The sequence below is a fragment of the Alexandromys fortis genome, unplaced genomic scaffold, assembly GCF_014885135.2.
Source record: "Alexandromys fortis isolate MF-2015 unplaced genomic scaffold, M_Fortis_MF-2015_v1.1 scaffold_69, whole genome shotgun sequence".
In the NCBI taxonomy this organism is placed as follows: Eukaryota; Metazoa; Chordata; class Mammalia; order Rodentia; family Cricetidae; genus Alexandromys; species Alexandromys fortis.
The window spans coordinates 6,824,366-6,875,104 of NW_026067951.1; the positions used below are offsets into that span (position 1 = coordinate 6,824,366).

Sequence of the window (50,739 nt, forward strand, 5' to 3'; positions counted from 1 at the left end):
CACACACACACACACACACACACACACACACACAGGATTTTGCTGGGTAACCCTGGTTGATCTGTACTTCAAATTCAATACATAAAGCAGCTGGCCTCAAACTTACAGAGGTCTACCTGCCTCTACCTCCCAAGTGCTGGAATGACAGCCATGTACCACCATCCCCAACTCAAAAAGGGATTTTAGAGCCAGAGTTTCCACGTGAGAGATTATACTAGGCTCCTGAACACTGCTGATGACCACCAAGCGATCAAGTCTAAACATAACCCACCTCTGCCACGAACATTCCCTAAGGGACACCCAGCCCTGAGTGCTGTGCTTAGCTGTCAACCTAGCCTTGACCTTTGCCTGCCGTGAGATGTTGGGCAAGTAACTTAACCCCTTGGGGGAGGAGGGTTAAACGGTGATGTTACCTTATGAGGGAGAAACTATGCAACTGTCATTCAGCAGAAAGAGCCATCGGGAAGGCGCCTAAGGAAAAGAACTTGAGAGCCAGGGATGTAGGGCTCAGAGCCCTTCCTCTTGTGTCTTGGCCTTGGCTCTTTAAAACAGAATCTCGTTGCCTATCCCAGGCTGGTCCTGAAGTCATGATCCTGCCTCAGCTTCCCTTGAGCTGGGATTACAGGTGTGCACAACCATGCTTGACTTGGCTTCTATTTCTGACTGAGGGTCAGCCTCCTGCAGCACAAAGTAGAAGGTAGCCACAGAGCTCTGAGGATGAAACTGGAGCTAACCTGACTTCTCTAAGCCTCCCTGTGCCCTCTGTAAATCATCCCAGGACAGTCTGGAGGGTGGAGTGAGATACCATGCCTGTGTAAAGCACAAACTAAGTTCTCAGCATTCAGAGTGGCCACAAGTCGAGCACAGAGACGGGTCCACAAATGGCTTATTAATACTAATTTTCTGTTATAGCAAAATACTGTTTCCAGACCCACACATAAACTGGTCAGATTATTATTCGACAAACTTCTCTGTCAACACACACCTGTAATCTCAGTATTTAGGAAGCTGAGACAGGAGGATTGTGAATTCGTGATCAGTATATGCTACATAGTGAGATTCTGTCTCAAAATAGTGGGGTAAAGAAGATGACTCAGCCACCAACCTTGATGACATGACTGCAAATATCCAAACTCACAAGAAGGAAAGAACCCATTCCTGCATATTGTCCTCTGACTGACACACTTGTGTAATGGCACACATAAACACACACACTAAAATGTAATGTGTGTATGTGGACATTTGGGGTAGTGTTTGGTTTTTCGAGAAAGGGTTTCTCCTTGTAGCCCTGACTGCTCTGGAACTCACTTTGTAGACCAGGCTGGCCTCGAACTCTGCTTCTGCCTCCTAAGTACTAAGATTAAAGGTGTGCACCACCACTGCCCAGCTATAATTTTTTAAATTTCATTAGTTAAACTTTGTGCTGAAATACCCAAAAGTTTTGTGCTCAAAAAAATTATATCTTCACTAGAAATATAAACCAGTGGCACAAGGCTTGCCTCAAATGGGTAAAGTCCTGGGTGCCATTCCCAGAACCTCAAGAACCAACCAAACCAAAAACATTCTATCTCCCCTGGTACCTAGAATTCACAGAAGACTTGCAGTCTTAGTTTACCTGTAAAAAGCATTCTGCTGTGCAAATCCCAACACAGGATGATAACATGAAACCTTTAAACATCATCAGTACTTTAGTTCGAGTGCGTCAGCTTGGACTTAGCATGGAGTCGGACGCAGAGAGAGGAGGAACAGAACAAACGGCATCAGCCCAAGGCACAGGGCTGTATGGGCAGCAAGATTCTGCAGCCAAATGAGGATGAGACCAGAGGCTCAGTATTATTGACAACTGCCAAGACAGAGCAGATGGGGGCTGAGGAAGACAGAAATGAGGCCAAGGCAAGCCTCATACTTACTTCTCCCTAATCCTCCTCTTGACATACCATGTTTTGTGTGTGTGTGTGTTTAAAGTGTGTGTATAAGAGGTGTATATGAGGAATGAAGAATGTATATGTACGTGAGTGCGCATTCTTGTGTGTGAATACAAGTGTACAAACACCACAGCACTCAAGTAGATTTAAAAGAATGACTTTGAGTTTGGCCTTTAACCCTCCACAATGTTCAAAACAGGAACCTTTTGTTGTTTACCAGTGTGAATGCCAAGCTACCTGGCCAGAACCTTTCCAATAGTTCTCCTGACTCTGCCTTTTATGTGGGGATGAAGCTCAGTGATGGGGTACTTGCTGAGAATGGGCAAGAGGGTCCTGAGTTCAAGGCCAGCCTGAGATACATCGTAAACTTCTACCTAACATTTGCTATAGGAGTGCTGGGATTGCAGACGCATGCTATGGTACCCAGCTTTGGTGGGTTCTGGGGGTTCAGACTCGGGTTCTCAGGCTTGCAAAGCAAGTGCTTTTACCTCAGGAGCCGTCTCTCTAGCCCAAGCACATGCTCTTAAGATCCAGACCAGAAATACTGCTACATCCTATCAACCTACAAACAAAGAAAAGAAAAAAAAAAAAAAACCCATGTTTCTCAAAGTGAAAAGTTGTAATTCACTTCTCTAAAGTACTATCTAGAGGATGGTGCCAGCCAATTGTTTGGCCACATAATGTCACGCCTATGCCACCGTCACAGGCAAAGTGCTATCCGACACGAAGCTGCAGCCACAGTAATGAGGGCAAAAAGGTTGTGCTAGAAGGGTACACGGAGTTCCTCTATTAGACATTCCATATTTTGTGTGGACAGTTTGATCCCTTAAGCTCTGAAAACACCCAGAGGGCAAACTGTCAGCACCTTGCACAAAAAAAAATTTTGCCCTCAACAAAATGACCTCTAAGTTCCTAACTGGTTGCATATTTTTTTTTCAGGTCTCTGTATACATATTCCTCTTTGGTCATCCCCTGACATCTTAAATGCATTTATTTGCTGGTAGGAGTTGCCCTCTCTGGCCAAAAGCCACTGATTAACATCTAGTCTGCAAACCATGTAGAAACATAATCCTTAACAAAATGGGACAAGTCTCCAGCAGGCCAACACATTGTATTGATTTGCGAGCAGGTCCGATTCGGGCATTCATTCTTGCCAAGTTACAGCTGGCTGCCCCTGTGAAAATTCATGTTGGCCATTCAAAATCAAAATTCATGCTGGTCAGATTAGAATTCTCCTCTTCTTTTTTTTTTGGGGGGGTGGCATATATGTGTGTGAGGTGTATGTATGCCTGAGTGCACATGTGCACTTGTGTGCAAATGGAGGCCAGAGGCCAACATCTGGGCGCCTTTCTAGATCACTTTCCACCTTTGTTTTTGAGACAAGTGTCTCTCACTGAATCTGGAGCTTATCTGTTCGACTGATAAACTGGCAAGTCAGCAGGTCCCAGTGATCCTCCTGTTCCAGCTTCCCTTGTACTGGAATTGCAAGCATGCGCTTAGCTTTTTTACATTGGTGCTGGAGATCCCAACTCAGGCCCAACCAACTGAGCCATCTCTCTAACCCTGTTAACTTCCCCACTCCCTTTTTTAGTTCATACCCTCAGTAGGCATTAAATTCAATGGCCGGGGCTGGGGTTGTAATTCAGTTGGTGGAGAGCTTGTCAGCATGCAGAAAACCCTGGGTCCAATCCCTAGCCCCACATTGATGAGGCATGAAGGCCTGTGCCCGTAGGTAGTCCTGCACTTAGGAGGCGAAGGCAGGAGGACAAGAAATTCAGGATTAACAACTACATTGTAGGTCTGAGAGTAGCGTGGCCTACATGAGATCCTGTCCCAAACAAAAACAACAAAAAGTCAACGGTTAGTGGGGCAAGTTTAGTTCCACCACCGGGGCAGCAGCTGTGCCCTTCTGATACGAGAAAGCAAAGATACGGGTTCCCTTAGAGATCTGTCTAGCTCCTGACGTCTTTCTCAGTGGTCAGCCAACTTGGGGTTTCCCTTACGTTTAAGATTCGCACCACTGTGGGCTTTTCTAATTTTTTTTCCTTTTATTCTTTAGAGCTGAGGTGTACAAACACTCCCACGATCTAGGGCAGGTCCCTGGGGACAGAACTTTCGGTGTCCTTGAGTAACTCCGATACGTCCCCAAAGCTTCGATTTCCCAGCGGGTAGCAGAGAGAGAACACCATCCGACAGTACACCTCAGCAAGCTGGGCTGATGGAAAAAGAGGATTGGTGAGCACCTCTGCTCTCCCTCCTCTCCTTTCACCTTTGCTCGGCCAGCTGGCTCGGAGGGCAGACATTCCGCCGGCGTTCTTCTATCTCGGGTAATGGAAAGCGGAGACACCTTAGCCCTGAACGTCCCCTCAGCCACCGCTGTAGTTTAAAACCTCCACCCTCCTCAGAGCGGCAGGTGCTTAGCAACGTGGGCCCACAGGGATGGTCTGGCCTTTAAAACCATCCTTACCTTCTGTGGATACGTTTGGGAGCAGGGAAGTGGTCCAGCTCTGGAATCCAGGAGGCAAAGCTCAAGATGCAAAGGGCGTATATAATTCATAGGCTGGATCATTGGCTTCTGATAGAGCAGAGGGCGTGGCGTGCCGGGTGAGGACAGCAGCAACGTGAAGGAAGCTCTCAACCCCGTCTCTTCAATTGCTTTCAAGTTGAAGTGGCAACTCAGGACCCCCTGATCCAATTTTAGAGGCACGGACCTCCTGCCTTCTTTCTAAAGTCAGGGTAGGGCATCTTGCTCAACCAGTGAGCCAGAGGCTCGCTCACAATTTGATTGTTCCCAGGCACGTGGGAACCAACAAGATGGTAACCACTTAAGGGAAGGCTAACACCACGTGAGTTGGATTAGATTTTCTACCTCGTGTTCATCCTTGAAAGCTGAAGAAGAATGTCTTTTTTCTTTTCTTTCACCTTCAGGCTCCCTCCTTCCTTCTACTACTTCTTTTTGTCCAGTGCTGGCTGTGGAACCCAGGGTCCTATAGATGGTGGATAAGTGTATCTTACATCTACAGCCCAGCACCCTGGCTCGCACCCTCTCCTCATCTGCTAGATTCTCTGAAGTTCATTCTGAAAAAAAAAACCCTTTTATGTGACGGCTTAGTTGGTAAAGTGTTTGCCACGCAAGCCTGATGACCCGAGTTCAGTCCCCAGCACCCCCTGAAAAGCTGGGCCTGCCTGACCACGTGCCTGAAATCTCAAGGCTGAGGAGGCAGGGGCAGGAAGCTTCCTGGGGTTTGCTGATCATTTAATTTATCTTAATTGGCAATCTCAAGGTTCAGTGAGAGATCCTGTCTCAAAAAAATTAAAGAATGTTTGAAGCAGACACTTAACATGGACACCTGCCCACCCAAGCAGTCACACACACATGCACACAAACACTTTCAGTTGAGTAAAATCTTGTCATGCAACTGTCTCTGTTCTATACATACACTTTATCCCCCCCCCCCCCGAGGATTTGAACCCAGGGCCTCCTGCCTGCTGAGGAAGCTCTCTATCACTGAGCTATCCCAGCCACCAGCCACCACTGTATTTTTTCTTTTAAGACAAGGTCTCAGAAATTTGCCCAAGCTGCCCCTCAGCTCTTCTTCACAGAAACTCTCTCCCCCAGGTCTCTGCATCCCCAGCGCTGAGGCTACAGATACACACCACCATGCCAGCTTTCTGTGTGGGTGCCGAAGAGCCGAACTCAGATCCTCATGCCTATGAAGCGACGCTTCACCAGCTGAGCCGTCCTCCTGGCCTCCGTTAATCTGTGTGGCTTTTGTGCAGACGCACATGTATGCAGTTGCTGAGCAACTACACATGAACCTGTGGAAGCAGAGGACAATCTCAGATGTCATTCCCTAGGCTCTTTCCACTCTGTTTTTAAGCAGGGTCTATCGTTGGCCTTAGCTCTTGCCAAGGAGGCTGCTCTGAACTGGCCAGCCAGCCCCAGGGATCTACCAAGCTGTGCCCTCCAGAGCTAGATTGCCTGCACATGCCATCACGACTGGCTGTTTTTACATTAGCCTTGGTGATCAAACTCAGGTCTTTTTGCGACAAGGCAAGCCCCTTCCCTACAAAGCCATCTGCCTCGTGTGGAAACCTTTGTATTTGGTGGGAAATCGCAGCATCTCCTCTTGGAAAGGGACCCATTTCTGTTCAAAGGAATGGAACACTGGCATTTGTGTATTGAACAAAACACAAGGAACACGTGTTAGATAGAAGACAGGCCCTGAGCTATGAGCAGGCTTCCATGGCTGTCATTCTCCTAATGCCATTAACACTAGTGGGAAGAACTGACTCTTGGCCCAGCCGGGACCAGTTCTGTCCTCTTACACTTAACAGATGTGAGTCATTGCACAAATTATTTGCTTTTTCTGGAATAGTCTTTATCCATAATAGAAGCAAGAGCTTCGCAGAATTTTTGTGGAAGAAATCAAGTGAGAAAATCCCCTTGAGGAACAGAACACCAGTTGTAGGGCTTGAAATGTGCTCAGTGGAAGGTCAGCTAGGGTTTGCCAGCAGTTCAGTGTGGTGCCAGCTCTGTGTGTGAGTACACAGCAGTTCAGTGTGGTACCAACTCTGTGTGTGAGTGCACAGCAGTTCAGGGTGGTGAGAGCTCTGTGTGTGAGTGCACAGCAGTTCAGTGTGGTGTCCATTCTGTGTGTGAGTGCACAGCAGTTCAGTGTGGTGCCAGCTCTATGTGCGAATGCACAGCAGATTGTTGTGCCTAAGACCAGATTCACACCTACTAGCCCTGTCTGTCCCTTCCATTGTCCGCTTTGAGCAATCCACCAAGGTCTTCATTATCTATCTATCTATCTATCTATCTATCTATCTATCTATCTATCTATCATCTCAGGCACAGTTTCTTCTTCTTCATCTCCTCCCTGTAATCCATGGTCTTAAGGGCCAGCTTGGAAGATTTTTGTGAATCCCACGCCAGCCTGGGCTACAGAGTGAGGCCCTATCTTAAAAATAAAATGGAGCAACTGTTATACTCAAGGCCCCACCCCCCACCCCCAGGGAAGAACTTACTCAGGAAGACCTTTGAGGTCAACTGTCCCAAAGACTACCTACTCATGGCCAGCTCAAAAGCAGGGTGAACACTGTTTCTACTCCTTTGAAAAATTGTTTCCTTGTGCCAGGGGATGGTATCCCAGCACTCACTCAGGAGGCAGAGGCAGGCAGATCTCTGAGGAGTTCAAGGCCTGCCTGGCTTAGAGTTCCCGGACAACCAGGGCAACAGAGAGAAACACTGTCTCAAACAAACAAACAAACAAAATGTTTTAGGCTGCACAGGGAATGTAGCTTAGAGGTGAGTTACTTGATTAGCACGTCGGAGGCCTTGAGTGCAATCCTCAACAATATAAGAATAAGCGTAAATAGTGTTTGGGGACTTTGCAAATTTACTTCATAAATATTAGCCAAGTTTATCATCAGGAAAAAAAAAAACGAAAAAAGAGAGAGTGAACAAAACTTTCATTTTCTGTTAGTTTCTTGTGCTCACGGGGCTTCCTTCTCTCCTTCACCCACCAAATAACCCAGATAAGCAAGTTCTTTGTGGTGCTGTTTCTGTAGCTACATCCCCTTCAGACCAAGCCGCAGAATCAGGTCGCCTTTTAAGACCCATTGGCTTCGTGTCCTTACTCAGCACCCTGATCTCTAAGACCCACATCCCAAAGCTGCTTCTTCATAACACAAAGTCCCTTTCAGGTATCGACACAACCTTTAGGCTCTTGCTAGGGACAAGGCCCCTCCCACAAGGGCAGTGAGCCCTTGTGTTTCCAAGCGTGTAACTTCTACTGAGCTCCGGGCCTATGGGCCAACAGGATGGGTTGGGTGAGGGGGCCCACTCTCCAAATCCCCTCTCCAATGCTCAGCCTGACAAACCGTGCACACAGACATGACAGGGGATTGTAACAATGCACCACAGACAATGTAGCTAATGTACCAGGATCCCCTGCAAAGGAGCCAAGGGCCGCTCAGGAAGAGACGTGACCAAGGCACCCGGAAAGAAACTGCTTTTGTGAACGTTGGTTTACTTCCTCTGTTTATCCCTTCTCCAATGGGAAAGAGAGAGAGACGAGGAAAAAGAAAAGTTGAATGCTGGCTGTACTCCGAGAACGGCCCGTAAGCCATTCAGGCCGGATTTCTTTGCAGGATGGATGAACCAGGCTGCCAAAATCAGCAGGGCAAGTAAGTCCCATGTATTCAGTTCCAGAGGGGCCTGGACACAGTTCAGAGAGAGCAGAGGTTCCAAAGACAGAGATGCTGACTCCTGTGTAGAACTGCCAGTCAGACGACACAAGGTAATTCATGTTCTATAAGCTAGTGCGCACCGCCAAGGGAGGAGCCGCTGGGCTCTTCTGGAATCTTCTGGATCCCGTCACTCCCTATTTTCAAATGTTACTTTTCAGAATTCTAGCCCTTCCTACTAAGGAATTCTCAAAATAGTAATGCTTTGAGGATGTAGCTCAGTTAGCAGAGTGTTTTCTCAGCTTGCACAAATGCCCAGCACCCGCGTAAACCAAGTGTGGTAGACTATGCCTGTAATAGCAGCACTGGAGAAGTGGAGGCAGGAAGATCACGAGTTCACAGTTGTCCTTGGCTACATAAGGAATTCCAGAACAGTCTGGGCTACATGAGATTGGCCAGTCCTCGACAGAGAGAGGGGAAGAGAGAGAGAGCTCGCCAAACACTCATGATGAAGAATAATCTTTAAAAAAAAAAAGTGTGTGTGTGTGTATATGTGTGCTTGTGCCTGTGTACACACTCATTTGACACACCGAAGTCAAAATCAGGATTTCCTGGTCCCACCTCCCTACCGCTGAGGTGGCAGCCACATGCCCCCACTCCAGACTTTTGTGAGGGAGGTCTGGGGCTCAGACTCAAATCCTCAAGTTTCTATAGCAGACATTGTTATATCTTCAGTCCCCTCAGCAGTCATCTTTAAACCTTAGAGAATAAACGTTGATCTCAGCAGATGGGCCCTGGGCATCCTCGGTTCTATCACAACCATCTGCCTGAAGGGCTAACCCAGGGGCCCCGCTGGGAACTCAGCACAATTTAGGAAGCTCGTTTGTGAAGGGGAATAACAAGGTTAATGTCACAAAGAAAGAATGACGTCACTAATGTCTTATAAGGTTCCTCTATTTCCTGGTCTAGTTTTCTTTTTCTTTCCTTTTTTTTTTTTTAAGTTTTTTTTTTTCCCAAACTTTAGAGACAGAATCTTACACCACTACTCCAGCTGACCCCTGACTAGAAACAACCACCTGCCTCAGTCTTCCCAAACTCTGGGATTACAGGTGTAAGCTACCGTGTCTGGCTCATCTTCTTCTAAAGTCTATTTTTGTAAAGATGGTTTTAAATTATTAAGAAAAAAACTTTTTATTTTTTATGTGTGTGAATGTGTACACAAGCATGCATTCATGTGTACCTGTATGCATTCATGCATGCCTACATGTGGAGATCAGAGGAGCACTTATTGGGTCAGTTCCTCCTGCTGTCTGGGTCCCCGGAATCAAGCTCAGGTCTTCAGACTTAGCATCTTTACGTGCAGAGCCATTTAGCCCAAAACATAATTGTTAAGTGAAATGTGACCTAGATCCTCAATAGGTATTTGTTGGAACAGAGACAGAGTTTGTTTTTGTTTTACTTGCTTGTTTTGCTTTTGTTTTGTTTGGAGGACAGAGTCTCACTTTGTAGCCCAGGCTGCCGAAGGACTCACCAGGTAGCCCAGGCAGGCCTCTAACTAAAGGCAGTATACCTGCCTCTGCCTCCTTAGTGCTGTGATTGGAGGCATGGGCCAGCACAACCAACTTCAAAGTGCCTCGGTCCGGTGATATTTACCCCTTGACCTCTCCCAAAGCTAGTCCTTCCCTTATTATGCTAGTTTGGGAAAACTAACCTAAATCAGGCACACTGGTTCATGCCCATCACTCCAGCACGTGTGCGGCTGAGTCAGGAAAATTGCCAAGAGTTTGAGACCAGCCTAAGCTAGATCATGAGTACCAGGTCAACCCAAGTGTGAAACCAAACCTGTGTCTTCTTCCCTTCTACCAATCCCTATATGATGTCTCAAATATTCTTCCATGGCAAAACTAATACAGGTTTTTGGGAAAATGATTGAAAATTAATCAAAGATACAATTTACTCAAGAAACACTTCAACGGTATCCTGGTTCTTGTTTTTCCAGATTATACCCTCATCAACATTGTTCACCTGCTCACTCGCTTTCTCTCTCTTTCTTTCTTCCTTCCTTTCTTTCTTTCTTTCTTCCTTCCTTTTTTTCTTTCCTTTCTTTCCTTCTTTTTTTGAACAAAAACTACTGGAGCCATGGCAATGCGGTGACATTCCCAAGGAAACCTGAACCAGTATCATCTAGCTATATAGAGACTGTTCAATGATTTTCCATCGTGTTCTAGAAACAGCCTTGAAAATTAAATCAAAGTGTGCTATGGTGAACTGACTTAGTGAGGTAACTGCCTTACCAAGAACAAAGCAAAACTCAGGCTTCTCAGCATTGAGACTTTTTTTTTCCTGTGTCCCTCCACCCCTTCTGGAGAATGTCAAGAATTTGAATTCCTTGTTCTTAAGGTGAAAGGGCACTCACACAAATGGTCGTAGGAAGAGAAGTAGGGAATCCTGAGATGGGGGACCAACCTGACAACAAAATCCCCCAGGTTCAATGAGACCCTCTTTCCTTCAGACATGATTGGAAACAATATTGGCACTGTTGGTCGTCAGTTAGGAGGCAGCAAGGTCGCCGCTGCTTGTCAGTTCTCTTGCTCTTTTATGTCAACGTACAGCTTTAGATTTAAAACGGTCGCTAAGAAAGCAGGGCGATAAATAAGTGTGTGCCAGAGTTACACATTCTGTCATCAGGGCAAACGGAACACAGCAGCTTCAAAAGGGTGATTCCACGTGGAGCAGACGTTCTGGACAACCCTCCACTGCGGTGTTCCTCAACAGTAGCTAAGTGACATGGGAAGGGTCTGAGGAGCCACCGGGCTGGCTTGCAATGCCAAAGAGGAATCCACCCCTAAAGCCTGAGTCCTGGAAATCTCAGTGGGGGAGTTGGCCCACTCCTCCTAGATTTCCTCCTAGAGGTGCCCAAGGGATACAGGCAGCTCACAGGCTGACCCTGAAACTGTGTCTACCCAGGGATAAAATTCTCTAAACCACAGTAGAAATCCTAACCCTCCCCATCCAAGGAATGCCCTGCTGATGTTCACATGGTCTCCTGGCGTTTGCTTTGGGATGTTCACAAAGAAACCAACTCTGAAATCGGGTAGCACTACCAAGTTCTGTAAGGAGCGCCATCACTTTGATACAATGTTACTTTGTTGTTTTAAAATATTTTAACTTTATTATTATTTTATAGTATTATTCCAACAGACTGTTTAAAGGCAGTGATCACTAATACAGAACACACAGAGGCTAACGGTCAGCCAGGTTGCTCTCAGGACAAGGCCTGTGGCGGCCAGGTCACTGACATGCACGTGGGTAGCGAGTACGCTGCTACCTTCATAGCTTGGGCTGCAAGAGAAGTGACGGAAAAGACAGGTACCACTGGGCCCGTGGAAGCTATTTAATAAATACCATCATCAAAAAATAATAAAAAGGAAAAATAAACCCTCCAGAGTACATCCACCTTAGGTCAACTGAAAGCAAGCTAGTTTATTCAACCAAAATTCCAGGGAGAAGGAAAACATTAAAACAAAAACAAAAAAAAAAAAAGCAGTTCTTAACGCTAGCGGTAAATAAATTTATACAACAATTCAGTCTGTATAATATGATGAAATAAATCTACATCTTTTCTTATTTTGGTGCTTCTGAATTATACATACAGACAACAATTACAGGGACTAGTTCACAGAGCATGTAGGCCTAGACATGACATTCTCAGATCCTCACTGGCAACTGGTGAGATCTCACACGCGATTGCCCGGATCTGAAATTTCCTTTGCAAAGGCTCACAGCCTGGAACAGATGATTTGCCTACAATATTTTTTTTCTTGGATTTTTTTCTTTTCTTTTCTTTTTTTTTCTTTTTCATTTCTTTTTTCTTTTTTTTTTCTCTTTTTTAATTTTTTTTAAATGCATCAAACAACTAAAGGGAAACAAAACTGACAGCGTGCCCATTTGGACATCGAGACTTAGTTTCTTCTGTATCCCCCTCCATACTTTATTTTCCCTATATTCCTTAAAATTCTTGGCGTCTTTCATGCCTTTCTTACAGCTATCCAGGTACAATAAAGTCTTCCTCCAATGTACAGTATTTCTTACAATATAAGTTATATGCAATGTTCAGCAATATTTCTCTTCACAGCACTAGAGACCCTGTTAAATAGGGACCATGAGTCTGAATGGCTTATTCACAAATGGGATCCGGATTCAGTGGTTGGAACACAGACACCACCGGCAGCTCCTTTGAAAAAGAAGCAAACATTTTGCTTTCTGCCTTCAAAAAACACAGATCTGTCGCTTTCGGGCTTCATGATACTGCTCCTGCAAAAACGCAAGTAGAAGGGGTCAGAGGGATGAATTCTTTGCGGACTCGGAAACTCCTCGTGCATACGGAGCAGGGCTCTCCCTCTCTACCCCATGGCGGTGACCATGCTGGAAGGATGGTGAGGTCCGAAGGAGAGGCCGGAGGGCGGGTGCATGGGCGTCGGTGTGGTCAGCATGTGACTGGAGTGGCTGAACGGGGAGATGTGACTCAAAGACGACATATGTCTGGAGAGGGCAGCCGGGTTGAAGGAGCTGCTCTTGGGGAAGTCCTCCAGCGCCTCGTGCACCTTTTTGCACTTTTTGGACTTGCTAGACATCTTCCGGTTTCGGGTCTGGATGCCTTCCTTCTTCATAGTCAGGGGTCTGTTAATCTAAACAAAGATCAATTTTTTTTTTTTTTTACTTTTTTGCTGCCTTGGAAATGGTACAGGTTTTTTGCACATGGGGCCTGCCACCTGCCCCAGGCCAGCAATGTGTTTCTGTGTTGGTTGCCCCTTCCTTAGCCCTGCCTGCTCCTTCCTTCCTTTTTTTTTTTTTTTTTTTTTTTTTTTTTTTTTTTTTTTTTTTTAATTCCAGGGACCCAGGTACTGCAGGTCTCAGAATACAGGGCTTCTGACTCAGCTGCCACAGCTTCCAAAGCCCAGGGACCCCAAGCACAGCAACTAAGCTCATTGACATCCAACTCGGGAAGCTGGCAAGTTCAGGCCCCGTCTAGTACGAGGATTGTCTGACAATATAACCTGTCTTCCTTCTTAAAATTTCCCTCAGCTATTTCTTGAGAAGACGGGTTTTGAGGCACCTTCGGGGGGTGGGGGGGGTAGGCAGGGGGGAGTGCCATTTTGTTTATTTGTTTCATGAATCTCTTCTGAGACTTGCCACATAGAGCCGGGGAGAGTCAAGCCTCCCGTGTTGAAATCTACCTTTCTTGGAAATCAGACTCCTTGTACCTCTCTACAAAGGTCTGGCTGCCACCCACCACCTGGCTTTTTCACAATGTGCTGTGCTCAAGAACCTTTCTTTCCCTTGCAATATGTGTGTTCTGAGACTTTTGGAGGGAGGAGTGTTCTGGGGATGGAACTTGGGGCCTCACCCTGCTAGGCGCTGCATACACAGTCCCGAAGCCTATGCTAAAGCAATGTGTGCTTCCAGAGGATACCCCTGTGCCCTCGTCACCCAACAGCAAGCACAATGACTGAGAGCTGCTGCCGCTCCTAGCCTGCCTCTGCACTTTGGACAGGAAAAGCAGCTAAAACCAACCAAATCAACCCAAAGTGTTTTGATAGCTTATAAGGAAACTTGCGGTCATAATTAAAGACCAAGAAAGCTTCAGAGAAAGATGCAAGACCCTACTCTGAAGATTTCTGGGCTTGCTTAGGAGTTCCAGGCTAGCCTGAGCTACTAGCAAGACCCCACTGAGAGAAAAAGAACACTAGGCTTCGCCACCTGAACATCCTTTTGGTTAAGTGATTAAGTGTCCTTCGAAATTTCATATACTTTGGGGACACAGAAGCAAGGATGGGATTTTACAAAGCTAAGAGGCTTCTCTTTGAAGAGAGCCAGCCAAGTCAATGTCAACGGCACACATCCACTGCAATGAATCAACCGCATATCTAGCCAGGTTCCCAGGGATCCGACCAAGAATCTTGACGAGAGGCAGCCAGGGCCCAACGCTGCCTGCCACACTAAAGGTAAACAGCCCCAGCCATCAGTGTTCTCAAGGGTGGCTAAAAAGGCTGCCTTGGCTCCATCTCTTCACGTCTCTGCCTCTGAGGCTAGAAATGGCAGTCAAGGAAGAAAAGATCCAAATAGCCAAGAAGGACCGAGTTTTTTGGGGTACGGTAGGAACATGGCTTCCTGGTGCTGGCAGAGAAATGGAGAGGAATACCCGAGAGGAATACAGAGCCCCCCAACACTGGAGCCTCAAACCATATTTACCCCTATGACAGGAAGAGGGGGGTGAGTAGAAGCAAAAGAGTCAAAGCCAGTGCCAGAAAACTGTCTCGGGGCTCCTTCAGGTTGTCAGGAAGATAAAGATGCCGCCCACAGAGATGACAGGTATCCACTCCCACATCAGACCTTCCCTAAGATAATGTCTAGATACACCACTGTGTACACCAATCACTGGATGCACGTAGTCAGATATCTAAATATAATATCTAGTTACACCGATAGCTACATGGCCACAGATAGCTAGTCACAACACACCTAGATACGCTGATGCAGAGATTAGGCAATCGTCTAAAGACCTAGATAAGAAGAGAGGAGCCCGTGGCACACATATGCAGACACAGCATGGGCAGAAGAAATTACACGCCAAGAACATGGGCCTAGATTATTATCTCATTGTTAAACACACCTAAGCTGCCTCCTTTGATGAACCCATACTAAGCCAAAAGGCAAAAAAAAAAGAAAAAAAAAATGCACACACATGAGAATGAGAAAAATTTTTCCCCCTTGCCCTAAGCTTGTAACAGCAGCACTTGGGGGCTGAAGCAGGGGCACTGCTGGATCCAGGAAGGGGTGGACGCATGCACAAGAGAGAAAAGTCAACAGGCTAGAAGGATGAGTCAGCTCTACAGCACTTGACTCACGCTGAAGCTTCGGGTCTGTCCCTAGTTCTACTAGGGAAGAAACCATTATTCAAAAATACACACACATCTTTAGGTGAGAAACCAGCTTCATGCTCATCCCTGTGACTTTAACAATCAGAGGTAGCTAATTTCCCATAATTTTGTAACTCCGTAAAGACGGTCAAGAAATGTACACACTACCACTTAGGGGGGTGGGCCTGGGGATCTTGATGCCCTGTGAGGTCAGATAGTTAACTTTCCAGGTGTCCTGTCACTCCTGATACCCGACTTCTGGGGGAAATCAGCCTTGAATTCTATTTCACTAGCCCTGTTACCATGCATACCCTAGGTACACGCCTTTCTGAGTCATAGCTCCTTCAACTACAACTAAAATAAGACGAGTCTTCGCCCTAGCTACATCACAGGGCTCACATGTCATGGATGTTCTTAGAGAGCTGGAAATTGTAGCTCAGAAAATAACCACATAGGCCGTGGGGATGCCTGGAGAGCTAATAAACGCTAATGCTCCAGTCCCTACCAGATCATATCGCAAATCTTTCTAGCTGCTCTTCCCTGCGTTTGAAAGCAGGACTTGGTTTAATTGCCGATAGCCCCGGACTCCAACCAGCAGATCCCATTCAGGAAGCCTCTGGTTTCCTTCTACTGGGCAACACCGAAAGGGACCAACCGTGTCAAGAGATGTGAGCTTAGGATTCCTTTGGAATCTCAGAAACTTTATCCCACAGAGAGAGAGAGAGAGACAGAGAGACAGAAGGGGGAGGGAGGAAAGCTTCCTTGATTCCCGGGTGTTCCTGGGTAAAGTGACTTACTGCCAGAATAGCCCTAAGCAATAATTTCTGCTTCTTCCTCATTCCTCCCAGACTTTGCCAAAGGCAAAAGACACCAAGAGAAGAGAGGTGGCTTTTGGTGTGTGGGGGGGAGAGGGGTGATTTAGGATTAACTATACTACATTTAAGGATGTCTTCTGCTACTTAGTGAGTTCGAGGACAATCTAAGCAATATGAGACCTTGACTCAGAAAAAAAAAAAAAAAGTCAGGGTAAATGCAGCTAGACTCTGTTGATTGGCAATTATCGTTCTGCTAACAAGGTCCAGAAGGAAGAAGGAACCATTTCTTTCCCTTAGTGTTCCAACCTCACTTCTCCCCTCAGCCATTTGCAAGTGAGCGCTGTTGGGACAAAGACTTTCAGGGAGATCTTCAGACACTTCAGTTCATGCTTGTCACACAGAGGATCATCTGAAGTTCACAGCACAGGACAGCCAAGGCTTTCCCCTCGTCAGTAACCACAACTGTCCTCTTTTGCTCGGAAATAGACAGCCACACTGCAGATTCATCTCTCTCCCTTTCTCCTGAAAGGAAGGTGCTCCCTGGCCCCACCCCATGCAAGGGAACATGGAAACAGAACTGGCGATTTCCTGTTTTGTTTTGTTTTGACACAGGATCTCTTTATGCGGCCCTGGCTGGCCAAGAATTCAGTATTTAGACCAGGCTACCCTGGAACTCACAACACTCTACCTGCAGTTGTCTCCTAAGCACTGGGATTAAAGGCATGGCCACCTGACCCGATGATTAGAGCTGATGATTTTTCTGTTTTTCAAGAAGATAGTTTTTTTCCCCTTAAAACCTACACAGGCCCATGATACTTATCAGGTAAAAAATATCCAAAACATACTAACTGGGTAGTGGCAGTGTCCTTTTCCATCATTTTTGTTGTTGTTTTTGAGACAGGATCTTGCTATGTAGCCCTGGTTGGCCTAGTACTAGTTATATGTAGGTCATGGCTGCCTCTAACTCATGGTAGTCCTCCTGCTCAGCCTTCTGAATATTACCAAACCTGGGTTCCTTCTCTATCTCTAAGCCCTTCTGTCTCAGCAAAGATGTGCTCAAAACTCATAGTTTTGTGGTGACACTCGTCCGTAATCCTAGCACTCTGGAAGAAGTGGATCAGGAGACAAAGGCCAGCCAGCCCCCTCTACATGTAGAAGGCAAAGCTACCCTTGGCTATAATAAAACAGGTGTCTCAGAAACCCAAGAATTACAAATAATAAACTCAGTCCTACTGTGTTGGTTTCTGAACCCATCGCCTAGCTCCAAAAAGACTGACGGTAACCCATCAGAAATCTGGATGCTGGTGCTGTTCCCACGTCCTGTCCAGGAGAGCCACCGCCCCGCTGGGTCCAGTCCCACTTACATTGTGCAGCTTGTAGTAGAGCCCACAGGCATTGCAGACGGGGTCCCCGTTAGCGTTCCTCCTCCAGAGGGTGGTGGTGGTGGTCTGACAGTTCGCACAGGAGGTCCCTGCTCTCCTTGCTGCTGACTGGGGGTGGGGAGAGAGGAGAGGATGAAATCAGAACAAATAGTAAATGTGTTGGTGGAGCTACAGAGACAGGCGTGGAGGCCAAAAAAAAAAAAAAGATACTGAAATCAAAACTAGCAAGTGGGCCACATGAAAGCCATAAAGATCCGAGATCGTCCTCGAGAAGAAAAATGCAGCCAATCCAGTGTTTAGGAGTTGGCGGGACCTCAGTAGGCAATCTGCATGCAGAACTGGAGAGAAGTGGGATGCCGATGCCACCTCCTTGGGAACATCCACCCCTCCCTCCATCCCCATGAAGTATACGCCACAGAGTTCATTTTTAAGGCGACAATTTCCAATTAGCCCGGCTAATTTTGGTCCCAAGATCTTAGTCATTCCCAGTCATCTTTCCCAGGCCCACAAGAGTTCTTTTTCAGAAAGGATCCACCAAAACTATTGACCTGTACATCAGCCGTTGGCCTTCTGTACACATGAACAGCAAAATGAAAGGAAACCTGAGCTAAGAAACCCCTTGCTAGACGTCCCAAATCAGGAAAGACTGAACTAGCTGGGCATAGTAGTGGTTGTTTAGAAATCTAGACACAAGGTTGGGGCAGGAGGATTACTGGGGACAGACATCAGGAGAAGGGAGAGAATGGGAAGGAGATATACTAATACAGAGGTACAAAGATAGCCTGGTGAAACTCGATACTTTGTATGTTAAGCTAAAGACTGAATTTATTATATATAGACTGATAACTACAGATATTTTAAAGACTTAAAAATACAAAAGACTCAGGCTACCATGATTTAGGAAGAGGACATCTTGAGTTAAGACCCTGCCCAGTCACCCTGCAGCCTTTCACACGCCCGACACTATCAGACTTGGCCCGTCACTTGGCACTCCCAGGACAGCCACACTCGATATCTTTAGGTAGGTAACCATCATGCAATGAGGCAATCCAAAAAAGAAAGAAAAGATACTCTGACTATATAGTAGGGATCCTGGACACCACCTGCCCCCCTGGCTCAAGTCTCACACCTTTTGTGTGAAGTTCAGCGTTTCCTATTTGCTGTTCTCTATAGGAGCATGCAGGCATCATAGGCCAAATGTCGGCCTCATCGTGAATTTTAGTTCCCTGGTTCTGTAAGCTTGAAGGCTCACTCACAACTGTAATTCCTGCACTTGAAAACTTGCAAGATTGCCACCAACTTGAGGCCAGCCTGGGCTACATACACAAGGCGTTTCAGGACAGTGCGGGCTAAAGAGACGAATCTTGTCTCAGAAATTAAATTTAAATGTCCTTAGTTCTGCTTTTTCTTTAACAGGGAGAGATTTCTTTTACCGCTTGTGTATTTGAACTTATTAGGCAGCTTTTCTATGCACATATTTTTTTAATGAAAAATTAAAGTCAAAACTTTTGAAAGAAAATGGAACTTTGAGCCATCAAGAATGCTCACAGGAAAAGACACTTACAACCAAGACTGACCAGATCCCAAGAACCCACGTGGTGGAAGGGAAAAAAAACCAAGTTGCACTTTGATCTACACACACACACATAAACACACACACAAACACACACACATATACATACACAAAATCAAAAGAAAATGGAGCTGTCACTTCTAAAATATTCTTTCTGACCTTGAATAGAAAAAGTTAACTCAAAAATAAGTCTGGATCCTGAGCTCAAAATTAATAGTGAAAATCAGAAGATAGAGAATCATCGGGTATAGAAGCTGGAGATTCAGCTCAGTGAGTTTAACAAAGCAAAGGCCCAGGCTGGATCCTTAGCCCTCCCCCCACAAAAAAAAGAAAGAAAGAAAGAAAGAAAGAAAGAAAGAAAGAAAGAAAGAAAGAAAGAAAGGAAGGAAGGAAGGAAGAAAGGCAGGAAAGGAGGAAGCAGGGGGAAAGGGAGGGAGGGAAAAGAAAAAAGGGAGGAAAGAAGGAAGAAGAAAGAAAAATGGATTCTGGTACGATTTTAAGAACACAAAATAAAACCTGGGCGCCCCTGGCTTTCTCTCTAGCAATACTGCAGCAAGCCCAAAGCTGCAGCAAACACTCAGATGCACTGGGAAACCCAGCAGACAGATCCCTTCCTTCTAAAGTCCCTAGGCTGTCCCACAGATCTGCTCCCATGGCCTTAAATAGGGAGCGCAGATTTTTTTCTTGTCTTCTTTATTTATTTATTGTGGTAATTATCTTAAGGATGGTAAGGAAGTGAAATTAAGAACGACCCTTGTCTAGCACCATGCAGAAGGTGCTGCTTTCGCGCTGCCCATTACAAAGCAAAATCACCAAGGCCCGAGAGCGTTAGTGCTGATTCTGGAGCCTTTGGCCACCTGCCTTTGGGAAATGTGATCATTTAATACTTAAATAACAATTTCTCCTCAAGTGCTCTCTGGAAGAAAGTCCCACTGAAAACCAGCGCCTAATGATTTGTGACAATTATGTTACATGTGATTACTGTCACCGTCCTATGGTATTTCAGGAGAAATATTCAGAGCAAACCCGACAGCGTCCACTCGGGCGACCAGCTTTCCCAGTTCAATAATTTTGAATGTATAATGTATAATGTATAATAGACCAATTAATACAATGAGCGCTCCAATGAAAGAATTCAGTCCATATATAAATAATCCTTTGCAGGAAATTGTAAAGATCATAAATACACATGTGTGCCAGATAGGTTTCTGGTAAGACAGAGAGCTTATGCAAACTTACAGAACTGCCCAGAAACACACTGCTGGGCCCAGACATCAATAAGTCTTTCAATAAGGCAAGCAGCTTAACCCGCTCTAGTTGTAAGACGTAAGAGAATTCTGGAATACTAGTAGGAAGGAAAGCCATCGGTCCTAACTTCTATGTTTGGCTTGTGTCTCACGGAGAAGCTAGAGATAGGATGGGCCAGGTAGTCATCGGTGTGTCTGCAAACACGCGAAACAAAACCAGCAAGCTGGAAAGGCCGAGCCGAAGTGATAGTCAGGAAGAATGAGAAAGAAGAAATATGGCTCCAGCGTCCTCAGCAGACACAAACCTAGGTGTCCACACCCTAGCATAAAAGTAAGAGAAGGAAAAAAAAGAAAGCAGAAGGTTCTAGGTGTTTAGGCGTAGACTGTACCTAACGGGGGAGGGCAGATAGCTGGTGTGGTGGCTCAGAGGGTCAAGGGGCTTGCCAGCATGTCTGATGACCCGAGTTCACTCCCCAGAACTCAGTGGGTGGAAAGCCCTGACTCTTCCTGAGAGCTATCTGCTGACTTCGGCGTGCACACAGCACACACACAAATGTAAACTGAGAAAAGAGGAAGAGGAATTTTTCCGTATCTCCATATAGCACAGGAATTGTAATGGGATTGAAAATATCAATACCCCCTCTGGGTGGGATGATTAACACGGACAGCTTAAACTGTGACAGGCCATGCACTCTAGAATTAAAATCAATTATTACTCAGAGGTTCAAGACTTCCTATGTAAGGTGAGTGAAAGCAGATTTATATAAAATACAGAGTCCTCCCCTGTGTTCTCTGTACAGAGAGGAGAAAATGCCAGATAAATTCTCATTCAACCGTCAGAAAACTATGAGACTTTTCAGATCTTTATAATTTCTTTGTCCTTACTTTAAAACTAAAAACTGGATATATTTCAACAAAAAATTTTGTTGTTGGGTTTGTGTTTTTTCTTTTTTCTTTTTTTTTTTTTCACCAAGGCTAGGTTCTGAATGATTCACGGCATTCTTTTGTGGTGTGATCACACTCATTCTGAGCTAACACCTCCAGCCATTTCTTTTTTTCTTTCTTTTCTTTTCTTTTTTAGTGCTTCTTGTTCTGATCCGTCTAAACATCTTGATGTTTAAGTTGGAGAAGCTGAGTTGCTATGAGTTATCTCTAGCACCCAGATATCCGGCAGCGTTTTTTCTAGGAAGTTAGCTTTGCACAGAAGAGCAAGGGAAAAGAAAAAAAAAAAAAAAAAAAAAAAACTTAAACTGCATGGGGAGGGGGTGGAGAGATAGAGAAATGGGCAAAGATCAGATAGAATGAAGCTTAGAGATCTAAGATTGGAAAAAAAAATAAAGTCATGTGGACACTTCCACCCCTAGAAAGTGTTCCTTTTTCTAAAGACGATGTAAAAAGTGCTAAACTGACTGCTGTCTACCCTGCTGTCTGTCTACACTGCTGTCTGTCTGTCTACACTGCTGTCTAGCAGGGAAGACAGTGCTGTAAGGAAGGAGTAGTCCCTTCTGCTCGGTTCCTCCCCCCCCTTAGAATCTGCAAGGAGAAATTCTTCCCCTCCACTTGGTGAACTTCGGCATTTTGATATCGCCTATGCGTAGTTGGCCCCGATGACTACTCTTATTGTCTTATATACAATCACTGCTCAACCCGGCCCAAAGCTGCAGAGTCAAGTTTACAAACAAACGGCTCCTGTTTGCTTCCTTTATAAATGCTCAATAGTTCGAGGTTTTCTCAAGTATTCTTAATACCAAAAAGCTCAAAAAATAGAAGCAAGTGTGTGTGCGTGGTAGGAGCTGGAAATTATTGCCCTGTGGATAATTTGTACGAAATAAATAAATGAATAAAACCGAAGGTTAGATGAGACCACGAGTCAAGACAGGAACCACAAAACTCCCCGGAAGGAATCACCTTTACTAAGTCCTCAAAGTCTCAGATCCAGAAGCAGAAAAAATACCAAGGGCTGAGTCTGAAAGTGGCTTACTTCAGACATCCATCGCATTGCCAGGTCACCTTCAAACTCTACACATGACTGAGGCTGGCCCTGAACTCCTGATCTTGTGGGTACACCTCCGAAATTCTGGGCTTACAGGAGTGCACTACCATACCACTAAGTCCTATCCATCTTAAAGTACTGACACCAGAGGATCAGTCCCACTTCTGCATCTGACACTGCCTCCCCCGAGCCTTCTCCTGCTCCCAGGGTAGGTTCTATGTGGTGCCTGGGATATTCCATTCCCACGTTAAATCTCTGTCCATGACACAATTGGCAAGTCATCCTGCCATTGCTAAGCTTAGTTACTCTATTGGGAAATAAGTTTCAGGTGTGACAGCAATAAGTTAGTAGCCTTAAAATTTAAGAAGTGAAACATGAAAGACAGTACAGAGGTTTTTCTGTATCTAATTTGAAAAAAAAAAAAATTGGAGGAAAAGGGGTACGGGAGGGGGGGATAAAAAGAAGAAAGAGGAGAAAAAGAGAGGAGGGAAAAACTGTCCTCAGCACGCTGATGTGGTTCTGAACTGTCCTGCCAATTTCCCGCAGAAAGCCTTCCTTCCCAGAGACAATATGGAAAACACCAAACAGTGACATGAGTTCAGTCCTTCCAAGAACTCACCAGCCTTCGCTTGGGCTTGATAAGGGGCCGGTTCTGTCCGTTCATCTTATGGTACAGTCCGCAGGCATTGCAAAGGTAGTGCCCAGTTCCATCTCGCCGCCACAGTGGGGTGGAGGTTGCCCCACAGTTCACACACTCCCTGCCTTCTGAAAACAAGATAAGAGATAAGCCACTTATGGACGGGAAGCTTACAAACAGGAGATAACACTTAGAATTATGAGGGAGGGTCTGTGAGATTCCTCCGCGAGAAAAGGCACGTGCCACTGAGCCTGAGGACCTCAGTACCATCCCTGAGCCCCCGCATGGTGTAAGGAGAGAACTAACCCCCAGAAGTTGTTATCCATCCTCCACATATACCCTGACACACACACACACACACACACACACACACACACACGCGCGCACACACACACACACACACCACTGAAATTAGAAGGGAAAATAAAACAAAAACATTATTTGCAAACTCATCTGGACAGGGAAATAGTTCATCCCAGCTCCAAAGTGCTCCAAAGTTCTGACTCTGTGTGACAGACCCCTTACTGTCACAGACGGACTTCAGGTGAGTAGAATAACAGACCCTTGACTCTGACATCTCCCACTTGGTGAGGAAGAGAGAGCCAAAAGGAAGGAGGGAGACCTTCAAACATTTCCCTAAGAGCACGCTGAGTGCGGAACACTCGGGCCACGAGCAAAAGACTTCTTTCATTTTCCTCAGAAGGAAAAGTCAATGAAGCAAGGAATGGGGACCCTGTTGGTCCCCGGGCTGTCTGTACAGACTGACTCAATAATGAAGATTAGGGTAGGGAGAAAGGAAAGATTAATCGATAGATAAACAGATAATAGATGGATTATAGATTGATCAACTGGATGATGATTGAGTAGCTAGAACTTCACATTTTTTTTTTTTTTACTTCCAATAAAACTGTTAAGTGCCCCTAGTTGCAAAGTCATCAATTAAGGCCCAGCAGGACTGACTGAACCTCTAATTCTCAGAGCCTCTCCTTCAGAAAATACCACCTTTGCTGGAGCTTTCCAGCTGCTAGGAGAAGAATCAGAGTTAGACTCTGGCCCCAGCCTGGCCAGCCAAGGGCGGATGGAAGGAAGCACAGTGCAAGCCTTCAGGAAGGCCATCTGCAAGGGGGGAAAAGCCAAGAGAAGAAAGGGCCGCAAGGACAGAATGAAGGTCACACAAAGACTGGGAGAAGAGGAGGGGAGGATGTTCCCCACTCAGTAACTGAGGCCCGACTGCAGTTTCTCTCTCTTTTTTCCAAAACCACAAATAAACAAACAGAAAAACCAGCTTAGCCAGGTTTGTTCACTCCCAGAACCAGGGCTGAATCAGAACAGGGACCTACTTCCAGAAAGTTCCTCAGTAGAAATTGGACAGAGAGACTTCTTTGCAACTTCTGAAAGCGGGAAAGATCCCTTCTAGAAGAACCTCTTCCATTTTGGGGAGTATGGAGTAACACAGTAGCATTCTTGGTTCCTCTGGCCAAGGAGGAAGTGGCCAGCCCTATCCCCTGCTCTAACAGGCAGCTCAGCGGGGGCCACCACAGAGGTGGGTCAATGAGAGGGAGACTCTCTGGCTGGATGGGGCAATGAAGAACAGCCCTAAATTTCCTTGAGGGGCTGAAAGTATAGCTCCAGAGTAGAGCATTTGCCCAGCATGTCTAAGGCACCGGGCTTGACCCTCAGCACTTAAAAGGGGGATCCCTTTGTCTTGAGGGATTAATCAATGACAAATGAAGTAAAGGAAGAAACTCCAGAGGAGCGATCAGGAAGTCTGACTTCCCAGGAAAGGAACAAAGTCTACCTTGGTAGACAAAAGACCTAATGATTTTTTGGAAAGCCCCAGGTCAAAACCAAAGGAACAGGGGGGTGTTCACACCTGTGGACTTGACACCTTCTCCAGGGACAAATTCTTTCAAGTTATCATCACCACAATGTAACTCCAGCCCTCCCTAACAGTGGTCAGAAAACCATGAGAGACATCACGTTTTCCATTTCTAAGGGGGCCGTGTGTAAACCTGCTTTTTCAAATCTGATTTGAACAGAGAATTTTTTTTTAACCATCCAGATTACAAAAAAAAAAAAAAAAAAAAAAAAAAAAAAAAAGGCTTTTAGCATGGGGTCCACAGAGAACTCTCCCCTAGTGTCTAGAGTCTCTGGGACTAGATATAAAATTTGCTTATACATACAGCCAAAGATACTTTCATAGGATCTCAGTTAACTTTTCTTGATTCTCCTCAAAGGTTCTAGAGGGTACTCAGATAATTTTCATGTAGGGCCAAATTCCGATGGCATATGGCCAATGGCTGTGAAGAAGCTGAAGGGATGAGCGGGCAGGCAAAGGGATACCAGCTATAGAGCAATGGCCAGGAGGCCTTGATGTTTTGGCTTCCCAAGTGTCTATTGCTTCCACAGCCCAAATGCTGCGAGTGAGTATGGGCCACAGCCCAGCCAAGGCCTGCTTTTTATCCTGTCTGCACAGGGGTCACTTAGGTCCCCTTCCCTGTATAAGCACTGGGCCGAAAGACAGAAGCTTGCTGCTGACATGTCCCCTGCACCAGGCACAGCAGAAGGGTAGCAAGCAAGCCGCCCTGAGCAGGGCGAATGCCTAGGCACCCTGACGCTGAGGGGATCTCCCAGCCTGTGGCCAGGCTGATTTCCTTTTCTTTGTCAGGTAGGAGGGAGGAAGACAGCTTCCTTTCAGAGGGCCCTTGAAAGCAGAGTGACTAGTTGGTTGCTCTCAGGCAGAGCCCTGCACACTAGAGCAATTTTCTGTCTTGATTCACTCCACAAATTTTCGACTGCCTTGCGTGGGTTTTACTCTTCTCATTTCTCCCTGCCTCGACTGTGACTTCAGCACACAGCCAATTTTCCTAATGGAGGGCCTGACTCCTGCCTTCTGTCTTCCTCTTGCCTCTCCCCCTGTCTGCTGTGAGCTGCCAGGCAGACACCTCTCTAAGGTGACAAGAACCACAGAGCTGTGAGGCCTCTTGACATTCAACAGCCATTTTCAAATGCCCCTTGGGCTTTCGGACTGAAACCCTGAAATTGGGCTGCGTAGGAGCAGAAGGCCGGTAAAGCTATTTTTCTCAGGAAAGTGGAAGGAGGTACCCATATCCAAAAAGTGATCAGGGAAACTGAGAAAAATGACCCTTTAGGGAAAAATAAAAGCAACAACAACAGCTTTGTCTTTTGTTCAGAAAGATAGATACCAGACCAAAAGCAAAGACATCAAGAAAGCAGTGCAGGCCCAGACCACAACCTCAAACGTTTCTCCAAAGGACAGCAATAACCCTGACCTGCATCTCTTTTCTGTCTTGTCCAATAAATGCATCTGCAAAGAGGAAAGAGAAAGGAATGGGGGGAAGAGGGAGGACAGGGAAGGGAAGGGAAATAAGAGAGCACCCTCTCCACGAATTCCCACTGGTCCTCTCTCTGCATACTGAGCGCTTCTAGAAACTTCCCTCTATACTCTCCAAAAGTCCCAGGTCTTTTGCGGGCCAGGGATGCCACTCTTGGTTTTTCTGACTGTGAGAAAGGAGGTGAGAAGGAGGAAGTGCAAAGCCAAATTTCACCCCTTCACCTAAACAAACAAACAAACAACAAACAACTGGGAACAAGGCTTAGAGAAAACCCAGTACTGGTCCTGCTTCTCCCACCCCCACCCCAACCCACCAGCTTAAGGAAAGAGTGAGAGAAAGAAACAGATTAAACCAAGAACAAAAAGTGTGCAAACCTAAGGGGATGAAGAAGAAGCGTGGAAATGAGGGCACAGAAATGAGAGTCTTTGGGAAAGTCAGAGTCCCCTCCCCCCACAGCCACCACACCGGCCTCAGAGCCCAGGCGCTTCCCTGACCTCAGAGCCCCACCAGTACAGAGAATTTTTGTTTTGCTTTGTTCTTAAACCCCATTGCAACCTCAAAACACACGGGCGTCGGTCCTTGATTTCAGCCCTCCAGTAGCACATTAGGAGGCAACCAGTCCTTTTGCCTCTCTCTCTAGTCCGGAGCCTTCACTCCCCACCAGCCCAGCTCTTGTCCGGGCACCTTGGCAGACCACATTGCCCCTCAGCTCTCTCTTCCTCTAGCTTTCTTTTTGACTCTACCAATGAGCTTACCTCCCTTCTCCCTCCTGCCTACTTTCATGTACTGAGCATGCAGGTCTGAGTTTTTCTGTCAGCCTAACCGCATCCGGACTCTATTAAAGTTCCTGGCCCAGGATAAACAATGCAACTGTCGCGTGCAGCCGTCTGAAAATAATTGGATTAGCTAAAACATATCAACTAAATAGAGACAGTCCTGCTCAGGCAGTCAGAGTGAATGTCACCCTGGGAAAAAAAGAAAGAAAAAAAAAAAGAAAAAGAAAAAGAAAGGAAGAAAGAGAGAAAAGCAAACCCTGAAAACTGATCTCCTGGTCACTGGGCTCCAGGCACCATGCCTCTGAAGTATTCCAAACCCAAGCACGGTGGGAAGACCGCTCATCCAGCCTGCCCTTCATAGGCAACTTTTTGACCATAGGTTTTTTTTTTCCTTAATGCAATCTGTGTATCTGGAGTGGCCCACTCAGAAATGAGCACACCTTTGGAGACATAACAGTCTTCACAAAATCCCTTCTGAAAACACCGGTCACACTACACACTCTGGTGACTGAAACGCTTTGTGTAGCCACACACTGAGAATGAATTTGTCTTACTTCTAAAGCAAAGGAAAAACCCTGCCTGAGCATGCGTCCCTGCAATGGCTTCGATAGAAAAAAAAACCTCTCCGCGTGCTGGAAAACACAGTTGGCTTTTGAGGGGCAGGGGAGGTGCAGAGGAAGCGGAAGCGCGCACCTGCAAAATCTTTTTCAGCCTTTCTATCTATCACACCTGGCTTCCAATCAACTCCAGGAATTGGAGGTCCGAAGTGGGGCTCTGGCCCCTGTTCGGACTGAGTGCTCCAAAAGACACTGTGGGGAACCGACTGGGAAAAAGGGGTGCTTGATGGTCCTTTCCTCTGCAGCCCTCAGAAGTTCAGCTAAGAAGAGTCCCTTTTTCATGGGAAGCCTGCTGGTTTTACCAAGTGTCTGCCTCCTTCCCGAATGACACAGACACACGCTTTATTTATATGTATCTCTATAAAGGACAGTCCTTGGCTATAGCCCCAGTGACCCTCTCTGAGGGGAGGGAAGAGGAGCAGTCCGACTGACAGAGGCCAAAGGGGTCATAGAAGGGACCTGTGTTTGTTTAGGTTGGAGAAGGTTTCGTTTTAGCTTTTAAACACTACAGATTTATTCCTGGGGCCTTCCATTTGGTCTCTAAAGGCTAGCTGTAGAATCCAGAAGTCCCTCAGCAGGCAGGAGGAAGGGGCATCCATTTGTTTGTGTTAATCTTTTTCCTTTCCCAGCTCACTTGGATTGGGGGGGGGGGGTTAAAAGTAGAACACACTTCCCCTCTGCAGCCTAAATCAGCAGTTGTTAAGACACCACATTCTTCCCAGGCTGGAAGAATGGAAGGTCTCTGAAGTGCTGGGCGATACCTGTAGGCCTTCCAGAGACTTCCCCACACCCCCCCCCACACACACTTTTTTTTTTAAGGGAAGAAAGACCCCTTTTTTTGCCTTGACCTGGATGTAGAGGAAGTAGGAGGGAGCAAAAGAAAAATTCCCAAGGGTGGAGGCGGCACTTACCTGTGCTGGATCGCGCCTTGGGCCTCGACTTACACCCGAACCCTGTTGGGGATCCTCCCAGCAGGCTGCTGGGTGGGAAGAGTCCGGAGCTGTACTCGGGCACGTAGGGCGGATAGGTGGTGATGGGATGGTGGGCTGAGGACGAGGCCCCTCCCAGGGTGGTCATACTGCCTCGGGAGTGGGACGTCTCCAGCTTCATGCTATCCGGCAGCGGCACCTGATACTTGAGGCACTCTTTCTCATCTTGCCTGGTGGAGCCCGCCGATCCTGGGGTGGACAGCGACGGGTCTGGGGAGACGTCCTTCGGAGGGGTGGGCGGGAAGGTGAAGAGATGCGGACTGGAGTGGCCTGCGGCCAGAGAAGAGGATGAAGCCGGAGGGTAGACGGACAGCGGCCCCGGGGAGCCGTGGTGAATGGACGTCTTGGAGAAGGGGCTGAGGTTCCAGGGCGAGGCAGTGTGGTGGCTGCTCAGGGCTTTGCCTCCATCCAGCCAGGGCAGGGATCCGTGCAGCAGAGGTGGGCGGCATACCTGGCTCCCTGCGACGCCAGCGATGACAGGGAAAGAGAAGAACAGAGAAGAGAACCTCATTGAAAGCTGCTCACAACACACCTGGAGTTTCTATCCCTGGCGCCCCCAACCTCCCAGTCAGCAAATCTCCAGGCCCAACCGAGCAAGAAAGCTCAAACCTACTCTAATTTCGGTGGTTCCAGGAGTACCGGGCCCATGTGCCCCGAGGTGGAAACAGACCCTGTCCACACCCATCAAATCTAAAACGAAAGGCCTGCTCCTAAAATACTCCAGAGGAGTTGCAGGGACGCGGAGAAAGGTTCCATGGCTTATTTGTCCTGTCCAAATTCGCAGTCTAAACCAGATTTCCTGGGGTCTCTCTCTAGAACCTGCCTTGATTTATTGGTTTCTTTCAATGGCCCTGATGCTCCCACCGCAGACTTAATCCCAGCCAGGCTGATAAGAGAGTCAGCATGAGTGATGAGGCCTGAAGGATGAAGTGGGGCCACACCACTCCTCAACCCTAGAGAGAGGCCCAGCTCCCAACACCCAAAGCAAGGAAGGCAGGGTGTATTTGAGAGTTAATTTAGAAAAGTTCAATGCTCGCTTAGAACTGGCAAAGCTGCTTCCAAAAGGCCTGAAATGGAAAATTGCAGAAACATTTTAATTGTCCAAAACCGTGAAGGATCTTCCTCCCTAATTTTCCTTCGCCCTTCCAAATCTTATAGGAAAAGAAGAGGAAAAACAAGTCCCCCTCCCTGGCCCTTGAGACTTTTCTAGTCACCAGGGCAGTGGGTGAATTTTCACCTGAGACACAAAATTCCAGTTTACATGTGTCTTTTAAGCCAAGGATGACTCATCTACAGAAGTTTAGCTTTCACTTAAAATACCCCATTTTAAGGCGTTCCTCTGTTATCCAGGTCCATACTCTCTGCTAGGGGAAACTTTAAATTGCAAGTGCAAATCTACACTCTTATTGATCTTTTCGTCCTATATGCCTGTCTCACCATTTGACAGTCTTGTCAACCATTAAGAGCAATACTGAAACTAAAATCTTTAGCTAGAGGAAGGGGAGGGGAGTCAAAAGAGCTGGAGAATTCTCTTGAGCGCCAAGGGTTAAGGTTCTTTTTTTTTTTTTTTTTTTTTTTTGATGCAGGAAGTAGTATAGTAAATAACGTTAGGTCTGATCTACCTCATTTCCACTCAACTGCTAATCTGCACACAACCAGAGCAAAGAGCGCCGCATCCGCAGAAATGACTGTTTAAGACCTGGAGGCTGTGAGGCAGAGGACGCCTGCTGCCAGAGGGGCTGTGAAAACGGCGCCAAGGCTAGCTCGGAGTAGGGAGACCTGAGCAGGCGCAGCTGACTGAGAAAGCCACACGTTTTCCTCCCTTCCAAGGTGTTGCTCCTCTGAGCACAATCTCACAGCTGGGAAGTGTTAAGGGTCCCCTGTCTCAACCACACAAGGCTGGGTTTCTTCCTTTCTTTTTCTTTTTCTTTTTCTTTTTTAAACACCTCCCCTCAACTTCTCAAGGTAAAATGGTTTGAGAGAGACAACTGGAAACTCTCCTACTTAAAAAGAAACTTTGGTGTATCCTAAATATCTTTGAGGAGTCCATAGGAACTACTGTAGGCCAAAGGAGAAATTAAGGCCAGGGTTGCTGGCAATTAAGCATCTAAAGCAAAAACGTAGGAAAATTCTGTGTAGCCGGGAGTCTAAGCAAACCTGACTTCTCTTCGACTTAAAGCTTCTACCTCTTTTCTACCGTGTCAACCACCAGATTCTCTTCCTCAAGCCACCAGGAAACCTGCGTAAAACTCAAATGCACTAGTTTTGGGGAAAAGGCAAAGAAAGTAGAAATAAATACATGTGTTTGGGCTTTTCTGAAAATATAAAAATTAAATATAAAAAAAAATCCAATTGCAAGGCTATGGCGAAAGACCCCTTCCACTAGGTAGCTAGAAACTGGAAGCCCTTCAGAGGAGCCCAGTTCCAGGCCGGCTTGGCCAGCGCTGGTACTTGGCCTGAAAGGCTCAGCGTGCGCGGCGGGCGCGTGCAGGCACAGCTTGAGATGTCCCCTCCTGCAAAATCTGCAACCAACCGCCTGAGGATCAGGGCTGCGTCTAGGGGCCTGCCAGGTGAGTGCCTGGCCCAAAGGACACCCGCAAAGAGAGGCGCCTGCAGCACACTTTAAAAAACACTCTCCCAAAGAGCAACACTGCTTCCTCGCCCATTTCCGGGCCCCAATTTTTTTTTTTTTTAAATGAACTAGTGACACACTTAAGGGCTTTTGCTTGCTCTGCCCAGCCTGAGTCTCTGGCTGTCTCCCGGACCCAGGAAAACGGGAGCGGATAGAGAGGATTCCTGCACCCAGGTGAACTTACCGTGGTGGGTCGGAGGATACCTCTGCACGGTAGCCCTGACCGAATTTCCGTAGTAGGACGGGACGTGGTTGCCTTGGCCATCGATGTTAAAAAGTACGTCCACCTCTTCCGTCAGGGGGTACTGAGCCGGGTCCATGTACGAGTGGCCGAGGCCCGGGTGGTGCGTGTCCGGGTGCTGCCCGTTGAGGACCGCAGGGTGGTGGTGGCTCACCCAGCGCGGCTGGTCCGCAGTCACCTCCATGTCCTCGGCTGTGCTCGCGCCCTCTCGCCGGGCCCGGAACCCTCGCGGATAGAGGGAGGGCTGTCGGCCTGGGAGGTCCGCGGACTCCTGCCGTCGGAAGCCCAGTAGAGGGGTCGTTTAATGGTTTGTTTGTAGTGAAGTGGGTAGGAAAGGTGAGCAAAAAAAGAGGATTTAGGGGGGAAAGAAAAATCTTTGTGGGATAGTTTGAAAAAAAAAAAGGAAAAAGAAAAAGAAAATGGAAGAGAGGGAGGAAGGAAGAGGGAGCCCACCTCCCTTAAAAAAGTAAAAGCGGCGGAATAAAGAGGCCAAATGAAAAAAATAAAAATAAAAAAGGGATGAGGAAGAAAAGACGCTGCAATCCAAGTGTGGCCACACTGCACACTGGTTCCTCGGCTCTCAGAGACGGTTGCTCCTCCGGTCACCTGCAAAAGAGAGAAGAGTAGAGCTGGATGAGCTGTAAGTACTTTAAACACCTGAAATTCTGCAGGGCGCTAGGTCTCCTGGAGCTTCCCGCAGGGCCGGCTCACCCAGGACGTGCACACGCACGCGAAGACCCGGCGGGAGAAAAAGCCAAGCTCCCCAGCACATCTCGCAGGAGCCCGGGACTGACTAAGCAATTAAAACTTAGGGACAAGTCCTCCCTGGAGGACACCGGCCCCCGGATCTTTCCTACCACTACAAATCCTCCAAAGGAAGAAAGTTGAGCTTTAAGTTTAGAGGGGGGAAAAGTCCCTCCACTTAGAGGGAGGGGGATTAAAAAAAAAAAAAGTCACAATACCGACCTGAGTAGCAAGGAGCAGAGAGGAGGAGGAGGCGTGTGACCTGCCCGGTCAGATTGCGTAGCTCTCTATGTCTCGCTCCCTCAGTCTCCCTCTCTCTCTCTCTCTTTCTCTCTCTTTCTCTTCCTCTCCCACTCTCGGAAATTTTTTTTTTTTTACAGGGAATGCATTCTTTCTGAAAGTATCAAGACGGCGCCAGGCAGCTCAGTGTTCGCAGACAGCTGTGGCGCGACGCAACTTAAGGAGGTTCTAGTGTCATCCGCGCCGAGGGGGAGGAGCCTGGCTCTGGCAGGAGGGGACACGATCCCTAGCACAAGGAAACTGCAACCCAAACCCGCTCCAGGACTTCACCCCCACCCCATCCCCCCCCACCCCCTCACACCGCCGCCCCTCCTCCCGCCCCACCACTGACCGGAAAGGGGCGCCGCCAGGAGCCGCCTAGGGCAGAGGGGCCGCGGGCAGGGTGGGCGAGGCCGGCCGGGGCTTGGGGCGGAGGGGACAGGCAAGTGGGAATTCGCGCTCTGGCCCTTTAAATGTAGCAGAGCCGATTCATTCGGGCTCAGTAGATTATTCCGAACCAGTGAAACCCGGCCGCCCCATTCATAAAGCTAATTTCCATAAGCAGACTTTTCTTTTCCACACTTCTTTAAAATGAGCAAACTTTGAAACTGGGATTCAAGCCATAGTATTTTTCAGATCATATCAACTTGGAGGCTATGTGCATGTAAAGCCGATCAGTAAAGTTTCATGTCAAAATAAATGAAGGTTTGCTTCCCGAACCAGTTTCCCTGGGGGCTGATGAATCGCGCAGAGGACCTGGGCTTTGATTCGGTCGCCCGCATTGTTTTTGTTAAGGTCTCCGCTTACTTTCACAAACCTCTTCAGTGTGAACAGCGTCAGCTGTTGCAGCTGTCTTTTTCAGATCTAATGATATAATCGATGTGTGCTTCTGACTTGAGTGACAACATGATGCATGGAAAGCCGGGTGGGCGAGACCCAGGCTCACTGGTCCCCGAAGTACGGTGTTTGACTTGATCTTTTACTCGGGTGGCCTAACTTTTCCCTTCATTCAGCTCGGGGCCCTACTCACTCTGCCTTCCACCCGAGAAACACGGTCCCCTCCACAGACCCTAACCCTGACCTCTGAGGTGAGCCCCAGCAGCAACCAGCCTGGACTCGGTAGTCTCAGGGCCAGGGTCTGTTGGGTGGGCAGCCTGCTGACGCTGGGAGAGCTGCCGCAAGACGCCCCCGTGAGGGGCGGGGCTAGACGAGGGCGGGACCATTGTAAAGGCCAATCATTGGACGAGACCAAGACCGGGTTGCAATCGCCCCGCCCCACGGGTTTCAACCTCTGCGGCCCTGTGCGGTCTTTTGAGTCACTGCATCCCCTAGTGGCGTAAAGGTTTCTGCAGCCTGGGTCCGGAAAATAGCCCGGACGAGGCAAGGTCGGGCGGGAAAATACTTTGGGTGCACCCCAATGCAGAGTACAAGAAGGTGATTCTATTCCAGGGCAGAGAGCTGCAAGCTTGTAGGGTTACTGGAATTGACTCCTTAAAATGTCCCACTAACACAAAACTTCAATCCCCTTCCTAAAAATCTCTAAACAACTCCTGTCCTACTGTGGATAAGAAGCATCAATGTCTGCCTTGTAGCCGGTATGGGGGGGGGGGAGTGCGTTCTTTTAACAGCACATCCCTTGAAGAAGACAAGTAAAATTTATTTGCAAATGTGCCCTGCGGACTTGGGTTTGGTGTTTCTCTTGACTCCTCATCTTTTTTTACATTTGATCTTTGTTCGAAATCCAGGCTGAATTTCTAAATACAAAACATGAATTTACCTATCTTTTTTTTAATAAATAAATAAATCTCCCTCCTGAGTTTATCCTAAACCCCTTGGTCTCGCGTTTCTGAGGCGACCCAGTCTTTGAATATCGATTTTTACTTTCGCTCTTTGACCAACTCATCTCTCCTGGGCCAATCAAGCTGCCAGCGTCTCATGCAGCTCACGGCGCTCTCAAAACCTTTTAATTATTTAGTTGCTGTCTAACATTCGCCGGAAACCACTCCATAAACAAGCAGAGAGGACCGCACACACATTTTTGCTAAGAGACCCGGGATTAAGATTAAGGATGGGAGTTAAATTTAAAAAAAAAAAAAAAAAAAGGTGGTGTTCCTGTGTCGCTGATGAATCGTGTAGGATACCAGCTTGACCTTAGTTCACAGTTTTGAGAAAAAAAAATCAACAACAACAAAAAGCAACTAAGTGTTAACTCTTTGGTCCTGATCATCGAAACCTATAAATAAAAAAAAAAGCAAAATAAATCCTAAACAAAGCTGCTGACGCCAAGACTTGAACGTGTTAATTTATACGGCTTAGAACTTACTTTAGAAGACTGAAAAAGAAAATGTTTCTGAAAAGGAAGGCTTCCCTATTAGGGGCTCCTCTCTAATAAATTTGGTAGTGGGAACGGAGAGGATTATTCGTTTTAATTTAATCACCAGAGGAGCTACGCAGGGATGCAGAGGGCATTCCTCTGCCTTGGAAAAATAAAACATCTAGAAGGCCCCTCCAGGTCTGAGGTAGTTTAGGGCTGGCAGAGGAGGGTAGGGGGCCTGAAGCTGGATGCCCCGGGTAATGGAGCCAGCCTGTAGGGGGTATTTAACTTGTAATTCCCAGCCGGTCCGCCCCTGTTCCCGGACTGACAGTGGGTAATTGGGAAAGAGGACGTTGCTCTTTTGATGGCCCGCGCCGGCCAGTCTCGCCGACGCCACACTGGGTTTGACGTCACGGGCCCAGCCCCAGAGTCAGAAACACAGAGCAGGGTGGGGGGGGGGAGGAAAAGAGAGGAGAGGGCTACCGGGGAGGGAGGGCCGAGGTCGGCTCCGGGACCCACCGGGAAGAAGGGGGAAGGGATCGAGTCCGGAGAGGGAGGCTGCGATGCGTGGCCTGAGGCGGAGAGCCGGACTCCGGGGGTCTGGGCCAGGCCAGGCGCCGGTCTGACCCGCCTCGCTCGCGACTGCAGGCCGGGCTTCCTCCTCCCCTGGCGGGTGGCGGGGGAGGGGAGGGGGCTTGAAGTCGGAGGGAAAGGGTGGTCCGAATCCTCCAGTTGCCAGAGCCTCCAAAGCTGATCCGGGCCTCTTGAGGGGACGCCTCAACGCCCTCCTGAAGACCTGAGATGACACCCCAGACACCCCGCCCTTGGCTCGGTGTTGCTCGCTCCCCCTATTCCCCAGGAGCATCTGGCGAAGCTGGGGGAAAGGCAAGAGAAAGCCATCAAGGAGCCTGTTGTTGCCGCGGCTGCCTAGAGCCTTTGGCTCCTCTAGTTCCTGAGGCCTCCCACAATAGGGTAAGGGGCTGACCAATGATCTGGGTACCTGGCGACCCAGCATCCTGAAGCCGAGAGCTCTACTGGGGCCAACAAGAAGCCGGGACCTGGAGCTGTGTGTTGGGTGGCCCGAACCAATTTGGCCTATCTGAAACCCCAGGCCTTGGGGCTGCAGCTGTAGGCGTCAAGTTGAGCAGGGTATGTGTGCCCTCTTGGGGAAAGGGTTAGAAATGGATCTGACTTTCACTATGCTTGGAGTAAGCTGGGGCACCCCCCAAAACACACATGCGCGCGTGCGCGCGTACACACACACACACACACACACACACACACACACACACACAAATACACACAAACGCTTGTCCATCTTCAGATCCCTCCCATTTGCCTTCCCTGGGGCTTTGAGACCCCCATCCCTCTGGAAGTAGGCACAGTCTGTCCCATTCAAAATTCTGAAGCCCTGATTGCAAAGAGGCTAAAGGTGACTGGGCCACAGACCGAGAAGGTAGAAATCCACGCAACTTTCGTCACCCACCCGAGCCTGACTCTGAGAGAGGGCAGGCGAGCTCCGCGGGGCCGAGATGCGGAAAGATGCTACCTTAGGATTTGAGCGCTGCCAGCCAGAGAGTGACCAGCAAAGCCAAACCTTGGGAGTCAAAGTACTATAGTTACTAATCCTGGGCAGGGGTAGAGAGCACGTCTCGGAATGCCTAGGGCAGTCATTTGAGCTTGTTTACTTAAGGATTTGCAAGCGGAGCGCGAGCGGAGTAGTAGGATACTCCTAGAGGCAGCAAATATTTGCAGGCTGAAGAACGAAGCAAAGCGGGGCCGAACTGCCTTGTCCCTCCCACCAGGAGCCACGGCGCCGGCCTGGGCGGACCTGAGGGCGCGGTTACCGACTGAAGTAAAGCCCGGAACCTGCGGGGCTGGGAGGTCGGGGAGAGCTCCGAGCAGCACCGAAGGCCAGAAACCGAATGAATGCACAGCCCCGGGCCCGGGCGAGCCGAGGACTAGGGGAAAAGTCCCTTCCCATTCCAGCTCTATCAATCTTCCTTTGATGCGATCGATCAATAAAAACGAAGTGAAAAGACCGTGGTCGCTGTGAGTCGGGGAAGGAAGAGGAAGCCAGAGGTATCCAGGCCGGCGCCGACACCCCCTTACCAATCCGGTTCTTAACCTGGAGGTCTGCAACGCCTCAGACTGGGGAAGCAGGGCGGTGGCGAGAACCCAGGGCGACGGCGCGGGGCCTTTAATTGGGTGTATCCGTTTTAACAGTGGCCATTGTTGAAGCAATTAGCGAGAGACAATAACCACCAAGACGCGTTTAATTCGATTCTGTGCACGCTGCCATCCCGACTCGGGCGCAGCGATAGACAGGCCGGGGATAACCGGGAGAGTCTGGTTGTGAAGGTACCGGTTCGGTTCCTTGATCATTTTGTCTTAGGCATGGGAGTTGTAAAAGAAAGACGGGGGAGCCAGATCTGCCCCAAGCAGGCCACGGTGAGAGAATCGTCCTTGGTCTTGCTAGTCCCCACTGGTCACCCCCCGGACCACTGTTCCTTCTTGGAGCGTGGGTTGGAGCTGCGGCCGCCGCGTCAATCCACAGTGCCTGTTTGAGGGAAAAAAGCCAGGAAGGCTGGGACATGAATCCACGTCTCCTTTCAAAAACCTACATCCCCGTCTCGGTTCCTCGAACCAAATCCGAATTACCTTCCCAATCGGGGGAGGAGCAAAGGAGAGACCCCAGCTCGGGTCGCGTAACACACCTCCTTCTCTGGAGTCAACCCCACTACCCCCTCCTCCGTTTTAGCCTCCGGATTAGGTTACCCAGGCCGGGCAAGGATTTTTACTGGATACGAGAATAGTACAGGTAAAGCTGTATAAACAGTTCTCCGACTGCGGGGCAGGAGGGTTATACCGGGGACACAGCCCCAAGGCGCCACCGGCCAGCCTGGCTTGAGCGGACCAAACGGCTGGGGAGGCCGCTTCGCCTCGGCGACCCGGACCTCACAGGTTAAAGACATATTACGTATCACTGTAGCTTTCATCGTGTTCCCTTTTCTCCCCACCTCCACAAGAGCTGAAATACAGAAAACAGAGCAAAATCAAAACGTGGTAGGAAACGAGTCAGGCAGTGGGCCATACTGGCTGAGGCTGCTCATCAACGGAGATCCTTTTCCAGTTAAAGCAGTAGACAGGGGACTTTAGTGATGTAGAAAAAGAAAGACCCTAAAATTTAGTAACTGGCCACAAAAGGATCTGGCACTGGAAGCCTCCAGGTTGGTGGGGGTGGGGAGACCCATGGGAACTTGGATGGAAAGGTTATGCACCCACAGACCTCCCGGTTCCCACACCCACCCGCTCCGGGTCTGGAGTCCACCTTCCAAGCAAAATGAGCCACTGTTTTGGTTATGTGATTTGATTTGACTTTTCTTTTTCTTTCTTTCTCTCTTTCTTTTCTTTCCTTTTCTTTTTTGCTCATTCATCTATAACAGTTTAAACACAGGCGAAAAGTCCAGGCCGGGAACAGCAGCGATCGACGTCGAGAGTCTATAAGGGAAGAGATGCTCTCTGGGCGATTACCCAGTTCGCAGTCCTCCCCCAGCCCAGCCCGGGCCTGCGCCTTCAGCTTCGAGGGATTCTGGCCCTCCCTCAGCCACTACTATCTCACCCCCCCCCCCGCTTGAGAAAACCCCTGATTACAACGAGATTTTTTTTAAAAAGGTAGAGGTGAAGCGGAAAGGGGCAGGCGGACAGGGAGAAGACCGGGGATTTCTGCTTTCGAACAGAACAAAGCACACGTGAGGGGGATGGTAACTGGGGAGCCCTCGCCTAGGGTGGGAAGAGAAAGAACTCACCCAGAAAGGGAAAAGTGTACACTTTTTAGCTCTCCTCGGGTCCTAGCCCTGGAGGCTTAGGAACCGTGGGAAAGAGGAAGGGATGTGGGTGACCCATTGGGACGCGCAGCGCCCCCCCCCCACCGCGCGCGCGACGGCCGCTCCCCTGACCTTCGACGACATCGTTAATTTTTTGGGGAAGATTCAGCGCTTCTAGACCCGGCCTGTTCCCACCGAAGCCCCAGGCCCCACCTTTGAAGCACCCAGGATTCTGCCGGGCATCCAAAAAAATCCGGAGCCAGGTGATTTGGGTTTGACCACTTGAACACACAGGCCTCTTGGTCTTAGAAGAGATGTAAAGACATGAGACTGAGGAGGACCAGCCTTAGTCAACTGCCCTATTTCATTCCTGACCCCCCCCCCCCCCCGTTCTCCCGACTGGTTGAGGCACCCCCCCCCCCCAGTTCCCAGCACCTGCTTCAGCCTACTCTTCTCCTGCGCTTTGGTGGTTTCAAGAGGAGAAAATGGACTATATCTTGGAGATGCTGGGCTTTTACTTCTCTAGATTAGCCTAAGGAACTGAAATGCCAATTGTTAAGGGACAGTCCACTGAGGACAAGGACTGAAGCACGGGGAAGGAGGGCTGTAGGGAATTCACAGCAAAGGTAGGAAAATAGGGAAGGACAGGCGATTCAGATCCTGAGGGCAGAAGATGGCCTCTAAAAAGCCTAAAAAAGCAGGGAGTCTTTAGTGTCATCGAAGGAGCTGGTAACCCCCATAGAAAATGCTGTGCACTGTGCTTATGCCTGTCACCAAGGCGCAAAACCAAGACTTCCCGGCATCATCACCGGCTCTTTGACCAGGGCTTCTATTAGCCTGCCTGCCTGCCTGCCTGCCTGCCTGCCTGCCTGCCTCTCCGGTCCAGATCCCGGGCTTGCTGGACACCCTCCACATCCTGCGACCTCATGAACTTCAGCAATTTGTTACATAAAATAAAGCAACCACCAGACCCACGTGCTCGCTCATCACTAGCTGGTTGCAGACTCCCTCCTCCGGACAAACCTAGACCTGGAGAGGGCACTCACCCCAAAGCACCCTAGTCCCAGGCCACCCCGCAGGAAGCACAGGAAGACTCCCTCCCCACAGTTAGTACGTCTCCCTGTGTATTCCAGCCATCCGTGATATGCAGAGGGAATGATCAGAAATACTGGATTGGGACACAAAGACATCCCTGTAAAGGAGCACATACTGGAGGGTGACATGGCTTGGTCACGAGAATAAAACAACCCTCCAGGGGTCGCCTCGAGATTGTTAACACAGCCCAGGGCTAAAGAACAGGTTTCCCCTTTAGGTCCCACTCAGTGTCAGAAATCCTTATTTACTCTATCTCAGTCTTCACTAAGGGGATACAAACTGCCCTAAGGTGATGGAAGCCTTGGGACTCCCACATCCCTGCACCTTCCCTGGGCCTTTCTGTATGGCTTTGGTCTATTGGCACACCAATAGGAGGGATCTATCACCCTCATGCCTGCATCCATCCCTTCACTGCACCTCTGCCCGACACCCACCACCTATGTGTCCTGCAAGAAGGCAGGGCATGCAGATTTCCCTGTGCCCCAGCTTTGTATTGTAACAGGAAAGGACCAGGGAATCCGGGGCTGCTGGAAATTACAGTTTAGGTAGACCACCAACATGCATGGCATTCTCTAAGCACTGTTGTGTCCTCAAGCAATTAACATTAGGCCTCACTGAGCCATTGGTTTGAACCTTGAAGCCTTTGGTTAAATCCTAAGTTAGAAAGCAATCAAGAATCATAGTCTATTGATACCTACGGTCTCAGTCTATCAGAACAGAAATGACATCTAGACCTAGTTCAAAGTGATGGAGACATTTTTGTTCTTGGGGGTGGTGCAACCATCTTATGGGAAGCCCTCTTCCCCACAAATATCAAATTGGGCAGCCAAGCATCTTACCTAGAAATACCTAGAGGGACTCAACCTGACTGACGGAGATTCCTTGGCCAGCAACAACATGTCGCTGGAGGGACAGCCCACCATCCCTGAAGAGTGAGTGGATGGGCCACGGAAAGGCTACCTTCATTATTTGTCCCTTCTGAATCTCTCAAACCATTATTTCAGGATCCTGTTGTGTTCTTTAAGAGGAGGAGAGGGCCAAGAACTATGGGAAATAAATGCAAGTCAAGAGGGGGATGCAGTGAGCGAGCTTACTTCATTTTCACTCGGGACAGACTCGTACTCAGCAGTTTATCATCCTGCTCTATTGAAGAAATAACATTTTCAAAGCAAATGCTCCACTCAGGTCTACCGTACTTTCCTTGCGCTTTAAAGTTGTCCCCTCTCCCCTTTTTGTGAGAGCATATATTTCTCAGTGGCATCTTGGAGGTCCGATGTCCCGGGAGAAAGTCCAAATCTTATTCCCTCTGCCCATCTCGCTCCATGCAACCCTGGTCACCCTCTCTGGGAAACGGTCGGTTTCCTCTCCCACCTCAGGGTGCTTCTGTAAGCAAGGACACCTACCAACCTACCCACCACCAGCTACCCTGAGGGGATGCCAGATGCCGACACATCTGGGCTCCAACTTTATCTCACAGTGCACATCTGTTTCTTAAATGATATGCAGAGACAATGAGCCTAAACATACACTTGTAAGCAGAGGAAAATAAACATGGGTTTCACACTTGGACACCGCGGCCACCTTTAGAGAAGGCTCCCGAGCAGATGGGCGGTTTCTTTCAGTGTCCTGTCCCCCCATGCAGTGAAAAGCTCATATCTGGAGCCCCTTCCCAAGCATTCCCCCACCAGCTCTTATTTGTCTGTCCAGTTTTTCTTTGCACCCCAAGTTCTATTAGTTCCTTCCTCCAAACAAGGACATCCACACACTCTCACACGACGATCACCCAAGGTCACTGCAGAAAGCCAAAGATTTTCGGTGACCAGATAGAACAATAAAGGACTGGGGGTCTAGTTCACTTTCTTCCAGAGACAGCTGTCCCCACGGGGGAGACCTCCTCTTAATTCTCTCCACGTGGAGCAGGGAGAAGGAGAACAGAAGAAAGGGAGAGAGCTATGTACTCACTGACCTGGGCAGCTCTCTCCCGAGGGCCAGCTGGTTTTTATTTTTTCCACCCGCCTTGCTGCTGGAGAGCTGAAGGTAGTAATGACAGGCAGGCTTCACCACGGTTGCCGACGCTCCGGAGCTGCAGTCCTCAGCGGCTGCTCCGCTGCTTCTCAGGCAGGCTTCCAGCCAGAGGTAAAACCTGGCTGCTGTGAATCCTTGCTAAGAGCCCCCTCCCCTCTGCCTTCCTCGGCTCACTGTAGACAGCAGAGCTCTTCCGGGTTGCAAAGGGGTGGGGAGAAGGGGGGGAGGGAAGAAGAAAGAGGGAGGGAGGGAATGAATAGCACCCCCCCCCCTTTTGCAAACACACAAACCGCACATCAGAGGTGTGTGAAACTGAGAGAGTTGGAAGGGGTGGGGTGGGGGGCAAGAATGATCGCCTGAAATGTGACCTGCCTCTGGCAGCCCGCTGTTTTCGGGGAGGGTTGGAATTAACACTATAAATGTCACTGTCCTGTGGACTGGGTCATTGCCATAGGTATAAACATGTTTGAAGCATTTCCCTCTCACTTTTGAATAAATGGGGGTTCAATCGCTTCTAAGAGCTCAGCCAAGTAGGGACCATCGCACGCAGAGTCAGCAAAGCAAACTAGTGGAAGTCTTCAAAGTGCTTTTTTTCTACAGTTTGGCTTCACACTGGCACCCCCATTCTTAAAAGCAGGATCTTTGCCCTTACTTCACCCCACTGCCAACATCCCTTTAGTTGGGGATGTCAAGTAAGTTAGAACAGGAATGTTTTTTGACTGGGCTTGGCTGCTGCTGTCTGACTCAGGGGTAGATTAATATTCATCGGTGGCGCACAGATTAAAGGGTCCTCTGGATTCCAATTCTTTTAAAGACTTCTAGGGGAAAATCTTCCTTTAAGGAGAAACAAACAAACAGGAACAACCAGAAGCATCCAGAAAGAAAATCTCTGAAGGAAATGATATCGTTTACCCATGCAGAACCCAGGAAACTGTGGCGCTCCCCTTTGCCCCCCCCCACTCTCTTCTCATCCCCACCCTAATAGTGAGGGCACCAGGGGGAATCTGCGGCGAAAAAATTTCAGCTACACTGAAATAAAAACGGAGGTAGGAAAGGGTCAGGGCCCATTTGTTTTGACAGGTCGGGCTTTCCCTTCACAATATTTGTACAAAAAGAATATGGAGACTGACTTTAAAAATAAATATCTCTTTGGGGAGAAATAAAACAAAATTTTGTTCATGACTGAACCATGAAGTTTGGGCTGCTCCAACCGGTTGCATAGGGAGGTTGACTCGGTGTCCTAAGGTAACGTTTTGGGGGTGGACAGTCCCAGGGAGTAGGGGAATGGCGAGAGCCAAAGGAACTGCTGGGTGGATGAAGGTAGGGCGGAGGACAGAGGACGGAAGAAATCGGGGAGGCCCAAAAGTGTTAGTGTGGAAATGCATGGGGACCCGTGGAGTGGAGGGAGGAACCAGGTGTGGATATCTCTTTGCCGAGTGGGTGATGCCAGGACCGGCACTCTTTCCCCCTAGGTAGGATTGGTGGCCTGTGTCTAGCTTCACAAATCAGAAATTCTTTCCAGTTAGACACCAACCCGCCTGCCAGCCGGTCTGCGCTATTGCCTCTTCAGGGTACGACGAAGCACCTAGTGGGGCAAGTTGAGAACACCGTTTGCCAGTCTGGCAAAAGGAGAGTAGGTGGTCTTCTGGCCCTTTCGGGAGGATCTCGGAAGATCCATTCTCGCCGAAGCAACCCTGCCCCTGTCCCCAGCCCTGTCGCTCCAGCTCTCCGCCACCAAGTGGCAGAGTCAAGCTCTCCAGTAAGCTTCGGAGACTCGGCGGGGGGCCATGCTCTCGAGACAGCCCGCGCCCAACCTGTTGCCCTGATGCACCCTGGGGAACTGTCCAGGAAAGCCCTGGGTCCTGGGAAGATGTCACTGATTCCGGGACCCGTAGGAGACACAAACACCCTTCCTTCTTATGCGCGACTGGATGAGAGCTATAGCAGGAACCCAGGAGACACTCGTGCACCCACGTGACTACAGTAGTCCCCCCCGCCCCTCCCCAGCACCCAGCGGTATCTAGACCCCAGTTACAGGTCCGGTAGGCGGGTGGGGCCATTTATGGCTTCTCCAAGCTTCCCCCTCATGCTTCTTGTCCCCTTTAAAGATTCCTATTGTCCCGCCCCTCTTTCTCCTTACCCTCAACAAGTTGGCCTCCAATTTGAAAGTCCTTTTTTAAGTATGTGTCCAGTCCGGTTGCATCCGAGATTCAAGACAGACATTCCTCCCTCTCTCTAGGGATCCCTCCCCGGAGCACCAGCAATCTTCCCTCCCCAAGGAGTCCCCAGGTCTGCTGGCCTTGCTGCGGGCGGGCGTTTATTTCCGCAGATATGGGCTTCAGATCATCTACAGTTCTAAAGTGTAAAGGGATGTGAAAATGTGATCGCATGCTTTTCCTCCCCGCCCCCCCCCCATACCCCTATCGATCCCAAAAGCCTTAACCGAAGAAAGTTTGGCTGCCAAAAATCTTCTGAGGTTAAAGAAGAAAATCCTAAGGTTGGCAGTGATGGGACAGGGGGCTGAATGCATGATATGATTCTCTCAATGGACAAAAGTATGAAAATTAAGTTGGGCAACTGGGGTGGGTGTGTAATTGAAGGGGGGGAGGAAGTGAGATAAAGAAAGAAGAGTTCCCCCACCCCACATGAATGCATGCCTTTAACAACTCACCTCATTCCCAGAGACAGATGGATCTCTGAGGTCTAGGTCAGCCTAGTCTACAAAGCAAGGGGCTGGAGAGATGGCTCAGCGGTTGAGAGCACTGACTGCCCTTCCAGAGGACACGGGTTCAGTTCCCAGCGCCCACATGACAGCTAACAACTGTTGTAACTCTAAGATCTGACACTCTCACACAGGAGAAACACCAATGCACACAAAATAAAACAACATATAAGTTATATTTAAAAGAAAGAAGAAAAACAAAAAGTGTGGTGGGGATTTTTTTTTTTTTTTTTTTTTTTTTTTTTTGTAGTAAACGAAGTGAAGGAAAGGCTCTGAGTCATTTCCTGGACAGAGAATTGAAGATTTAATCCTGATTTCTGGGCATCAGTGGGGGCGTTAAAGGACAGTGCTTTGAGGGAGCTAGGAGTCGCTGTGTGAATTTAAAATGCTGTGGCTCTTGCTCATTGATTCCTATAGAAATCTGTGTGTGTGTGCATGCGTGCATGTGTGCGTGCATGTGTGTGTGAGCCTGTGCACCTGTGGGTATGAAACAAGAAAGAACATTGCTTTGTTCAAGAGTGACTCTATTTCAGGCTCTGTATCTAAGAAGACAGGTTTGCTCTGAGAGCACCTGGAGTTACTCCTCCCGAAAGGACAGGATGGCCCCACTTGCCATTGAGGATGTGTGTGTGTGTGTGTGTGTGTGTGTGTGTGTGTGTGTGTGTGTACACAGGACAGTTCCCAGCCACTGAGCCCTGAAGGCTTAACTGTTCGGTCCCTACCTCACCTTACCTCAGGTTTCTCTGACTCTACTTCCCCTGAGTGGAGCAAGCACTGCTGATCCTTTTAACTATCTCACCTGTGATTGAAGTAGGACTGGGGACAAGAGACAGAGGTCATTCTACTTTGGCAAGGGTTGTGAGCTGAATTAGCTAAGGAGATGGTATGAAGCCCCACCCCTGGGCCTGGGGACACACCTTAGCTTTGAGACCTTCCAGGAGGCTATTGTGCTGTCCTAATAGCCATCATCACCAGCTGCTCCAAATGCAGATGTGAGTTCTATAACTGTTCTGAGATCAGAATCTACAGTATTGGGGCTTAAAACATCAAGGGAGGTCACCAAGCACGTGGAAGATGGATAAGTAAATGTCTAGGGATAACAGAAACACTGACTGCAGCTCTTTGGGATGGTCATGGAGACAGGTTCGCCCATTGGATAAAGAAAAGGAGTCCCCAAATGGAGGAAATAATCTCTGACAGAATCTCTCTTTCCAATCTTTCTAAGCCTGTGTGGTCAGTTAGTGGAGCGTCGTTGTGTACAGGGACAAGGAATCCATAGTCCTCCGGTTCCAGTGTGTCCTCTTCTTCCCATTTCTTGCCCCTACAACCAGGAAGTAGTTTTCCCTGTGTCCATCAGTCTTCCCTACCATCCTGCTTCCGCTTCAGCCTTCGTGTGTACTCTTTGAGATTATTTTAGGACTTCAATAGGCACTCTGCCAAACGACAGTGTGCGGAACTATTACCCCGGGTTTAAAGTTCTAATCCTTCGAGACAGGTGTGATAGTGTGCACCTGTAACCCCAGCAGTTGAGACGTTGAGGCAGGAGGATCATGAATTTGAGATCTTAGGCTACAAAGCAAGATTTTGCCTGAAAACAAAATAAAAAAATAGAAAAACAAAACAAAAATCTAATCTTTCAATCCCATTTTTTGAAACCTACTATAGAGGAAGAGAGCTTGGCTTGAAAGGGTGCAAAGGCTGTGCAGCATGGAGCCTAGTGCTCTCCCACTTTTTTTTCCCCTCTGCAACAAAACATTTTTATTAAAATCGCTGACCAGTGTTGTGTTTTCCTGATACGGTCTGATTGGGGGGTGCGCTGCAGTAGTCACCCGGCCAATAGGGAGCTATGTATGTCTCAAATTAAAGTTTTGAAGAAGAGCCACTAGAAATTAAAACAAAACAAAAACCCTCCGACCCATTCCACCCAGGCATCCTAAATAAATAGCCCTGTTTGCAAATTCCTATCAATTATTACGTGATGGGGGGAAAATCCTATCTGAAAATAAAGCACGTGGAAGGGGAGAATTTTAATTAAATCTTACTGTGGATATAATGGCATGGAAGTGATTTTTCATTCGGTGCTTGCCTGCTCACCAGTGTTTTATGGCGTTTTCTTGCCTCTGACTTTATTTTAAAATATTAGGCGAGGTGGAGAATTACAAACGACTCTTTCCTTATCTGTACTGCTCACATATCCAGGATCAGAGGAGCTGATTAAGAAAGAAGTCAGAGGCAACGCTGGATTCATAATGATTTGGATAATGAATCCTTATCTCTGCTTTCCAGATTATCTGCTTTTCAGCTCCCAATGTTTTGTTACATGGGATAATTTATTGCATCTAATACATCACAATGAATCTGATGGTGGAAAGTGATGGCCAACGTTGTGAAAAGGGGGCCCTTATTTTTTATCCCCGGGCAATGAAACTGCTTTTTGCAGTTTTTAATTGGGAAAATATAAGGTAGATCTGATAAAAAAAAAAAAATAAGGGCGGGGGGAGCCTGGGTATAATCTTGCCTGGTTGCTCTGTAATTAGTGTGTCAATTTCAGACTGAAATTAACAAGATCGACCTGAAACCAGTGGCTAGTTTCTTCCCAGTGCCGAGATCCTAATTTTTAATATGATTTATTTTTATGAAAAAGGAGATAATTAATCATAAACACTGACTAAAGCACAGGGCTAGGTGAAGATAAAACGCTACTGGCATCTTTATATAGGGAGATACCAATAATGGTCTCCCTCCTGAGATGAGATTTCGTCTCTCCTTCGACATCTCTCTTGCCCCCCAGTTCCCACCACCACTACCCACTCCAGCCTCAATTCAAGCGAACCAGAAAATAAAGATCAGTTCCAGGTTCTTCCAAATAGTCATTGCTTTTGCTCTTGTTCATGATGCACACACAACACACACACATACACACACACACACACACACTCGGGTATTCAGCTTCCAGCTTGTCTGGCTTTGTCTGTGAACACATGCAAAATAGGCACAGTTTGATTTTCTTAGAGAACCAGGGTGGGTGGCTTCTCTCAGGCTCCCTTCACCCTCCACCTCACCCCCACTCTCACCAACTTCTTTCTGTTTTCGAGAGAAGGGGGGGACACACATCTCATTTAATGGCTAATTAGTTCCAATAATTGACATTTTTTTGTTTTCTTTTGTCTCTCATCCTAACACCAGAAGAACAAAAGCCATGGAAATGCAACAGGCATCAGTGGCCTCTGGACAGGACAGACGTCAGAATCTAAGACTGAACCCGCAGTCCCCTCCCAGCATCTGACAACCAGGCTTTCAGACCCGGAGGGCTCAAGTGTCCTGATAACTTACTCTTGTAGCTCTCTCTCTCTCTCTGTGTGACTGTTGATTACTTTCTTGTTGTTTGGATCAAATAATCATGGAAAGATGTAAACGAGTGAGAAGAGATTCATACATATTGGCTCTTCAATTCTTTCTCCTGACGTCAGATGGTAATTTACTGGCAATTGGATGGCTTGCACCCAAATATCGCTTCTCTGAATTCCCGAACCCCCTCCCCCAACACACACATGTTTCTTTAGGTTGCAGGAGGTTTAGGGGCAGGAGGTGGGTAAAGAATTTTTGTTTAAGAGCTATTTTCTGTAATTCCTATTGTTTTCTTTTTACCCTACACTTAAGACGGTTTACTTCTTACAGTGAGAGCATTTGAAGTTTGTTTCTGGGACTATAATTCTAGATAGTTCTTGAGGAGACTGAAACATTGGTGTGGACATGGCAGACACAATGGGATGGAGTACACAGCGGGGGAGGGGGGCGGGCAGGAGCAGGAATGAGATTCTACGGGGCAAAGCATCCTTCCATCCTTTCCTGAAGTGGTCCCGCCTTCCCCACTGTGGGGTTCTCCAGGGTTCCCATCTATGTCACCATTCCTGAGCCTGCCCCACACCCTTAGGAACAAGAGGCAATCAAATAATTATTGTCTCTTTAAAGCTTGAGTTTGGTTTCTAGGAGACACCTGATTTTCTGGGCTATTCTCCCTTTATCTCTTAGTTCACCTCGTTCCTGATAGTGAACCTCAGAGTTGGAGGTCTAAGTCTGTGCTTAGTATCTGGAAGGTTTCCTCTTTTCCTTCTCCACATTCCCCTCCCCCCTCCACTTCCCTCTCTTTCTCTCCTTTCTTTATGACACATCCCTCCAAGAATTTAAAGTATCAATTATAAGTAATATGAATTTCCCAGTCTCCACCAACGAAGAGCAGATGATCTGATAGGAGCCTGGAAACCGAGATTCCCTAGATGCAGCAACTGCTGGAGCCTCCTGGGCCGTTTCCCATGCCCAGATGAACATTCAATTTTCCGGCATTATCTCCACACTTAAACTCCCTTTCTCCATTTCTGTGCCAAGATAAATTTGCATAATATTTGCAGCTGTAATTAGCTGATGAACATCTCCCAGCTCCCCCTTTTGTTTCCCCCTGCATTTGGTCCTTCTATGGATGCCACGTTTGATCTTTAATATCACAGGATTCCCAATAGAGGGTTGACTATCTTATCTTCCCGGTTCCAAAATCTTCTACGGAGGGAGAAACGAAGGGGAGGAGGAACTGGGGGAGAAGGATGAGTGAGGAGAAGGAAGCTTGCAGTTAGCAAGGAACGGTTGTGTTGCAAGGAGCTGTAGGTACTGAAGGAGCCAATAACGGGAATGGAGAGAGTTGGGGTACAACAGGCATGGGGTGGAGACGTCACTCTAGGGAGGGGGGGAAACTCTATGATAAATGTGTTATTATTTAATGCCGAGTGGGGGTAGAGGGAGTGGACAAGCGCTGAGCCACAGATACCTAGTGGGGAGTGTTCTTCGGTGCCCAGCCCCATCTCTAGGCCGAGTCTCTCCTTAAGGTCGAAGGCATAAGCCGCTCTGAGTAGGAAGTCTCTGCTGCCATTAAACAGAAATGGAAAGGTACTGACCCCCCCCCCCCCATCTTCTCATCCTTTTGTCTCCTCTTTGTAGAGCGCACAGGTCTCCTGACTTACTAAGGCTCTGCTTACAGACTCCCCAGCCCTACTTCAAAGAAATGGGGGCGCTAAGTGGAGTGGCGGAGTAAGAGAAGATGCAGGGGATCCGGAAGAAAACGGGAAGCATGTTGCCTCCAAAGTAGAACAAACCAGAAAAATTACACTCTGGCCCCACCCTTGCTGTTATTTGTCCCCAGGTTGGAAGTTTGGGAGTGACGGCGCTGTAGGAGGGAAGGGGGACTTCGGGAGCCGCTGTCTATAGTGGTATCTGTGGGAATCGGGGTTGGGGTAGGGGGGGCAAGGAAAGGAAAAGAGGAAAAAAAGAGAGAGAAGACAAGAAAGAGTCGATTTTCATGGCAATCATCGGAACAAATAGCTAACATTTAACATTTACACCCGCACTGGCGGCGCCCTGGCGCTCTGTGGACCTGGAGCCGGGCTAAAATGTCCCGAAAGCCTTTGGAGAAAACGAGTTTCCAGCTATCAGGTTCTCCCCATCTCCTCTTTTCATAAGGCTTCGGTTTCAGGCTGGACTTGTCCAATGTCTGCGTTACCGCTGCGAGCTCCTAAATGAGTGTCAAAGAGGCAAATATCAAATAGCACCGAGGTCAAGGCGATTTAGTTAACCACGGGACGCTCAGGGCTTGAAATTTGTGTGGGACTCCGCGGGGGGAGGGGAGTGCTCACGGATGGGTGGGTGGATGGATACACCGCTGCGTGCAGAGACGGATGGAGGAAAGTGCACACCGAGGCAGCAGCAAGAGCAGGGCTGAGGGAGGAGCCAGCCTTCACCTGGTCCTGGCCTCGCCTCCTATTTCGGTGCTCTTCACAGACCACGGTTGAAGCTCTCAGACAAAGTTTCCCTGCACCTTCTTTTCTTTTCAATGGAACCGATTTCCTGAACCAACGTCCAGAAAACTGGCATCTTGGCAAAGTTTGGCTTTAACACCGGGTCTCAGTTTCCCCGTATGCTAACTGAAGGGATTGTATAAGGTGATAGCCAAGGCCACTCAGGCAGGCTAGAGGGCTAGAAGAGAAATGGGGAACGGTGTGTGAGTGACTCTACAGTCCCTTTCCCCATCCGGTGTCTCTTGAGCAACCTGATCCCACCACCAACCTGGCCTATAGTCTCTGACAACACCAATTCGCAGATGCAAAAGTCCTAGAAGCCTCTGGAGCCCCATGATACTAGGCTTCACCCAAACGCTCCCCACCCCAGTCCACCTCAACCGGGTCTGTAGCCCATAGCGCTAGAAATTATTGCGGTGTCACCAACGCACAAACAGTTGCCTATCCAGGTTCCCTTCAGGCATGCCTTTGGCCTCTCAAGTCCTCTTTGAGAACGGGTGGGAGCGCGACAGACTGAGGATTCTTTCTAAATTCCTAATTCAAGTGGCAAAAAAAAAAAAAAAAAAAAAAAAAAAAAAAAAAAAAAAAAAAAAAA

General features: G+C 48.2%; 1 protein-coding gene across 4 annotated transcripts; it reads right to left on the reverse strand.

Annotated features, from left to right (window-relative positions):
• Nucleotides 1-11,580: 11,580 nt before the first annotated feature.
• Nucleotides 11,581-41,744, reverse strand: Gata3 (GATA binding protein 3). 4 transcript variants are annotated; one of them, XM_050150520.1, is made up of 6 exons: nt 41,521-41,744; nt 31,239-31,901; nt 28,345-28,881; nt 22,667-22,812; nt 17,217-17,342; nt 11,581-12,805 (listed from the first exon to the last, which is right to left on the reverse strand). In XM_050150520.1, the coding sequence occupies exons 2-6, from the start codon at nt 31,477-31,479 to the stop codon at nt 12,521-12,523; spliced, it is 1,335 nt and encodes a 444-aa protein (XP_050006477.1). In that variant the 5' UTR covers nt 31,480-31,901; nt 41,521-41,744; the 3' UTR covers nt 11,581-12,520. The 4 variants fall into 4 exon arrangements, with proteins under 4 accessions (XP_050006477.1, XP_050006479.1, XP_050006476.1 ...); XM_050150522.1 differs by lacking the exon at nt 41,521-41,744 and adding an exon at nt 32,262-32,870 and having other exon boundaries at nt 22,667-22,809; XM_050150519.1 differs by lacking the exon at nt 41,521-41,744 and adding an exon at nt 32,262-32,851.
• Nucleotides 41,745-50,739: the final 8,995 nt, after the last annotated feature.

Bases quoted from the DNA above. Each gene is read 5' to 3' on its own strand.
- Gata3 (XM_050150520.1), bottom strand. From the start codon at position 31,479: ATGGAGGTGACTGCGGACCAGCCGCGCTGGGTGAGCCACCACCACCCT. The intron at 22,813-28,344 runs GTAAGTGCCGCC...TCTTGTTTTCAG, and splicing joins CAAGGCGCGATCCAGCACAG to AAGGCAGGGAGTGTGTGAAC. The intron at 17,343-22,666 runs GTGAGTTCTTGG...CCCCACCCCCAG, and splicing joins TCAAGCCCAAGCGAAGGCTG to TCAGCAGCAAGGAGAGCAGG.